The following is a 54,121-nucleotide window of genomic DNA, read 5'->3' on the forward strand; positions in this document are numbered from 1 at the left end:
AGATGAGGAAACGGAGGTTTCAAATGATTAAGTGACATCTTAAAAGCTGTATCTTTTGGCTACTCTGCGATTTGAATCCAGAGCTGTCTGAAGCCTGAGCTGTATTTCCTTTCTCTCCCCTGTCCTCCTCCCCAGTCTGGGCTGGCCTCGACGACTTTGCTCACGTCTCCCGGCCAGACCTTGCACTATCCTGCTTTTCAGCACTCGCCCCTCACTCTTCTGAGATAGACTCTCTGCAGCTGGTCCCTCCTCCTCCCATCACCCCACAGAGACACCTGGGGCTCCCTCAGCCACCCAGAAAATTTTCTGCTTTTGGCCCACGGCCCTGGAGCCAGAGGAAACCCATAAATACAAACACATTTGCATGAAAGCCCAGGGGTCTGCATCTGCAGCTAACAGCTCGGTTTAACTTCCAAGACAGAGCTGCCAGAAGTGGGAGCAGCAGCCACCAGCTTCCTGGGAGAAACGTGTCCTGATAGCCAGGTCAGTATCAGTTGGTGTTTATTTAGACACACAAATAAAAGAACCTGGCGGTTCAAACAGCTTGTGCTCCTTTTTTTTTTTGGGTGAGGGGGTGGTGGGGGGTGGGGGGGTGGGGGGGGGTGGGGAGGGTGTGCGTCATATATATAATATATATATATTTTAAAAGATCATATTACCAGTCCCCCACATTTTTCTCTACTGAGCAATATATACAGCCTATATATATATATATATATATATATATATATGTGCGTATATATATATATATATATATATATATATTACATATTTTTTTCAATAGATAACTACATTCAAGTAATGAAACACAGGATTTACAATTTCCCTCTGAGGGCAGAGGAAAAGCAAATTCACATACAATTCACAGAGGAAGTACCATGAAAGCCCAGCCAGACAGGAGCTGAGGCCTCTCTGGGGGACGAGGGAGACAGGCAGCAGCAGAAATTATGACAATCACACTGCTGCTTATCGTGGGGGACAGGCCGGTGCTGATGAAGTGGGGGGCCCTGCCTGCTCTGCCTGGGCCAGGTCAGCAGGCCGTGCTGGCTGACCCAGGCTCCCTGGCTGGGGTGGGTTGGGGGCACGTGTCTGGCAACCTCAATTTTCCAGGAGCCTCTCGAATTTGGGGTTCACAAAGGAGAAGCCGGCAAATGCTGTTTGGTCCATGGAGTCGATGAGGTTCTTGTCGCTGTAGGAGAGGCGCGGCTTCTCGTTCAGGAACTCCTGGTCGAAGTTGTTGTAGTCTCCAGCGGACCTCTGCAAGCAGAAGGCAGGGGTGTGTAAGCAGGACCCAAAGGGCAACCTTCCAACGGGTTCCCGACGTTCCAGGGACCCATTCCCAGAGCCATAATCCCTGTTGGGCTGGGCCAAGCCAGAGCTGTCCTTATTTAGAACAGAAAAGGGAGTCTTTCTGCTGGAAGGTAGATGCTGTTACCAAGGGAATGAGGGAAGCCAGCAGGGGGCCTGGAGGAGGAAAGGTGGGCATCCACCCAAGCAGGGTTCTAGAAGACCACAGCCCTGGGCCAAAGCCCAGCCACCACCTGTTTTTGTAGGTCCCACAAGCTAAGGCTGGCTTTTGCATTTTTAAATGTTTAGGAAAAAATCAAAAGGAGAATAACACTTCATGACATGTGAAAATTAAATGAAATTCAAAGTTCGGCATCCATAAATAAAGTTTTATTAGTGCCCAACCACACCCACTCACTGACATACCGTCTATGGCCGCCTTGAGACTATCTGGCCTGCAAAGCCTAAGATATTTACTCTCAGGCTGTTCACAGGAAAAGTTTGCCAACTCTCTGCTTCTGAAGGTACAATGAAAGAGTGATTGAAAGAGGTCTTAAGCTGGTGGCCCTCAGGCCAAACTGAGCTGCAGGTACAACCATTTTGACTAGCCATGGGTTTTAACGGCATTTGAGCCAATATTTTAAAATTGGGCAATTTGGGGCTTCCTTGGTGGCGCAGTGGTTGAGAGTCCGCCTGCCGATGCAGGGGACACAGGTTCGTGCCCCGGTCCGGGAAGATCCCGCATGCCGCGGAGCGGCTAGGCCCGTGAGCCATGGCCCCTGAGCCTGCGCGTCCGGAGCCTGCGCTCCGCAACGGGAGAGGCCACAACAGGGCGAGGCCCACGTACCGCAAAAAAAAGGGCAATTTGACATAAAAATCCTGGTTTCTGGCTTCTTTGAAAACTGACAGAGCAGAGCAGCCCTGGGCCCATTTCCTGGCACGTCCGCCCACTCTTGGTGCTGAAATCCGCTTGGCCAGTACATCACGGGCCCCACTTCCCACTGACAGGGGCTGCTGATCAGCTGCCTGGTGTTATTTAAAATCAGTCTATCCTTCTTTCTATCAAAAGCGAGACACTGAAAGCAGGCTGTGTGATTTTCCTACAGCTGGCCTGGCCTGATAGTGACGTGCCCAGGGCAGGAGGCACTGAGTTTGAGATCCCTGGAATGGGGGAGTGCTCTGCGGCTTCAAGACACAAACACGGGGGCACATTACGCAGGCTGCTCAGTGGGAACAGCGTGTCCTGACAGAGGAGGGGAAGCAAAGGAGAGAAAGGGGAAGGGAGGGAAGAGCTGCGATCAGAGAAGGGCCACAGAGTTCAACTTCTGAGAAGTCCAGCCTCCCTCTGCTCTCCTGCTGGCTCCTTGGTGGTTTCTCTAGATTCTGGGCCTTTATGCAAACCATCCCTCCTCTACCTGGAATACCTCCCATCTGCCCTTGGCCTGGCCGAGCTTCCCCAGCCCTGCAGACATCCCATTTCCTCTCAGACCCACCCCGATCTCTGCATCTTGGGCACCTGCCCACAGACCATCCCTATGGCAACTGACTGTGTGTGGCCTTGTGACATGTCTTGTACTGCTGTCATTTATCATAAATGACCATCAGTGTGCAAGTTTCCTATCTCTCTGAGGAGCTGGGGCCCCTCTAGCTCTGGGACTGGGCCTCCCACTTCGCTATACAGCCCAGCACAGTGCTCTGCACCCAGAGGGCACTCAGCATTTCCGATAGTTTTTGGAAAATGGATTGGATAGATGGGTAGGTGGAGGGAGGGGGGCCTTAACTCTGATCCCCAAAGCATACTCCCGTGCACACAGTGGGTTTTAAAGAATGTATGCTAAAGGGTGGCTGGATCCACTGTCACCAATGTTTGTTGAATGACTGACTGAGGAGAGATGGTGAGGATACGAGGGTAGAGGCTGTGGCTCAGTGTGCCAAGGAGGTTGGGAAAGCAGATTTGCTAGAAGAAGGGAGAGGAGGAGAGCATGTGAATGATGCAGGAGAGAGGCAGGGCAAAGCAGGAGGAGTCCACTCCGGAAGGCAGTGAGAGACAACATTGAGTGGGCAGCCCCCACTGGAGCGGGATCACGTACCACTCTGGGCTTGAAGGGCGGCTCCACTGCACGTTTCTCCAGCAGAGCCCAGTTGATGGTCTTGAAGAAGGGGTGGATTTTGATGTTCCCTGTCACTCCCAGCCTCCTGGTTGTATCCCGTTCAAGCAGCTGCAATGCAGCAGGGAACCTGGTTAGCACCCGAGGGCTGTAGGAAATGGGAGCCTCAGAAAACCCCAAGCAGGCCGAGGGGTGCCCAGGCTGGTCCTGCCCAGCCTGGTATCACAGCCCAGGGCCTCTGGGGCTGAGAAGTCCTCTCTGGCCTCTGGTCCCAGGTCCGGTGGAGAAATAGGGTGTGGACTGGGGCTGCCAGGACTCTCAGCTGGTGGGACTTGTGAGCAAAAGCAGTAGCTCTTATTGGGTGTTTACCATCTGCCTGGCATCATACACTTATGTTTTTTTTCCCAAAAAACTCTGTGAGAAAGGTTCTCTTCTGGCCTCATTTTGTAGATAAGGAGATAGACTCAGAGTTTAGCCTAAGGTCTATCTGTCTTCTGACCCCAAGCCCATCATTGCCAGGCCAGGCTGATTCAGTACAGGGAACATAGACAGGAGGTCCCAAGAACGTGGCAGGAGAGTGACCCCCCAATGTGTTAGGACCAGAGCACTGGTGAGGCTGCCATCCCTGAGACAGGAGGCTTCTGGCATTCCCGTGACCTGGTGTCTGCCAGCTCCTGCCCCTGCCAGCCCAGCCCAGGGGCTCCTACCTTCTCCAGGATGTCCTTGGACTCCCTGGTGATCCAGCGGGGATAATACGGTGAGTCCACACGGATGGACTCGAAGAGTTCGTCCTCATCGTCACCGTGGAAGGGGGACTGACCAATGAGCATCTCATAGAGAAGAACTCCAAAGGACCACCAGTCCACGGAGAATGAGTACTTCAGGCCCTGCAGGATCTGGGGCAGAGGGGGTGCCGGAGCTGAGGGGGCCCTGAAGCACAAGCCCCGACCAGCCCTCCTCAGCCTCTCGGCTGTGACTCGGACATTGCCACCCACCCCCTGTGGAGACAAGGTGTTGGCCAGAGGCAGGGCCCGGAGGGTGCCACTCACCTCGGGGGCGATGTAGTCAGGGGTGCCGCAGAAGGTGCTGGCCTGTTTGTCCCCAAACATGTTCTCCTTGCACATGCCGAAGTCAGCAATCTTGATGTGGCCGTCCCGGTCCAGCATCACGTTGTCCAGCTTAAGGTCCCTGCGGGGAGGGGACAGGAAGAGGAGTCGTTAGGGTCCAATTCCCTTCCTCCCCGTAGTCCCCTCCCATGTCCCCATTGTCAGCCCGGAAAGCCTAGGACTCTCTCCAGGGGACGAGGGAATGAGGAAGAGGAGGGGAAAGAGGTACTAAACACAGGTGCTTCCTGCAAGCCGCCTACTGCGTGCTGTGTGCTGGACACCCACCAACCTACTTCCCAAAGCCCAAAATGAGGCTCAACGAGGTGGTATCACTTGCCTAGGGTCACCCAGCTACTCAGCTGTGGAAGCGCCCTGGACTCAGGTTTGTCAGACTCCACAAGGGCAGGGAGCCCATCTATTTTATGTAGGTACTTGAGTAGATAACTTAGGCACACGGTAACAAGCACCAGAAAAGCAGAACAGCACAAGGCCCATCTTCCACTAACCTCGCTTGCCAGGCCCTCCCTAGACTGAGTCCAGGCACAGACAGCACATTACAATGTGCATCTCACGCCACCTTTTAAAGCCTGGTCCCTAACATCCAATATGCACTGTCCCATGGATTGGTTTTCCACTTGACAACACACCTTGGGATCATCCCACAATAGTACACACAGCACGGCCTCAGCCTTTTGGATGAGTACATATTAATCCATGGCAGGATGGGACTGTCATTTATTGAGTGAGAATTTATGAAAGCAGACCCCATTGGTGGAAGCTCAGAGTGCTCAGATGCAGCTGCAGAGGGAGACCGATGGCTCCAAGGGAGGGAGACACCATACCAGTCAGTGCTGCGCTCCCACCAAAGGTGTCGAGTATGGGCAGGGAGTTCCCAGTCCCTGGAGCTGTGCCAGCCTCAGCTAAGGGGCCACAAGGAATTGTAGCAATGGAGTAGGTGGTTTAAGCAAATATCCAACTAAAGACCAACTCCAAGAGGAGATGGGGCCACAGCTGGCCCGGGATCCACTCAGAGCATTTCAGAGGATATGATGGGGTCGGGGCCTCCCCTCCTAAACACCCCCCACCTTCCAATCCCCGCACCTGTAAATGATCCCTTTCTGGTGTAGAAACTGTAGTCCACAGACTATCTCAGCCGCATAAAACCTGTATGAGACACACACACACACAAAGTGTCCTGAGATTTCTGTAAGCAGCCCCTGCTTCTCCCTGGGTCTTCATCCCCACCCCCAAGGACAGGAAATGCTGAAAATAACTCCACGGACAACCTGGTCCTGATCAAGCACATCTTGTATCAGGCAAGTAGGGGCTGGTAGCCAAGGCAGAAAAGAAAATTGTGAAGTAAAAAGCTCCAAATGAGACAATTCTCTGTCCTAAGAGTGTATGCATTTATATAGATATGCCTGTGTGCACACACACACAGTCTAGGGGTGCATGCTAGTTTAGGGGCCACCCACCCGGGTCCTGCATTGTGCAGGATCACCCACCCACTGAGGCCCAGGGAGGGGACAGGACCTGGCATGTCTAGGTTGTGTTCCCAGCCACAGCTCACCCCTCACCCCTAGCTTCCCACACGGGGTGGGGGATGGCCCTGGCCACCCCAAGTCTCTCCAACCCCAGCTCCAGCCCAGGCTGGCTTCACCAGGGGGAGGGAAGAAGGAATGGAAGGCAGATGGGCAGAGGGCTCTTCCCCCAACAGGGCCTCGCGTACGTGGCACGGTAGAGCTCGAAGCGGCCTTTGTCCTGGATGTGATACATCAGGTCGCCCCCATTGAGGAACTCCATCACAAAGAACAGGTGGTCCTGTGGGGGGAGGGTGGTGAGCAGAGGCACAGAAAGCGGCAGGCAGCTCCTTCACTGAGGACCACTAGGGACAAGCCCCAACAGGAAGCAGGGGACATCTGCCCTGGTGGCTGTGAGGGGGGAAGAACGGCCCTGCCCTGAGGAGTCTGAGGAAGGGGGACTCAGCCTTGCCTTAAGTGGTCTGAGGAAGAAGACTGGGCCCTGCCCTGGAGAATCTCAATGGGAGACATGGCCTTGACCTGAGCGACTGAGGGGGGATGTGGGCCAGGGGCACTGATAGTGGGTGGGCCGGCACCTTGGTCTGGAAGGTGCAGAAGAGATGGGTGAGAAAGGGATTCTCCCCGGAGAGCGCCAGCACCCGCTTCTCCACCATCGTGCACTCCACGTCATCATCGATCAGAACCACGTCCTTCTTGAGGGCCTTGATGGCGAAGAATTCCTTTTTGCCCTTCAGCTCTGCGAGCAGCACCTGACAGATGGGCAGGGGTGCTGAGCAGGGGAGGTTCGGACCAAAGGTCAGGGCACACGGCCCAACCCAACCCGGAAGCACCCAGGGAGGGTGGGAAGCAGGTGCCCCTTGGCTACCAAGCCCAGGTCCCTCAGGCTGCCTGCCCCAGGGCCATGGGGCCCTCACCTTCCCGAAGCTGCCTTTACCCAGGATCTTGATGAAGGTGAAGTTCTCAATGCTGCACTTGGTGCTGCTCTCCCAGATCTTGCCGTAGGTCCCAGTTCCTGCCCAAGAGACAGCTGCTTCAGACTCATGTCTCACGTCCAGAGGGTGGTCCTCCCCTGCTGGGTCCCTCCCCACAGAGGTGCCTCCTCTCCAGTTGCACTCAACTGTGTGGAGAGGCTGGGTCCCATGCTGGTGTGCGGGGGTAGGGGCTTTCCTGGAAGGAATGGGCACAGCTTCACCTGGGACATCATCTCCAGAGACTCCTGGCTTCTTCTCAAAATTCTGGTAGATCCCAACAGTCTCTGCAGTCTCGGAGTCCGACCTCCGGGCAGGTCTCTGGAGGGGGTAGGGGTTGGGGGGCCAGAGGTCATACCATGGTCAGAACTCCCAAACCAGAGGGAGGACCCCAACCATCCATAACTCCACCCTCAATACCAATGGGGGACAGCAGGGGCAGAGCCCAGGACCCCAGGCGGTGCATGTGCATGTACACATGTGTGAACAAGTGCGCGCACACACGCACACACACTTCCGGCACAGAGACGCCTCGGTGGTCTGGAAGGCACTGATTACAAACAAGAGTTCTGGAAATTGAACCCTAACTTCCCAGCCACTTACTCAATAGATTTTTATTTGTGTTGCCTTCACTTGTTTCTTTTTTTCCTCAATTGTGATAGATTCTAGAATCTTAAAGTTCTGTGGCCTCCTTCAAGCTCCACCCATACCCAAATACACACACACAAAAAACATGTACACACTGGACTTCCCTGGTGGCGCAGTGGTTAAGAATCCACGTTCCAATCCAGGGCACACAGGTTCGAACCCTGGTCCAGGAAGATGTCACATGACACGGAGCATCTAAGCCCATGTGCCACAACTACTGAGCCTGTGCTCTAGAGCCCGCAAGCCACAATTACTGAAGCCTGCGCACCTAGAGCCCGTGCTGCACAACGAAGAGTAGCCCCTGCTCGCCACAACTAGAGAAAGCCCGCATGCTGCAACAAAGACCCAACACAGCCAAAAATAAATTAATTAATTAAAAAAAAAAAGTAAAGGAGCAAAAAGAGATTTTAGGTAAACTTTTTTTTTTTGGCAGTACGCGGGCCTCTCACTGTTGTGGCCTCTCCTGTTGCGGAGCACAGGCTCCGGACGCGCAGGCTCAGCGGCCATAGCTCACGGGCCTAGCCGCTCCGTGGGAGCGGTATGTGGGATCTTCCCAGACCGGGGCATGATCCCGTGTCCCCTGCATCGGCAGGCGGACTCTCAACCACTGCGCCACCAGGGAAGCCCTAAACTCTTTTTTTTTTAAAAAACCATATACACATAAAGGCTTTAGTTCCAAGTGTTCCAACCTTGCAGTCACCCAGGTTCACCCTCAGGAAAAGCACTGCTTGAATAACTAATTTCTTAGGAGAACAAGCCCACCACCCTCTAATGTCCAATCCTTGAACTGGATCTTCCAGAAGTAGGGTCTTATGTATAAATGTCCCTCACTGCAGTTCCCCAGGAGTGGGCATGAGCCCTGACTCGTCCCCAACCCTGTCACCCTCTGTCCAGGGTTCCCACAGTGCCTGCCCACCTGGGTGACTTGGTTCAAGGCCTCGGCCAAGAGCTTCTGGTTGATGCCACAGAGGTTGGCCACCTTCGTCTGGCACTTATGGTGCACGTTCATGCCACAATCTGGGGTGGGAGAGAAGCAGAGCCATCAGGGCCCCCGCCCAGGCAGGCAGCCAGCAGGCTCCAAAAAAACTGTCCCCTTGTCCCAGGCCCAGCCAAGGGCAGGGAGGGATGGAGGAGAGAGCAGGAGAGAGGAGGGCTTTTGGCAGGGTTTGCTGGGTTTCCTGCATTTAGAAAAAGATGTATCTGAAGCCATCACGAGCACCTCAAATCTTTCATTATTTAAAGAAGAAAAAGGAAAAACAAATGTCTGGGACAAGCTAGACAAGTCACTTTTCCTCCAGACGTCTCTCGTTTCAGTGAAGCCTGAGGTGGGGGAGGGCCTGCAAGGAGCACAAGCTGAGCTGGTGTGAGAGGGGCCCTGGCCGGGGAGCACCTTCCGCCTGCTTTCCCCTCGGTGACTCTCTGGGGCCGACTCGACTCTAACACCTGTTTTATACTTGAGGACAGTGGAGCTCTCAGCAGTGGGGCCACCTTCTGATGGTCACACAGCAGTAAATGGCAGAGTCAGTCGAGCCAGTGGGGAGGGGCCAGGAGGCCTCATCCACGTGAGAGTCCCCGAGCGAGGGGGCAAAGGCAGCCTCAGCTGGTCTCAGCTTCTGGGGTCCGGGTGGGCCCCCCTCCCACTTCCGCCGCAGCCCCCGCCCTAGCCGGCACGCACCTTCACACTTTAATCCCTGCTTCACCAGCCCCCAGAGCAGGCTGCCGCAGTGGTCGCAGAAGGTGGGGCTCATGTAGTTATAAACCTTGAACCGGTGTGGCATGTCAATGTTGAAACGTTCTTTCTGGAACTAGGGGTGTGGGGTGTCACAGGTCAAGGGTCACATGCCAGCACCAGTCCCTTCCTCACCCCCTAACTCTCCCTGATCCAACCCCATGCGTGGCAAGATCCCCAAGAGGGCTCCGTGGGGACTGGGAAATCCAGGGATCCCAGGGGCCAAGCCAGGGGAAGGAAGGAAGAAGGAAAACGGGGAGGAAGGGTGACCCCACAGGGAAGGGGTGGGGAGAGCTCGAATCCCTCCCGCCCTGCCCTGGGCCCGGCCTCACTATGGTATCCCGGCTGTTGGCTGCAGTGCCCGTACACCGGCCAATGATCTTGTCGATGCATTTCTTGTGGATGGCAGCGTTGCATTCTTGAGGAGGCCCAGGCCCCGGAGGGGGACGGGAAGGCCCCGGAGGGGCAGAGTCTGTGAGCTGGCGCCCCCCGGCCCAGTCCTGCCTTCCACACAAAGTCCCCGTGCTCCCCGACCACCCACACCCTCACCACATGGAGCCCTTGGCCTAGAGCTTGATTTTTCTCTCCTCCGGTCAGTCCCTGTGGGAGGAGTCTGGGAAGGATGGGGCGGGGAGGACAGGTCGATCTGGGGGGGTCTCGGAGGTTAGGAAAGGCTCAAGGAGTCCCGGTGGGCAGGGAGGGGGGCATGGCAGTGAGAGAACTAGAGGCAGGGGAGCCCTCTTTGTGGCTCAGGACAGCAAACAGCTCTTAAGCTCTCTCACCGCCCCCCCCCCGCCACACACACACACACACACACACACACACACACACACACACACACACACACTGACAGATGCACCCCAACACAAAGGCACTCAGGTACACGTACACAGCATGTATAATGACAAACCTTCTTACATAGAATGCTTACCGGGCACCAGCCACACTTAAAATACAGCTTTACATATTTTATCCCATTTGATCTTCACAATGACTCTATTGTCCCTATTTTACAGATGAGGTAATTGAGGCACAGATAGGTTAAGTAACTTTGTCTAAGGTCCTACAGCTAGGAAGTGGTAGAGCTGGGATTCAGACCCAGGCAGGCTGGCTCCAGAGCCTGTGCTCACCACCACCGGTCCACACTGCCTCATGCATGCACCGACGGCCGTAGAGGAAGTGTGTGCTCATACGTGTGTACCAGATGCACACAACTCTCAAAAGAAGCACACATGCAGCCAGGGATGTGCTGGCAAAGGTCTAACAGCCTCTCTGCGGGGAAAGAGCCCCGATGTGCAGCACTGGCAGATTCTGTGTACATACTCCACTGGGGCCTATTTCAGGCCGCCAACGTGATGTCACTGAATGGGAAGCACTGGGAAGAGATACACCGGCTCCAGCACCCACTGACGCAGCCGCCGTCCACACACACACTACCACATGGAAAGCCTCACGTGCACGCACTCAAGCACAGGCTTCATCCAGACACACCGTCCCAGCACAGGGACACAGGCTTCTCTGTGAAGGCACGCAGGCACATGCCTGCACACACATGTGCATACAGACTGGGCTGTGGAGACACTTACGCCTGCACTTGTAGCCTTGCTTGTTGAGACCCCTGAAAGGCAAGTGCCCAGGCAGGGTGAGTGAGAGGAAGTACCGGGGATGGGGGCCCTCCCTCACCCACCCCACCCCAGCGGACACAGCCAGTCTCACCAAACAAAGTCTCTGCACACAGAGCAGAAAGTGGGCTGTCCAAAGAAGGTGGCGATAAACTCATGGTTCTTGATGTAGTGAATTTTGGCCTGTTTGATGGCTCCACGGCGGTTCATCGTTGGGAACTTGGCCCCGTCTTCACCCCGCATTGACTGCTTGCAATCTGGGGACCGGGTAGGAGTGAAGTCAGCCCCAGCCCACGGGAGGGGCCACACCCCTTCAGTCCCTCCCAGGGCAGTCCTGGACAGAGCGCCAACGGGGGCTGCTTCCCTAAACCTCCATTCTGGCTTCGGTCTCTGAACCTCCGTCCCCAGCCCAGGTAGGGAGGGGCTTACCTATGTCTTCCAGGAAATACTGCACAGACATCAACACCTTGGCCTGGGGTTGCAGGTCCAGCTGCAGGAGTGAGGGTGGGGGAGTCAATGAGGGCGGGCCTGGGCCAAGCCAGACTCAGAACCCGCCCCCATGGTTGGTCCCTGAAGGGCCAGGGAGTCCCAGCACCTAGCCAGACACCTGTTTGCCCAGAGTGGGCAGGGCCCCACCTGTAAGCCCCGCCCCCAGCCCTTACCCAGGAGTATTATTACATTTGGGGAAGTAAAAGGATCCAGCCCACACCCAGCTTGGCCACATGGCCCCGGGAACAGAGTGGGTAAGGGAAACTCCCCGCCCCCAACCCCAGCTGCCCGCTTCACAAGGATCTTAGAACGGAGGCACCGCATCCCCCCACACATGCAGACACACAGACACACGCATACTGACACAGCGTGCTGGTTCTCTCTCTCTCTCTCTCTCTCTCTCTCTCTCTCTCTCTGTAGGGGGCTCTGTCTGTCCAGTCTCCTCACACAGACTGGCTCGTCCTAAGGGCAAGACCCTCAGCTCCCCCAGGGCCTGGTGACTGACAGTGTCCTTTGGGGTAGTGGACAGAGAGCACAACAGGAGCCTCTGCCTGATTCTTCAAGGGTGGGTGCAGCCCTGGGTCAACCTCTCTCGGCCCAGTTCCTTCACCCCTCACTGGAGGCTGAGTAGAGTCTCCATGGTCACAGGTCTTTCCTGGCGGGGACATCTCGGCTGCAGGAGCCCACATGTAACCGCAGGGGGCAGGGATGCCCTGCCAGCGCTGACATCCTGTGGCCACAAGGGACATATGGCCACGTGTGCATGCAGAGTCCAGGTTTCAGCAGGTGAGTGGTGGGCCATGAGCCTTCTCCACCCCGACCCCCACTGCTGTGGAAGATCATAACTGGTGTTCCCCGATGCCTGCCTGGGTTTGGAATATCTGTGAAGATTCCAAAAAGAACTGGGAACAATGGGGTTCTCTGAGAAAGGGGACCTGGTGTTGGGGCTAGGACCCACCCTTTCATACAGCTTGATATGTTTTACTATGTGCACATCCTGCCTTTGCAAAATTAAAAGGGAAAGAAGCAGCTGTAATACCAAGGAGGGCTCTCTTTAGCACCGCCTATGTGCCAGGTTCTGCAGTAAGCCCTTTGCATCCAGTTGCTCATTTAATCAGAACTGACCCCACCATAGGTCTTTTAGTAGTTTCTCCTTTTACAGATTCAGAAGCAGACTCAGAGAGGCGAAGGGTCTGATGAATCGCAGGACCAGGATTTGAACACAAGCTGTTGGCTACAGAGCTGCCCCAGTGGCCGGAGCGGCCAGGTGCCCTCGGCCGTACCCGCTCACTTTGCCCACACACATGCGTGACTGTGGCTGTGCCCCTCACCCAGAACTCGGCCTTGCCATTGTTCTTCTTGCAGCGCTCGGCCAGCACCGACACACCCACTGTCACCTCGGACACTGGCTCCTCCGCGGCTCGCATCAGCACAATCTGGATGACGCGACCTTCGTAGATGTGGGCATCAAACGAGGACTTCCACTCGGGGTACATGGTGGGCTTCTTCTGCACCAGCGTCTTCCCACGCTCTGCAACGGGCCAGGAAGGCAAGGTCAGGCTAGGGAACCTCTGTGCCTCAAATCCCGGGCCTTCCCACAGCCTTCCATCCTATGGAATCTGCCTGCTCTCTCCCCCAGGGCCCAAGTCTCCACTCCTCAGCCCTCATGACCATGCTCTGCTCGCCTCACCAGCCCCATCTCACTCACAATCTGCATGAGAGCATAGAAACGCCGGCAGTTTCCCCAGGGTGCCCTGCTAGGTTCCACCCCGGGCCTCTGCTCCGGCTGTCCCTTCTTCCTGTGACCCACTTCCTCCAGCCCCTCTTAGATGTCACCTTCCCTTAGACATTTACTCAGTGACACTGCCACAGGCTCCCACATGCCAGCCATGGTGTTGGAGGCAAGGAACACGGTACCTGTCCTCCTAGAGTCCCAGTCCTGGGCAGAGACATGAATCAGTTCACCCCTCAAGTGAACATTAAATCACAGCTGTCATGAGACTGAAGAGGGCAAGGTCACTGGTTCTAGACCCACCCATGGTCAGGTGGCCTGCCCCAACCTAAGGGTCAGGGAAGGCTTCCTAGAGGAAGGGACAGCTCAGCTGAGACCTAAGGGATGAGCCAGGGGTTCACCAGGTGAGGGCAGAAGCAAGAAGGAATGGCGTGAGATGTTTGCTTCTTCCAGGATGACCTCCCTGACTGCAGCCTGGGATGGTTCCTCATCTGGACTTCCCTATCACAGGATCACTGTCTGCCTCCTCCACCAGACTGTGAGCCCCATGAGGGCAGGGCCTGGTCAGCCCTGGAGCATGGCAGTGTTCTCAGTACCCAGCACAGGGCCTGGCACAGATGGACATGTGGAGCTCCTGGAGGGAGCCTGTTCTTGGGTGAAACAACCAGTAGGGGAGGAGCCAGAAGCCCTGAGCTCCACAGAAGGTTCCATGTAGCCAGTGCAGGTGGTTCTACAGGCAGTGAGTCGCCTCTGTTGTCCTGCATTGCAAGCTGAGCTGGGCAGGGAGACGAGGACAAGGAAGAGAAGGATCCCTCAGAGGCTCTAGGAGAACAAGGCACAGTCCCTTCCATTGCTTCCTCCTGGCCCTGGCTTCCCCGCCCCACCGGCTGCTGCCATTGCCTGCAGCACAGGTAGGGTCCAGCCTGCAGCCCTACCTGTGCTGAGTGCCTCCTTCATCCTCACAGCACAGAAGGGCTGGCTTGCCTCATCTGCGGCCTGCAGGGAGCCCAGCTCGTAGGAGTTGAAGGAGATGCGCAGGAACGGTGCCATGTTGGGGCTTGCAGCAGGGCTGTGGAGACAGAAGGTGTGAGGCGGGCAGCAGGGACAGCCCTGGGAGGTGGTCAGGTATCTGCTCCCCCCGAGGGCTCCCACAGCACTGAATTTGGCCTACATGGTGCTTAAAATGCACTAGTCCTAGTTGCCACCATTAAAATTGAGAAGTTTTATGTAAGACTAGATTGGTGGCCTCCCTGGTGAAATTGGAAGGTGCGACATCAGGCCTACTGGGCAATATCTGGCTGGCACTGCCCCCTTTGTTGGGCACCCCTGCCAGTTGACTCCAGTTCAAAGGCCCCCTTCCACTTCTCTCCGAATCCTATCTCGGCCCTGGAGGCGTGTGAGCCTGTGATTCCCATGTCATTCATTTGGGGAGTCAGTCATTCAATGCGTCCTTTAATACCCAATGGCTGTTACCTAGTATGTGCTGGCCATAGCATCTTGGTGCCAGCCAAGATGGGCAGGACAGCACCCCTTCCTCCCTGTACCCTGCCCCATGCAGCCCTCCTTGGTTTTCAAAGTTTGGTTTTTGCTCATAACTACCCAGGCAGACAAGCAGGGCCAAGACAAGGAGCAGGGCCAAGATGATCACCCCCACTTTTCAGATGGGAAACTGAAATCCTGAGGTTGAACCAGAACCCAAAGCTGGATTCTACTAATTAAGCACCCACTTTGTCTGGGATCAGGGTAGTGAAAGGTCCCACCCACATCAGCGTGCTTGACACTTCTGAACCTGAGCCCCTTGGGGTCAGGTGCTCTCGCCTACCTGGAAGTTTGTCCGCACTTTCAGACTAAGTTTTTCCAGCTATAAAACTACTTTAATGTCGAATGTAACGCTGACTTTGCTTCTTACACCACACAGGTTGGCCCCACACGCCCCCATTCCTCACAGTTCCTCAAATCGAGGATCACGACGGGTGGCCCTAAAGGTCTTTCGGCTTGTCCTCGTGGAGGATGCTCAGCTGTGCAAGCCCACAGGTGTACACTCGTACACCTGCACAGACACTGGCTCCGGGCCTAGGCCCCACAGGAGGGAGCTCCACAGCTGAGGCTGCAGGAACGCTAACCTTCATCCCTGTATATACGTATTTGCTCCATCCTGAACATAAGCCGGCACGGAGGCAGACTGAGACACGCACCCCTACCCACACATGGGCCTGTGTGCACAGGCAACAGCCACCCTGGCCCTGGGACAGCTCCCCCAGCTCCTCTACATGGCCGCAGAGCACCAGCCAGGCCTGCTGGCAGCTCCAAGCCCAGATGAACTCACAGGAAACACTTGACCCCAGCCTACAGCCCAGCCCAATGGCCCGGCCAGTCCTCTGAAGCATGCAGCCAGAGAAGAGGGGAGGGACCATGCGGGGCAGACTCCACCACGTCCCCTGCCCGGGCCAGGCTCCTACTCAGAGGGAGCGAGAGTGGGTGTGTGAGCTCACGTCTGAGACCAGACAGGCCAGCCACAGTGACCCCTCAGCAGGCAGGCAGGGAGGGAAAGCCAGCTGTGGGCGGCTGCTGCTTTCTCCTGGGGCCGAAGCAGGCATGAGCGTGCAAGCTGGTGTTGGGGGGAGGGGGGCGGTATGTGTGGGTGTGACTGCACAGCCGTGGAGATGTGTGTGCCTGCGAGGACGTGTGAGTGGGTGGCAGGTAGTGTGCACTCAGCCAATGTTGAAGTGGAGAGCGAGCTGTGTGGGCCTGGCTGGGAGCGTGCGTAGGAGCCTGGGTGAGTGTCTCAAACTTCTAGGCAAAAGGAGATCGTGCCCCTCCTGCCACCCTGTGTGGTCTGGGGGTCCAGAATGATCAGCAGGGCCCCTGCACAGCACACACTTGCCATGTGTCTGCATCTGCATTCCAGGGCCTGACCCCCGGCAGACATGGCTCAGCCTCATGCTTCCCAATAGGATAACCTCGAGACCCAGGTGGGGCCGTGATGAACTTCCTGAGTGTCTCAGAGGATGAGGGGACAGGTGGGCAGGGACAAAGGAGGAGCAGTTGTGCTGCAGGGGGCTGGGCTCATATGGGAGAGGGGGTCAGGGCAGCCCTGGGTGGCAAAATGACGGTCAAGCTGCCTGGGTATAAGATCCTATCACCCACACTGCCTTGGCTGTGGGACTCTGTGGGTCACTTGGCCTGAGTCTCAGTCATCCCCATCCTACAGATGAGGAACAGTCCCCTCGCTGCAGGGTTGTCACGATGATGAGAACTTGTATAGCACGAGAGCCAACACCAACCCCACAGCCTCTTACCACTACAACCCCTTCTTGCTAATAGCACCCCTCTTTCATCTGTGTACCTTCCTTCACCGCTTACAAAGTACACTCACATCCCCACCACATCCACTCCACGCCACCCCCGGAGCCTGGGAAGACGGTCCTGATAACTGACTCTGCCTCTCGGGGAAACCAAGTCTCCAGGAACAGAGCTGCTCATCCTGGAGTAGCAGGTGGGCCCAACACCTACTGGCCAGCTCCTCCTCGGCCCTTCCCCCACCTCCCCTCGGGGCCCAGTCCAGGTGGCCCATGGGCTCCGGGTCACCCAGCAGGAGCCGTCCATGGACCACCCAGGGCTGTGAGGCAGAGAGAGGATCATCAGCCTGCCCTCCAGCTCTGCAGCACACTCGGAGCAGTTGCTGTTCGCAGTCAGTTAGAAGCCACCAGAGGGAAAACCACAACCACAGCAGGCCCCAGTCCTGGCCCCAAACCTGCACAGCCAGGCCGCAGCACCGTGAGAGAGAGGACCCACGGGCTGCCCTTGGGGCTACTTGGCACTAACCCTAGGGTTAGGTCACCTAGCCCCAACTACCTAGGACTAAACCTGGAGCACAGGCCCCGGCCAGGTTCTATCACCTCCTCCACCTCAACTGCACCGCCTGGACCCCCAGAGGAAGACAGGCACCACGAGCTGGCATATTCTTCCACTGATGGCCATGTGACCCTGAAAGAGGTCTTGGGCCCCTGCACACCAGGACCCCCTGCACAGCAGAGCCAGAGTTGTCCACCTACCTTGCAGAGCATCTGAACACTGGTGGGAAGGCCAGGGGGTAAAGTGACAGCACAAAAGCAAGGTGGGCCAACTATTTATAGCCCCCATGCAAATTAGCTCAGGCCCACAGGCCCCAAAGGAAGGCCATTGGCTCAACCTCATCCCCACTCTGCAGGGCCACGGAGGCGGCAGGGGTTGGACTCCACATAGGCCTCCATGGGGACCAGCTCCTTGGAGCCAGCTGAGGCCAGCCAGGCCTTTCCCAACTGCCTGTGGGCTTCGAGTCTCTACTGTCCTGCTTCTCTAGCCCACAGCAGAGGCAGCCCTGTGAAGCAGAGAGCTCCGGACTTGGGAGTCAAAGGGCCTGGGTGTGAATCAGTACCCTCACTTATAAGAAAGATCATCCTTCTCTGAGGCCAACATACACCAGACCAACCTTGTAATGGCATTAGCTCACTTTATCCCTGTGCAGGTCCCGGAGGTGGATATTTTACTGATGAAGAAACAGGCTCAGAGAGGCTAAGTGACTTGCCCAAGATCACAGAGCCAGTAAGTGGTAGAAGGAGGATCTGAATCCAGGCCTGCCTGACGTTGCAGCCCACATTCTTCTGGTATGCCATGTCAGGAAGAGGAGATGAAGGGCAAGAGGGGGCAGAGGCAGAGATAGATAAATGTGCAGGGAGCAATACACACAAACACACCCATGAGGACAAAGTAAACAAGAAGAGGGGTGAGGGGACCAGGAGACAGGTCCCCTGTGCTTGACCACCAAACCCCCTCCAGGCTGGTCCTAGGTCTGACCTTGGGGACCCCCCGCTACTGTACAAAGAGGGTGGTACAGACCCCTGAACTCCTACTTTTTCTCCTGACCCAGCTGTTTGGGACAGACTCCAGTTCTTAAAACCTGGGGAATGTCTGGCTGCATCCCAGCCCCAGGATATAAGGGCTTGCTGGCCCGGCTCCCCACCCTGCCCTAGACCAACAGCCCAGAGGTACGGAAAGGCAGGGCCGGGCTGGACCAGAACAGGCGGCCTGCTTCCGCCAGGGCAGCAGAAACATTCTCCCAACCAGTCAGGGGCAGTGGGCAAGGCCAACCTCGAGGTGACCAGAGTGACTGTGCCAGTTGAAGCTCCTGGGGCGTGGAGGACAAGTATGCACATTACACATCCACGTGTGTGTGCGTGAGTGTGTTCCAGTAAAGGGGGCAGGTGGGGTGCATGGCCTGAGGGGCACTATCAGGAACAAAAACGCATTTTCTACAACAATCACATATAACTAGTTGGATAACAATTTTTTTTTTTTTTTTGCGGTACACGGGCCCCTCACTGTTGCGGCCTCTCCCATTGCGGAGCACAGGCTCCGGACGCGCAGGCTCAGAGGCCACAGCTCACGGGCCCAGCCGCTCCGCGGCATGTGGGATCTTCCCGGACCAGGGCACGAACCCGTGTCCCCTGCATCGGCAGGCCGACTCTCAACCACAGCGCTACCAGGGAAGCCCTAACAATTTTTTTAGAGGTAAAAAATAAAACCCATCAAGCCAAAAATATCTCCCAATAGATCAGCCTTCAGAAACTGACATGTCCAGCTCCTTTTTGTACAGAGCGCAGGGGAACTGAGGACCAGGTCCTGCAATGAGGGTCCCCTGGCCCCCAGATAGGGCCGGGTCCCCTCCAACCTAGTCCTTCCCTGACATTTGATTCTGCCTCACAGGCCACAGGGTGATGCCTGCTGGACAGAGGAGCAAAGCAGGGCCCGAGAAGAGAGGCCTTGGGCAAGCTCTTGGGGAGAGTGTGAGAAAGTAGAGGGGGGCTCCCTCACAAAGTCTGCCCGGGGAACAAGAGGAGGCAGGCTGAGGTCAAGCAAAGCAGGGGTGAGTAGGACCAGCTGAGGCCCCTAGAGGGTCTAGGGTCTGGCTCCCTTGAACAGACCCCTGAGGAGAGGGGGATACACCCCTCCGATGCAACCCTCCCCACACACACCCACCCAGCCTGGGGCAGCCCCTGCCACCTGCCCACGGAAGGCCACCACCCGCTGCTGGTCAAGGCTGGTGGTGGCGGCAAAGCAAAGTGGGGCAGTGTCGGCCTAGGCCCTCTAGGGACACAGACCCTGCCTGGGGGGAGCTCAAGGTCCGGCCCACATCAGTCTTGAGGGATGAACGGAAGAAGGAGGACACAGGAAGCCCAGGCAGTGGGAGGGAAGGAGAGTGAGAGGCAGTGTGATTGCAGGAGGGAGCAGGGCTGGCCCTGGCAGGGTTGCAACAGGGCAAGCGGGCTGGGCGTGGCAGAAGCTGCCGGGCAGGGCAGGCAGGCGCGTAGCAGCTCAGCTGAGAGACTGGCTTCCCCAGATGGCCTTTCCAGACAGAAGCAAGTTTAGGAGGCCACAGGGGTTTCACAACCCAGGAAATGGGCTCAGCAAGAAGAACAGGAGGTGGGGGAGGGGAAGGGCTAGCAAGACCCCTCCAAGGCCCTTCCCCCAGGGCCTGTGCCCCAGCCCCCATGTACTGGGAGAGGGACCAGCCATGGTCTCAGGTCATGGCCAAGTCCCACAGCAGGGGATGTTCCCCACCCCTGCTCTCCCCCAGGACTAGCACCTTATCCCCCAGCCAGACTCCTTCTCAGCCCCTCCCTCGCCCCACACAGACCACCCACTGCCGTGGACTCTCCTCCCCTTGCCCAGTGACCTCCCCTACTACCTGTCACCACTCCCGGTCTCTCCCCAATCCATTCTTCTCACAGCTCAGAACCTCCTGGACTCCCACTGCCCTTGGAGAAGGCCCCAACCTCAGCCTGGCCCTGGCCTCCCCGTCACCTCAAATCTCACCCCTGGCTACTCTGTGAACACATGCCTCACTTTCCAGCTTTTGCACAGGCTGCTCCCTCAGCCAGAATGTCTCCCTGAATTCCTCCATATCCTTACAGATTGCTCTGAAGTCCAGCCCTTCCTTCCCCACTTGCCAGGAAGCCAGCTGCTCCTCTATCTCACGTGCCCCAGCAGGTCCCCTGTGCATGTGTCTGGGATCACACTCAGCAGAGGACCTGGGTGTCTGCCTGTAGCTCGGCCACACATCTGACCGTCCTGGGGACATGCAAAACCTCCACTGCCGGATGACCCGGCCCACTGATGGGAATCAGAGGTGAGGCCTGGGCAGCACAACTGAACCTTTTGCAACTGTCCTTCCCTCAGAACCAGTGAAACACCTGGCTTTTCCCTCAGGAAAACCCATGCCTGTGGCGACAAGATTCTGCACATGACAGTGTGGGGACTGTAGGTCTCGAAGGCCTAGCCTGGTCCCAGGTGACCCCCAGCCAGCGGGCATCACAGTGACAAGACACACCAGGCCCATGGAACTCATAGCCCCACAGGGGACAGCCACGTAAGTGTGTAATTACAGAGAAGATGACTGCTGCTCAGGCAGTGAGAAGGCCTGGGGTAGAATGGGGGCCGGAGGGGCCTGTCAGCCGGGGCGGGGGCGGGGTGGTTTGCCTTAGGAAGGGCTTCAATCTGAGAGATGCTCACGGTGCCATGAGCCCATCTGGCCAGAGGGTCTGGAAGGGTAACGGGGACAGGTCTTGGGACCCTGGCTGTCACTGGCTCACACTCACCCCTGCCCGTGTCGGGTGTAGGACCTGTGTGGGGCACAGTCCACAGCAGGCACAGGTCTGAGCCACTCAGCTGGCCCTAGGACTGGGGAAGCCCTGGGCTCAGCCAGAGGGAGGGCTCCAGGTACCCCTGAGGGGGGAACAAAAGTCCCTTCATGGCAAGACTGAAGACAAGGGGGCTCTGTGAGGAGCCAGGGTAGGGGGTATGTCAGGGCCTTTCTCAGAATAACCACACCTGTGTGCCCACACGGGCACACCCACCAAACCAAACACAGTTACACGTGGGGAGCCCTGACTGCAGTTGGACATACACACACAGTTGTAACCATAGGCACATCCACAATCCTATGACAACTCAGTAACGCACACACCGAGAAAGACACCCCTGCTCCCCGGCTCTCACATGCTGACAGACATCCAAGCCCACGCAGATCACACAGGACATTCATACCCTCACGCATTCACCAGCACAGAGAGATCTGTGTGCACACAGGGAGCCGCGAGCACACAGGCACACAGACACTCCAGGCTGGCAGAGATCAACTCACAAGCCTGGAAGAACCCACACGTGCCTGACTACGGTCTGCCACCGGAAAGTCCAAATGTAGCTTTTTCTCCTGCAGCCCGTGGGGCACAACAATTGCGGACGGGGGAGGGAAGGGCAGCAGGACATCAGGCAGGCTGGGCCTCCCCACTGAGGGAGGTGGAGAAAGTCCCTCCTGGCCTGGGGCAAAGTCCAAAGTGTACAAGGGAAGGAGTGGGCCAGTCAGGCTCATCGCTGGGTGGCCTCCCACTGCCTGAGGGGAAGTCAGTGGAGGTTGGGGACGAGGCTGGGGGCCACAGGTGCAGTCACAGGCCTGGTGCACAGGAGGAGGGGCGGGTGCACCTGTGCAGGTAGAGTAGCCATGCGGGCACCCCATACAGCACCTCCATGGAGCTCCGGACTCACTGGGCAGAACCTGACAAAGAGAGGGCGGGTAATTCACCCAAAGCCACAAAGCCAACGGGGCAGACCCCAGGGTGGCGGAGAGGGACTCTCCGGTCCTAGCCCCAGAACTGCCCGTCTGGCCTCCCGCGGGACAGGGCACTGCTTGACAGAGGGCACGGCTCCTCCACCAGCCCCCACAGAGATGGGCCCGCAGTCCACTCCTCAGCCCCTCTCTGTGCCCCTCCTTCTAGAGTCCCTGTGATTTTCCTGATTGTTGACAACAGCCTTTGTGTTTGAGAGATGGTGAGACGGCCATCTAAGGCTTTTGCCACCCATGCCCACAAGGTGAGTAGGGCCTAGATGATGCCTCCCCACTTTAGGGATCAGGAGAAAGCTGGAGAGAGGCAGGACCATGGTGTGCCATCTCACGGCGGGCAGTGAACACAGGAACTGGAGAGCAGGGGCTGGTTGTGGGCTGGACAGGTCTAGTTCAATGGGGTCTACCCTGGGTGCCCTGCGAGCTTGGCCAAGGCCCTCTGGCGTCATCTGTGAAAGGGATGATCTTGCCCTGCCCAGGAGGTGGTGCTGAGTGTAGGAGCTGTACCGTCATCCTTATCAGCACTGTCATCCTCACGCTGGGCCCTCCCCCCACCTGCCCCACCGCCCATTTCCAGCTGTCTGATAGCCACAGGGGCATCCAAACTTCCTTGAATCAGTGGGTAAGCCACTGATCCAGCCACCCAGCCCTGTGGTGTCCTGCTCTGGTCTGCTGCTCTGGAAAGAGAACAAGCTGGGCAAAGACAGCTGAGTCCACTGGCAGACACCTGGCCAGCTACTGTCTCTCTTAGGACCTCAGTCTCCCTACGTTGACAATGGAGACCTCTCAGCTTCCTCCAGCTCTGAGGAACGACCCTACAGTTCTCCTCCTACCTCCTCCCAGCCCCAGCCCACAGCAAGCGGACACCTGCTCCAGCCTCAGGCCTTGGCGACTGGCTACTCCACTGTGCCTGTTTACCCAACACAGCCACAGACATAATCCAAAGCTTCTGGGGCTGTTGTGAAAACAGCAGCTCAGCCACCACAATCCTGCCCACCTGGGCACCCTGGCAGGGACCTTCAAGGGACAGCCACCCCAGCCCTGTACCCAGGGCCTCTCAAACTTCCCCACCAAAGGCCTGCTGAACCCTCTCCTCCCTAGTCCGGGCTTTACGTGCTACCTCTCGACTCTCAGGTTTCACTTTCAGCCCAGACCCTCCTGAACTCCAGGATCCCCAACCTCGCCAAGCTCTGGAGGTGCTCAAACACATCCAAATGAGGCCTACTGATGTTCTCCACGCAAGTGCCCCTGGTCTCCTAGCAGCGCCAGCACTCAGGCCAGACACCTGGCGGTCGTTTCCACCTTCCCCTTCTTCCCAGCACAGCAAGGCTATCACTTCTGCCTCCTGTCCATCCCAAAGTCCTCTCTTTTCTCCATCACCACCCCATCCAGACACCATCGCCTTCTGCAGGCCTGCACCAGCCTGATCACTACCCTCCATCCTCTCCTCTGGCCCCCATGGTCCCTCTGCCCCAGTGACTAGGCAGGTCTTTTAAGACAGTAAAGCAAGTCTTGTCACCCCCTGCTCAAGTCCCCAGTGTTTCCCATTTCCCTTCTGATGAGCCCAGACCCCTCTCCCCGGCCTCCTGGCCATACCCCGCCCTGCTTCTGGGCCCCAACCCCAGCGACCACTTCTGGTTCCCTAAACAGCCACGTTCCTTTCTGCTCAGGAGCCTCTGAGCTCGCTGTTCCATCTTCCTGCTCCTCCCAAAACGCACACTGGCTCTTTCTCATCATTCAGGTCTCAGATGGACACTCCCTGATCTGCCCATTTCACAGGTGAGGTGACTGAGGCTCAAAGTAGTCCAGTCCCTGGCTTGAGTACACAGCCAGTAAATATCAAGCAAGGATTTGAAGCCAGATCTGTCTGACGCCTGCAGAGGTCTTGCTCCTAAACCTTCGATGCCCTCGCTCACACTCCTAGCTGAGGCCCCTGCCTATCTCCAGCCCTCCAGGCTCCTGGCCCCTGCCTACCACACCGCCAGCATTACCATTCAACACCCAAGAACCCCAGCCCCTTGGCCCTGGATAGCAAAAGCCAAAGCTCAGCCCAACCCTCACTGGGCTGACCTTCTGTCTGTCCCTGGGACAGGCAGGTCCCTGCCACCAGCTGCTGCATGGCAAGGATGTATGTATGGATGTGTGTAAGGGGATTTCCAGCTCTCCCCACTCCTCCAGCCTCCATCAGCCCCACACGTCCGCCCCCTTCCCCAGTCCAAAGGCCAACTCCAAGGGTCCGAAGGGCAGGCAGGCTGGCGGGAGGGCTCACCAGCTACCCCCTCACCGCCAGCCTCAGCTTTTCCAAGCCTCATGTCCCACAAGGGGCCAGGGCAGGGGAGAGGCTTTAGGGAGGCCAGAGGGGGCAGCAGGCAACTGCGGCCTGCTTTTCCCTTCCCTGCATCTGTTTGTCAGAAGATCTATTTTTCTCCCTTTGAAAGGGAGTGAGGGGGAGAAGAGCTGAGTGGGCACAGCTGTTCCACCCTGGAGTTCTCCTCTGAGGACGCAGAACCTATTGAAAACAACAGAACTGTCCCCACCCTGCAGCATTGCCGCTGGAGGCAGAATCGAGACCCGGCTTCTCAGCCGCAGCCACTTGGCCCCGTGACACTGGGCCCATGCCCAGGCCATCAGATGATAATAATCCCATCATTAGTACCACCTGCTGTTCTTCGAACAGTTACCATGAACCGGGTGCTGAGTGCTTTATACAGCTAGTTTCTACTTCTTACACAGGAACAGCGTGCCAGGCACGGTCCTGGCTACTTTGCATACATCATCTGTTGTTTCCAGCACAACCTGGTAAAGGTGGATGCTGTCATGGTCTCAGGTGTCAGAGGGGGACACTGAGGCACAGGGTGTCAAAGCCACTTGCCCAGGTCTGTTCATACAGCTGCTTAGAGCTGCCTAATCCCAGAGATGCAGCCCAGCTGATGTCACTCACACACAAGGGGCCATCCCTGCCTGAGCTAATGCTCTGAGCCTCAGCTTACAGCTTGGAGGAAAAGAGGAGCTGGGGTCATGGAGGCTGCAGGGGACTCCATGGCCTCTGCACCCCCAGCCCACTCCTTGAGTTTCTGTCCAGGCCTGGCCAGCCCTGGCCATGGAAAGCCTGGCCGGTTGACCTATTCCACTGGCCAGACACTGCTCCTCTTGGAGGCAAGACTGGGGTGCAGCAAGCCACAGATAGAAAGCTGGTCAGTCCCACTCTAAAACCACTTTCTGGGCAGCCCAGAGGAAGTGAGCCTCCGGAAACACCTCGGACGGTCTCTCCTTGGGCCCAGGCCTTAGAAAGTGCACAGACCGCCCCAGGAGAAGTCCCCTGCCTGCCTCCCAGTCGCCAGGGCCCAGCAACTCCACGTGTACCAGACATGGACACTGCAGGGAACTGAGGAGCTGACAGGATCTCCCACCCGCCTGTGGGCACCTTGGCCCCGTGACCACAGGCAGCCCACTTCCTCCTCTGTGGCAGCAGCCACAAACAGTGCCAGCACAGCTGACATGGCCCCTCCCCTACATTTATCCCCCCTCCCCCAAGTGCCAAGCCCTGGTCAGCCTGGGGGCCTAGCCCAGGCAGGCAGGATAGCTGGTGAATGCCTGGGAAGAGCTCAACTCCCACTGTGGCCCTGTCCCCTGGAGTGCCTGTGGTCACACAGCCACACCTCAAACCTCACCCTCAGTGCCAGATGCAAGCTGAGCTGTGACCCTGACCAAGGACCGCGCCCCCTTCCCGACCCAGAATGGGCACAGTGTGGTATGTGTGGGCAGGTGTCTGAGTGCACGGATGACTGGGTGAGCCTCTGTGTGCGTGTTTGAGCGTGCCTGCGGGTGAGTGCATGTGAACACGTGTGTACGTGTGTGCGCATGTGTGCTACGTGTGCAGGCACTCATGCGTCTGCGGGTATGGGTACCGAATGTGGCTCAGCTTGTCCCCCTGTGTGTGTTTGTATGTCTATGCCAGCGAGGTAGGTGAAGTTTGAGAGTAGAAAGTGGGCTGGCTTTAAGGCTAATTAATTGAACGTAGGGAATGAGGCTCAGTGGTGGGCGGGGATGGCCCCCTGATCTCACACAGCAGAGTCCCCCAGCCAGCCAAGGACACATCACCTCCTCCCACCAGGTTTGCAGGGAGGCTGAATAAACAGAAGACCCAGCGTAGACGCTGCCCTTGTTCAGCCCCTCCAGGAAGTGAGGGCCCTGACCTCTTGCCCTCCCCTCAAGGGGGAGCCCGGCCCCCACCATCTATTCACCTCTGAGACCTGTAGGTGCCTGGCAGCCAGTAGGGGTGGGAGTGAGGGGTTCATCTGGGAGGACTCCTGGGGGAAGAACACCTTGGCCACCCTGAGCACCCTCCAGTGCCCCCCAGAATCCTGTTCACTGGACTTCAGACACTCAGTGGGTAACTCACACTTACCCCTGTAATGTGGGCTGAAGGAGGCAAGTCTGGCCCCAAAGGAGGGAAGTTTTAGCTTTATAAGGGGACTGAGAGAGAGCAGCCTTTCCCAGTATTCCTTAGAGACTCCCAGCTCACCCTGAATCTGGGGGTTGGTGATGGGGATTTAGAGCCTCTCCTCTGGCCCCAGAGAGGCTGTGGAAATGGGGGAACTGGGGTGTGGAAGAGAGCTGTGCCAGGAGCTGGGAGACCTCGTTCCATTCCAGCTCAGTGTCCAACCCCTACAGGGCCCAGGGCAAACCTCAGTTTCCCTTCGTGATGACGAGGACAGCCTGAGGCAGAGAAAGGGGCCAAGGAAAAGCTGATACATCTACTCTCACCCTGGCTCAGACACCACCTCCTCTTGGCACCAAACCACTGGTGGGCCCCAGGCCTCTGAGCTCCAAGGCCAAAGCCCTCCCTGGGCCCGAAGCCAGTTCTAGGCAGGGAGCTCTCAGGGGCAGGGCCAATTGCTACCTGCTCTGGGTGCCCAGCCCCATACCCAGACCAAAGGCATGTTGTGTGTTCCCCCACTCCAGTCCCAGGGCAGAAGGGGAGGAGCCCAAAGAGGGTGGTCATCCCTGTACACTGTCCATCTGCCTAAGAGGACCCCATCTTACCTGGGGCTCCTGGCTCCCCTTTGTCCGTAGTCCTGGCTCCTGCTGCCACCACTGCCACACAACCACCACCAGAAGTAGGCCCACCGCCCTCACCTGGGCCAGTTCCTGGCAGACCTGCAGGAACAAGAGAAAACAGATGAGCTGGGAGGCACCACCAAACAGGCTCTTCCCATCAGTCAGCCCCAGCATGGCTGACAGAGGCCCAGCTCAGCCTTGTCTGGTTCTGAGACCTTGGCCTCTGTGTACGTGGCTTCCTCTTCTATGAAATGAGGTATTGGGCTTGACTTTTCCAGGGCACTGGCTATGTGTCCACTCCATGCTTGGAGTCAGAACACTATGTCTCAGCCCTTGGAGCATTCCCAGACTACAGATACAACAAGAAAGCTGTTCCTAATCCTCCTGTCTTCAAGAGCCTGCCCTGTGGGCTTGGAGACCTAGGGTGCAATCAGCTACCACCGCTTTGTGGCCTGGGGCAATTCCTCTGAGCCTCAGTTTGTCTCATCTTTAAAGTGGGGAGACTACATCTCCCCAGATGGTACTGAGGCTCCAATGATGTGGTGTGCCAGCTGCTGTGCTGAACTCACACTGGGAGTGCCAAATGAATAGTGACACTTTTTATTCTTTGTTTTGCACCTTCCAGTTCAGGTGATTCTCACATTACTGTTGTGCCCATTATACAGCTGAAAAAATGGAGGCCCAGAGAGATCCTAGAAGGAAGGAACAGCAAAGGCAACAAGGTGCCCTGGGTCTCCTGGCTGAAAGGCCTGAGCACTTTTTCTGCAGGCCAGGCCTCCACAAAAGTTTCTCCTCCCCAGATGTGAGCCGCTCCTCCAGCTGAAGACCCCCATCACCACTCCCTCGGGGCTGAGGCATCCTCCAGCTTTATCTTTTTGTCTGTGCTTTAAGTTATTTCTAATTTTAAACTCCAATTAGCTGTGCCAGCTAAATGGTGTCAGTGGCCTGCGGTCACAGCTTCGAATCACCCCCACCACTCTCTCCCCATCACTGCTGCTGAGACTGGTAGGGGGTATCATGTGGGCTCAACAGGGCTGGATGCAGGTGGGGTCTCTGTCAGCCATCTTCCCTCCACAAGCAGTCTGGTCAAGCGGATGGGAGGGGGCAAAAGATACATCACAGGCAGGAAATTGGGTTGGGACTATCTGGGCTTTTATTAGCTCCAGCTCCCAGGAGAATGGGGACCATACAGTTTGCGGGGAGGTGAGTGGTCACCAAACAAGACTTAGCATGTGCTGAGCTTTCACTATGGACCAAGGCTGTGCTAAAGGACCTCTGACACAGGACTTCTGGTCCTCACAACTTTCTCCACCTTGCAAATAAGGAAACTGCCCTAGAGAGGCCTAGTTCCCAGCTCTTGCTCTTAAAAGGCACAGTGTGTATTTGAGCCCAAATCTTTCCTGGGTCCAGAGCTCTCGGTCTTAGTCACAACACTGTGACCTCAGGTGTCTGTGAACTTGGGAGAGTGGAGGAAGGTGAGAGATGGAGGCTTTCCCCGTCTCCCCAGGAGCCAGGGCTGGGCCTGAGTGTATCATGTGCACATCCACACTCTCACAGCCTGCCACATGCATACACATACACACACACACACACACATACATACACACACACACACACACACACCAGGGCTCTCACCTTCCCTCCCAGCACTGCCACCCCAGGGCACAGGCAACACACACCTTGTGGCATCCCCTCCTGCTACTGACACCCACGCCCAAGCACTCTCGGTTCCCCACAATCACAATGACTCCCCAAGCACACATCCTCACAGTTTCATACAGTCAGACTGTGAGTCTCCCACCAGTCATACGCTCAGCCTCGGCCCCAGCCAAACTCCTGTCACACGCCAGATCCCTCATACCACCCTATAGCCAGGTACAGCTGTGCAAACACCTCCACATCACACACACACATACCCGCACAACTGCCTTCTATCGGCCTGCACACCACACCCAGCTCAGTCCACGGCAGGAACGAGGAAACCCAAGGGACCAGTCCCCTCCCTCAGCGACTAGGTCAGTCTGGTCACAGCCTGGTCAAAGCGGCTCAGTGGCAGAGAATAAGAACATGTAAGTGCATACACATACACACACTTATACAGACACACTCACACATGAGCCTGGTGGGCTGACACTAACACTGTGGGCTGTATGTACTCATGACCACCAAAACATACCCAGTGTACAACACAAGACCCTCCAGGCACATGGGGACACACATCCCAACACACAGAGGGGAGTCTGGTGACAAAGAACATAGTACACACATACCTGCGGAGAGCACACAGAGCCTCAGGGCACTCAAAGACGTGTATATACACATACACACAGGCAAGTCACACATGTTTAAAAGGACACAGAGGGTCAAGTCCCAGACCCGGTGACAAAGAACACACAAGGAGACACAGATACACAACATACTTACATGACAGATACGGACAACTCAGCAGAAGACAGGGTCCACGCACATAGGGTACGGGCCAGAGGAGAAAGGAACGTCGCCTCACTCACACCAAATCCTTCTGACCCGGTTCTGGTGGGGTTCTCAGTGGGGCTCTCCCCTCCCCAACAAGGACGAATGGAGGAGTTGGGGAAGTGCGGCAGTTCTGACGGTGCCCACCTCCTGCCTCTTCACCCTTTCCCTCCTCCGCCTCCTCCCCTCTCCCGGCTGGGCCCCCAAAGGGGTGGCATCTGGACTAGGAAGGGGCCACTGGAAAAGGGGGCTGGGGGGGCGTAGGGGTGGGAGGGGAAGGGCAGGGGATAGTGTAGCATGGAGCCACGCCCAGCCCGGAGACAGACGGGGAGAAACACACAGAGACTGAAAGAAGAGAACAAGAGAGGAGGAGGCGCCGCGCCGGCTGGGCCGGGCAGGGTCCCAGCGGCGGGAGGCGAGGCCCAGCGGGCGGCCTGGCCTCAGCCCCGCGGTAGAAAAGTTGAGGCGGCGGACAGGCAGGGGGCGGCGAGCGTGGCCGGGGGCGCCCGTCGCCGAGGACAGGATCTAGGGTGTGGCGGGAGGTGGACTGAGGGTGGGGTGATGGGGCGCAAGGGCAGCCGGATGGGTACTAGGAAGAGGCGGACGGGGGAACACTGAGGGTGTGGGGACGGATGGTCAGACAGAGGGCCCCAGTAATTCGGAAGGGATGGTGGACCCTCGGAGGCGCGGGTAGAGAGGGGCCGGGAGCAGACGGACAAGAGCCCCTCAGCCCTTACCGCTGGAGAGAGGTCCAGACAGACGGACGGGGGCACGGAGACACCGGCGGGTCTCGGAGCGCGGCGGGACTTTCGCCGGCCGCGGCTCAGTTTCGGAAACAGGAACCGGAGCGGGGAGGGAAAGGGAGGGACGGTTCGCCCTCGGGGCAGCCCGATCCCACGTCCGGGCCCGGCCCTCACTCACCTCCGGGCTCGGGCCAGGCGCCAGGGGTCGCGGTGGCTAGAGTCTGGCTCTCGGCGCGGCTCCCGGGCGCGCGCGCGGATGGGGGTTCGGTGCGCACCCGACCCGGACGGGCCCGGTGGCCGGTGAGGTACCACCCGGGCCTCGGCACGGCGGGCGAACGCCGGGGGTCGCTCAAGTGATCCCGGGTCCGCAGCCTCTAGCTCCCGCGCAGCGGCACACGGAAGTGCGAGGGGGCGGGGCGGCGCGGCGCGACCTCACCCAGGTGCCGGCCCCGGCCGCGGCCCCGCCCTGGGCCCGCCCTCACGAGGGCCCGCCTCCACCCGCGGCCCCCGGGGGTCTAGCGACTAGGCTCTCCCTGGCCCGCCACTCAGTGTCTGGGCCTCTCCGCCGGCCCCGGTACCCCTCGCCCCCGCCCGCCATTAGGGCACTACCAGCCCTCAGAAGGGGCCTCATTTTACGGAGGACGCTGAGGCCGGGGGGTTGGGGTGGGGGGCGATCTCCCCGCCCCTCGCCCCGCACAGCAAGCCGGAGAGGCGCCGGAGGGGGTTCCCCAGCTCCCAGCGCCGGCGCACGGGACTCCCGCCCCGCCAGCTGGCCCGCCTCGCCGGGCCCTCGCTCTTTCTCTTCCTGTTGGCTGGAGTGCGGACGCGGCCGGGCTCGGTGCCCGCCGCCAGGCCGGCTAGTCCCGGCCCTGCCCCCGGAGACGAGTGGGAAGACTCCAGGGCGGGAGGCTCTAGATGGTCCACCGCTGCTGGTCAAGTGATTCTGGGAGCAGTCCCTACCCCGATCCACCAGTATTCCTCCCTCCTGCCCCTGCTTTTCAGAGTTCCCCATCGCCTCTGGGAGGCTCGTGATCTTCCTTTCCAGACTTAGAACTTGGTTGTCTGACATAACTCATTCATTCATTTTACTCACTGGGTATCCTCTGGGCCTCAAGTCTGGGGAAAGAGTAAGGCGCAGGGAATCCATTCCCTTGCCCCCAAAGATCAGAAAACCAAACCAATGACTCCATACTCCAAAGAAACGTCACTTTTCAGAGGAAAAGAAGAGGATTCCAGTTCCAGGCCTACCTCCTGCGGGACCACCTAGAGGACAGTCCGCACAGCTCTTCCCAGCTGAGACCTAAGGGATGAAAATGGAGGCAATCCCTGAGGAAGCCTGACCTGATCAAGGGGCCCACAGCTAACACAGGCCATGGCCAGGACATTAGTCTTCTCAAAGAGCAAGTGGCTGCAGCTGTTACAGTGGAGTGGGCTTGTGGGGGAAATGGATGGGACAGAGTGGCTGCAGGCAAAGAGACGGGCTGGACAGGGGCAGAGGTGCTGCCATGTTGTTCAGGTGGGAGGACCCTACGTTCGGGAAGATGGGTGGGAAGAAGGGGCCACACCAAGTGGGTTACAGGGCTGTGGGGGTGGGAGGAAGGGGTGTCCAATGAGACCTCCAGCGATGGAGAGCCTGGCAGAGATGTGAATCCTGAAACTGTTTTAAGTGTGTGTCGGGGCGGGGGGGGGGGGGGGGCGGTGGCGGGGGTGGTCTGGACTGGAAAGAGAAAAACTACAATGATTCTTCCCACAAATGGGAGGCTGGGGTGGGGGGCGGGCGGCTGCTACTCTACATTCCAGAAGGAGGACCTAGTTTGAAAACTGGTTATTGTCTAGGTTCCCAGCACTGGTGCCTGTCCCCTACCCCACTGGGGGAGGCTCTATCCACCAAACTAAACCTTCAGGTCACACTGGACTATCATTTGGGAAATAGGGCTTATGCCCTACTCCTCACAACCAGTCTTTTGTACACACTCTTCCCTGGGACTGACTGCCATTTCCCACCCATCCCCAAATCTCTACCTCTCTTTGTTGTGTCCATTCAAATGCCACTCCTCTGTGATGCCCAGCTGTGAATCCATGGCACTTCCCTGAGCTAAGGGACTCCATTCATTAGTGTGATTTGTGTCCTCACAAATCACACTACCCCCACCCCATGGCTTCCGTGGGGTTGGGCTGGAGGAAAGGGGAGCAAGGTGAGCTTTAGGTGACTTTTGCTCACCTGGGATCAAGTTTCCCTCCTGGCTCCTCCCTCCAGGTCCACAGTGGCCAACCTAGCCTATCCCTCAACATCAACAATAGGCCCAGCCTGTGCCAGGGATCACTGGAGGGAGGGCAATGGAGGGCTGCCTCTTGGGGAGCTCCAGGACCAGCCACCAGACCTTTGCTCCCACACCCCGAGGTTCACCTTGGAAAATGGAAAAGAAGAATAATCACTATCACTGATGGAGCTTCCCCAGTGCCAGGTCCTGTGCTGGGTACTGGATGTGTGCAATCTGATCAGTCCTCAAGGCACTTTAAGGTGAAGGCCACTATTAGGGCCACTTTTGGTGATAAGCAAACTGAGTCTCAAGGAGAGATGAAGCCACTTGCCCAAGGATTCACAGCTAGTAAATGGCAGAGGTGGGATTCACACCAAGGTCCACCTGGCTCCAAAGTCCAGGGGTTCTCAGCCTCAGCACTACTGACCCTTGGGTCAGATGATCCTTTGTTGTGGGGGCTGTTCTGTGCATTGGAGGATGTTTAGCAGCATCCCTGGCCTCCACCCACTGGATGCCAGTAGCACTCCCCTCCCTAAAGTCGTGACAGATAAAAATGTCTCCAAAAAGGGAACCCTCCTACACGGTTGGTGGAAATGTAAATTGGTGCAGCCACTATGGAAAACAGTATGGAGGTTCCTCAAAAAAACTAAAAATAGAGTTGCTATATGAGGCAGCAATCCCATTCCTGGGCATATACCCAGACAAAACTATAATTTGAAAAGATACAAGCACCCCTATGTTCATAGCAGCACTATTCACAATAGCCAAGACATGGAAACAACCTAAATGTCCAACGACAGATGAATGCATAAAGAAGATGTGGTACATATATACAATGGAATATTACTCAGCCATAAAAAAGAATGAAATAATGCCATTTTCAGCAACATGGATGGACATAGAGATGATCATATTAAGTAAGTCAGAAAGAGAAAGACAAGTACCATAAGATATCACTTATATGTGGAATCTAAAATATGGCACAAATGAACCTATCTGCAAAAGAGAAACAGAGACATAGAGAACAGATTTATGATTGCCAAGGGGGAGGGAGGTGGGGGAGGAATGGATTGGGAGTTTGGGATTAGCAGGTACAAACTATTATATATAGGCTGGATAAACAACAAGGTCCTACTGTATAGCACAGGAAACCATATTCAATATCCTGTGAAAAACCATAATGGAAAAGAATATGATAAAGAATGTATAGGGCTTCCCTGGTGGTGCAGTGGTTGAGAGTCCGCCTGCCGATGCGGGCGACGCAGGTTCATGCCCCAGTCCGGGAGGATCCCACGTGCCGCAGAGCGGCTGGGCCCATGAGCCATGGCCACTAAGCCTGTGTGTCTGGAGCCTGTGCTCTACAACGGGAGAGGCCACAACAGTGAGAGGCCCATGTACCTCAAAAAAAAAAAAAAAAAAAAGAATGTATATATAATATAAAAATATATGTATAACTGAATCACTTTGCTGTACAGTCAAAATTAACACAACATTGTAAATCAACTATCCTTCAGTAAAATAAATTTAAAAAAAAATATCTCCAGACATAGTCAAATGCCCCCTAGGGGGCAAAACCACCCCTTGTGAGAGTGAGAACCACTTCTTTAGAGCAGGACTGGTGTTGCAGGAACAAGAAGGATTTAAATTAGACACCAGGAAGCACTTTCCTGGCCCTCAGGATTATGCAGACTCATGAACTCAGGGGCTGTGGGCACACACTAGCTTCAGCCAATCTTTCTCCTATGGAGATTCCAAGGGGAGGCGAGATGTCCCCAGAGAAGGGCAAGGGGCTGAGGCTGTGCAGGCCACACTGTGGCCAATGCAGAGAAAGGATGCAGGTGGGTTTCCCTCTAGAGACAGGTCCTGGGACCAGGGGACCCAGGGAGAACAGGCTTGTGTGAGGTCCAGGGGATCCAGGCCAAGCTCGGATGGAGCCACTCTGCATGTCGGAGTTGCCCTTTGGTGCCACACTGGGTGGGCCAGGGCACAGTCCAGGTGAGCTTGCTTCTGTGCCTCCACAACCTGACTGGTACTGACCTTAGAAGGGCCTGCTGAGGCTTGGGAGCAAGTCTTGGCTGTGTCACATGCTAACTGTATGACCCTGGGCGGGTGACCACACCTCTCTGATCCTGAGTTCTCACCTGTGAAATGGGCTGATGACAAACCATCATGGTGGTTAAGTGTTGGGTGAGATGATGTGTGTGCAGTTTCAGCCAGAGTGGGCACCTGGTGAGACTAAGCTCACACTGGCCAGGGGCACAGGTAAAGTCACTTTGCCAAGTCACAGGCTGTCAGCCTCGGAAGAGCCCTTGTTAGCCTCTCATGATATGGGGCATAAATCCCCATGCAGGGCTGGGTCCATAGCAGCCACCCAGAAGTGGTACTTTCCCTTTTCCCCTATCCAGGTTTGCAGCCAAGGAAACAGGCCCATCAGAGTTAGCACTGAGCAGTCTCCAGACTCCTACCCCGAGCATCCACCCAGGGCTGTCCCCCTGCAGGCTCCCTGGAGGGTTAGTCTAGAGGATCGCCAGCCTGACCCCTGCAGCTTCCACCCCACCCAGAGGCCATTAACCCTGGGGGCCCTCAAACCCCTCCACAGGAAGGCCAGGACTCAGTCAAGCAAACTGGAAAAGGCCTGGACCTCCCTCCATCTCTGGGGCCCACCCACCTGAGGGGGCAGGATGGGGTCCCCCACTTGATCTCTGCCAAGAGTTGGTCCTTGTTCCGGCCTCTCTGCCTATGCTGCCTCTCTGTTTCTGCTTCTCTGTATCACCATCCCTGTCCCTGAAGCTTTGGCTGCCATCACCATCCCCATCACATCCAGAGCACTGGCCTGACCAAGGGAGAGTGGGCTCATGTTTCTGGAGCAGAAGGCCTAGGCCAGCAGGGATGGTGCTCCTGGGCAACTGCTGGGGATGGCAGAGCCTGGATGGGTCCTGTTGGGGGTAGTGCATGCAGGTGAGAAGGGCACTTGGAACATGGTCCAACCTGCGGCCATGCCTCAGGTCACCAAGATGACCATGGGCAGGGATTTCAGCCTCAGGCACTGGGTGAGCAACAAGTAAGGGAAGTGGCCTTGCGGGTAGTACCAAATGGTAGGGAAGTGCCAGGTCAGGGGCCTGAACAGGCCAAGTTTACATCCTGGCTCCACCCTGGACCTGTGCCATAACTGTGCCTCACCTTCCTCATCTGTGGAATGGAGAAGAGAACAGTAATATTGGCCTGGTGGGTGGTTGAGAGGATGGAAGAGATCAAGATTCTGGGGCACTAGGGGCAGAGCTCAATCCATGATGGTGTTAACTACCAAAGAGTTGGTGAGGCCGGCTAATGGTCCACAAGTTCTGTCCTCAAAACATCTTTGTTTGGGTGAAACTTGAGAAATACTTGCGGTAGACAAGGGGAAGGTGCTTTCTGGGAGTTCAGGGCACAGGGCTTTCCCCGGGCTCTCACAGAGCAGGCAGCCCCTGGACCACCCCAGTCCTGCACTGACCACCGCACAGCCCCTGCTCTTCTGAGTCCCCTCTTCGGGCTCCTCTACTCCTCTGCCCACCAAAGGGGTGTGGATGGGCATTGGTGTTGTCAGGGGCAGTCACGGACTAGCAGCTATCCCCTGGCACAAAGACCCAGGTGACCCCCCAGCTCTCCAGCATCACCCCTACTCCCCCATCACCCGCACGCAGCAGCACGCCCTCTGCTAAGATCTGCCAGGTCTTACACTAGGCTCTGACACCTGCGGAGTCCGAGGGGCTCTGTCACCCACAGGGCGGGGAGGGCCGCCGGCCTCAGCAGCTCCCTTGCTCGCTCACCTGCCTCAGTCTCCCTCCGCAGCGGGCAGCTCACCGTGCCCAGCTTGGCCGGTGGGAAACGGGGGACGGCGGGTAGGGGCGGCCTCGCCCCCCAGCAGCGGCTGCGGCGCATACGCCCCCGCAGGCACGTCTCCCCGCGTTCCGGGCCCAGCCTAGCCTAGCCCCGGGGAGACCTTTCCCAACGGCGGGCGGAGGCGTCCGCCTCGCCACGTGACTCAGGCCCGGCTATAAATGACCCGGCTCTATTCCCGGGTCTGGCCGCCACCTGGAGGCTGGAGTGGCGCCGCCTCCTGTGCCCGGGCGCTGGGCGGTGTCTTCTCCTTGCCCTTCGCTGCTGGCTCGGTCCAGGAGAGTCAGGGAGACTTGAGCACGCCCGTTTCATGGATGGCGCAACCTAGAGCCTGGGCGAGTGTCGTCCAAGGCACCAAAGCCTGACCCCTGGGTGGGAGGACTGGGGCTGGGGGGTGGCGGGTGGTGAGAGATGGGGAGGGAGAGTCACAGAAACCTAGAAAAGCAATGAAGTAATGACACACATTGGCTGTTCTGATGAAAACCAGAGCAAAGAAGGAAAATAATGACAAGTTTACAGAGAAAAGTAGAGATTTCTCATAATTGCACGGGTAATTTCATCTCCTCAGACAGACCTACCCTCCACACTGTTGTTGTATCTTAGAAATTGTCCTACTGGAAGGCACAATCCGGGCAGGCTTTCTGGAGGAGGTGACTGTGAGGGGGTGACAGAGCAGTCTGGGGCTCAGGACCCCTTAATCATTTTACCCTAAGACCAGGATGAGGGATCCTAGGTTCCTGACCCAGCCTTCACCCAGGGTTTGCTAACAACTCTTGGCAGGGCTGTGAGCAGGGGCAGTGAGCAGTGCCTGGAGAGAGAAGTGGTTGGGCCAATTGGACCAGCAGAGCCTGAGCAAGGTACTTGCGCACACCTCCATCCTGGGTGTGCTCATGCTGTGCTTTGCTCTTGAAGATGCCATTCGATCAAGCTCTTAGCCATCTAACAAGGCCCCATGCAAAAGGTCCTTCTCTAGGGAGACTTCCAGATTCCTGTCTCTAACTAAAGAGGTCCTCTGCTTCCTATGAGCCCTCCCCTCAGTTCTAATCCACTCCCATACCCTCTGTCCAGGACCTCTCCTGAGGCACCAACCACATGGTGCAGACGCTCCAGAGTAGGAAGAACTAGCATGCAGCTTCCACACTAACTCACTGTGTGACCTTGAGCAAATGCCAGCTGTCTCTGAGCCTCAGTTTCCTCATCTGTAAAATCCTCAGCCCTTGAGGCTGCTCCGAGGATGGATTGAAATGCTGGCTGCAGAGGGTCCAGCCCTATGCCCAGCCCTAGAAACAGTCAGCTGGGCTGTTCATGTCCATCTCCCGGAGGCTGCGAGCTCCCTTGGCAGACATACGCCTCCTCCTCAGTGCCCAGCAGCCTGTGGTGGGCAGAGACAGAGGTTGCCAGGTGAGGAGCCTCCCCAGGGAGCTGAGTCTCACCCTTAGGCTACTTGCCCACCCCACCACCTTCATATGCCTGGGCCTTGCCTCTGCCCACAGGATTCTGCAGGAACGGACTGTGGCCATCTTGGCCACAGCAGCTAGGCCGGTGGCCAGGCTGCTGGGCAGGCCTGGGCAGCAGGAATGGTGAGCCCTTGGAGCCAGAAACACAGCCAGTTCCCAGGCCCGCCCCTCAGGGCCTGTGCGCACCAGGCAGTCATCCCAGGGCAATAGAGGGAAGAGTGGCAAGGCTGGAATTTCTGGATGGGGGTGGCATTTGGGTCAAAGGCTGGGATATATAATCTAAGTCCTCAGGTGGGGCCCATGTGGGACCCTTTACACTCTCACTCTAGGCCAGTGGGGTGAGGGCTCCAGCTAGCTGCATCCAGCTGTACCAGGTTTCCCCAGGTGGGCACTGGAACTGGGGCCTCAGCTTCAGGCCGCAGGCCTAGGATCACAGGGAGATTTGGGAGCCTTGCAAAGAAGATGAACTAGACTTTCAACTTGGCCTCAGGTTTCACAACCTGGAAGCCTGGGAAGTTCATGCTGATGTCTGCTGTAGCTCTACTGTGTTGCAGAGCAACCATGCTGGTCTGTCCTTTGGGGTGGGAAGGTAGCTTTCTTGTGTGGGGGGCCACTTTTTGCCTCGGGAGCAGCTCTCTGGAGGGAAAACAGAAAGGATGAGGAGGGAACTTGGGGAAGTGTGAGTGGGTTTTAGTGCTGGGCAATAGGGGTTGTGGTGGGAGTGTTCTGTGAAATCTGGCTTTGGGTTCTTGTGTGTGCACCTAGGTGCCGGCTGGTGTGCACGTGTCAGGGGCTGGGGGGTGGGGATGGAGGGAAGCTGGTGGCAGTGATGCCCAGTCTTCCCTCCTGTTCCTCAAGCCCCCTCCTTCCACAGCACCCACATGAAGCCGCCGGAATCTAGAGGAGAAGACTCCAAGGAAGCCTCCGCTGCCCACCAGGCTCTTGAGAAGCCAGGCTGTGGCCAAACTGCAGCCTCTGTGGGGTGGGTGTGGTGCATGGCATAGCCGTGCCACAGGGGACGAGAAATGAGCTTTTCTTCCCTCAGGCAGAAGCTTTGCTCTGAGAGAGGCGGGGAAGGGACAAATGATTCCCAGCCCCCGAGGTGGATGCAAGTGGGCCTGCGCTGGGCAGCCTCCTGCCCTTTCCCCACCGCTCAACCTCCACCCCCCACAATGTCGCCACCCAAGCCAGGCCCCGGATCACTATGGAAGTGTGTACAGGTGTTTGTCCCCTTGGTGCCTCAGTATCCCCATTCTTTTTTTTTTGGCTGCACTGCACAGCATGTGGGATCTTAGTTCCCTGACCAGGGATCGAACCCACCCTCCCTGCACTGGAAGCACAGAGTCTTAACCACTGGACGGCCAGGGAAGTCCCTCAGTCTCCCCATTCTGACTTCTCCATTCTTTTGCCCCCACTGCCACCGCTCTGGGCCACCAGTGCCTCTTGTCTGGCCGCCTGCAGTCTTCTGTGCTCAGGACCCCAGCTCCGCACCCCCAACAATTCTTTTTTCTCACAGGAGACACACACCCCTCTTGAAGAGTCCAGGACTGCTCAGTCCCAGCCCCGAAGTGACCATGGGTCTCTCGGGATAAAGGACAAAGTCTCGACATGACTGTCAGGCCCAACCTGGTTCAGCCCTGCCTCCCCAGCCCCTGCCAAGCACCCCAGCTCCTGTGAGAGAAATTTCTTTCAGTTCCTACCAGACAACCTCCTGCAGTTTCTCACCTCCAGGCCTTTGCCCATGCTCTTCCCTTTGCAAGGTGCACCATGCCTAGCTAACTCCTTCTCAGTCTTCATATAGCTTCTAGCTTAGTTACCACCTCTTCCAGGAAGCCTCCCCTAGCCCCTGTACCAGGTTAGGCAGAGCTCAGACATCAGGGCAGAGTGTGCCCTCTCTCCCTGGGGAATACCACCACCACTGGGGGGTTGGGGGATTGTCCTTCCACCTCCCGACCCAGGCCTGCCCAGCTTCCAAGCCCCAGCGCAATGCTTTACTTCAGCCCCCAGGTGTCTGAAGAAGAGAGGACAGGGTGACCAGCAGGAAGTAAGGGGACAACCGGGTGGACGGGGGGGCGGTGGTTCTCAGGATGACTCCTACAGCTCTGGCCCACCTGCCCTACAGGGCCTCCCCTGGGAGTTGGTACCATCAACTGATCCTCCAGATTTGCCCAGGGCTTCCAGGGCTTGGGGGACTTGGTCTCTCAGCTGAGCCCCAGCTCAAAGGGAACACTAGCAGCTGAGGATGGGCCCGGCATCCTGGGTCATGTCTGATGGGAGGTAGGCATGAAGTGAAGCTTCTGGAGAAGGACAAACCTCTGGGCTGGGGTGGGCCTGAGCACACACAAGTAAGCGAGTTTGTGTCAGGGGTGGGGATTGTAGCAGAATGCAGCTAGAAACAGGCCCCCGATAGGCATGCCTGAAGAGGTGCCTGGCAAGCACTGTGAAGCTGGAGCCTCATCCTGCGGTGCCTCTGACTTGCTTCAGAATCCCAGGAGTCCCCTCTGCCCCTCCAGGCCTTGATAGCTCCAGCTATACAAGAGAGGCGACAGGATGGGACGTATTAAGTTATCACTAGGATGATACTGGCCCCTGCCAAGGACAGGCTGAGCAGTTCAAAACAGCCTCTTGTTTAGTGCTTGGGGCAGCTCCAGTTTACAGGTGAGGAAACTGAGGCTCAGAGGTGTGAGGTCACCACCCAAGGCCACTCGGCAGGTCAGGAAGAGGTGGGCCCCCAGGTCTGTGTGAGGTCGCAGCCTCCAGTCTTTTCGCAGGAGGACCTGGTGGCTTCAGAGGCAGAGGTTCCTAGTAGTTAAACTTGGTCTCTGGGTTCCCCTCCCAGCTCAGCCCTCACTGGTTGTGTGACCTCGGGCAGGTAGCTCAGCTTCTCTGAAACACAACAAAGGATGATAAGAGCCCTAGCTCTCCGTGGCCACGAGGATTAATTGACCCAGTGAGGGTAAGGAGGAGGCCACTGCCTTCCCTATTCCATCTCTCCCTCCTCCCCAAGTCCGCATGAGGACATGCTGGGAGCACGGACAGGAGTGAGCCACTCTGAGGGTTGCAGGCATCAGTTCCACCCAGATACATTCTTCTCTTTACCCCTTGGCTAGGAACCTCCCCAGGCACCATGGTGAGCCCCCCAATTGCCATCTAATTGCCTCCACCTGGAGCAGGCATTCTGATCCCATCCCACAGAGGAGGAAACTGAGGCTTGGGTAAACCCCCGCCCAAGGCCACACAGGTTGTTGGAGGAGAATGAGGCAGGAGCCCAAGGACTGGCTTGTCCATGTGTCCTGCAGAAAGCCCCTGCCCCTTCCTTAGACAAAGGCAGGATGCTGTGGTGGGGACCGGCTCTGCTGCCCTCCAGTTGGTTCTGACAGGGGCATTGTCAGGACAATTCCTCAGGAAACTGGAACGGAACAGATGTTCTGCCTGGCTTAGGCCAAGCCCAGATGGCAGCGTGGACTTTGGCCAGTGTCTCCACCAGAGGAGGGGATGGAGTCCAGCATGATTTGGGAGGCCGGGCATCTGTTTTCCTCTGCCTGGCAGGGATGCTGGGCTGGAGCAGCCGCATGCCTGGGTGACTGCCCTCCAGTGTCCCCTCTTCCCTTCCACGTGCCTGTGGGGTTCCCAGCCCACAGTGCAGCCCAAGCCCCTGAGCCTGAGCCTCCTGAAAAGGGCCTGTCCTTATAGGTTGTGTTGAAGGGCAGTGGCCGAGCTCAGGAGGCCCAAGCCTGAGACCAGGAGTCCCCTGGCCATTGGGGGTGGGCTTCTTGCTGCGAGTTCAGGCACTCAGTTGTGTGACCTTGGGCAAGTCACCTCCCCTCTCTGGCTTCAACTCCCTTATCTCTGAATGGGGTCGTTTATAGCCCCTCAGAGGCTCAGGGAATGTAGACAGAGGAGGGTCTAGCACTGTGTCTAGATCAGAGTGAACTCCCAATAGATTACTGCTATTTTTGTTATATGATTTAATTTTGATATTATCAGGGTGCATTTAAGGATGGGATGGGAAGCCTACATGGCCAGAATCCCTCTGCATAAAACCTAAGGCTCTCAGAAGCTTAATGCAAAACATCTCATCTAACTCCCCATCAAACAGATGGGAGACTAAGGTCCCAAGAGGCAAAGTGACTTGCCCAGGTAACCAGCACAGACTCCAACAGAGCCAAGAATAGAACATAATTCATTGTTCTTTCCCTCCTGCAATCATTTAGCAAACACCAACTGTGTGCTAGACCCTGTACTAGAGCTGAGGAAGCAAGGACAGCTCCACCACAGGGTGCCCCTGGCCTGGGCCAGAAAGACAAGGAGGAATTCCTTCTCGGGCGGTGGTGAGGAGGCAGAGAAATCACTCACAGTCGGAGCAAAGACTACATCCAAGGCCAATCCTAGGAAGAGCGAGGTGAGCCCGTGGGGCTGGAGCATGAGGTGCACAGGGTACCCCAGGGATCAGTGGGGGATTCACATTCTCAGGGGCCTTGGATTCCATGCAAAGGCCTGGGTCTGCGTTTGGGCCTGTGCTGAAGATAATGGGAAATGAAGCCTTGGGAAAGGGGTTTTCCAGGCAGAAACTGGAAGCGATAAGGCTGGGAAGACAGGCATTCTAGGCAGAGGAAAGGGCAAGGGCCTGGAGGCAGGCTCGGCTGCAACAAGCCCCTTTAAATGAGTGGGTAAGTGCAGTGTGGCCTTTATCATTCATGCTGCCCGGGTCTGTGCGTCCAATAGGGCAGGGATCAGAGTGCCCTGCCACATGCTACTGATGGCACCTGCAGTGCAGGGGTGGAGACACAGCTGATGCAAAGACCTCCACCCCCCACCCCCATGCCCAGCTCCCCCCACCCCCCACACCCCACCCACACCCCCCACACCCCACCCCACCCCACACCCCCACACCCCCACACCCCCACCCCCACCCCACCCCACCCCCCACCACCAGCAGTGCCTGAGGCTGATTACAACCTGCTCCCTGAGCACAAGGTTTGCCGACATGAAAGGGCACACATGGGTGTAGGTCCAGGGAGATTTCTCTAATCTTTGCCCTTCTGACCTTTGCTCTGTGAGCTCACAGTGCGCAGTCCTGAAGGATGGGCTGCTGGGTCTCCGACCAACAGACTCATGGGTGAGGGTGTGGCTGTGTGTAGGGGGTTCCTGAGTCACCTCCAACCCTCTTCCTTTCGTTTACTGTTGGTTCTGGAACCTTTACCTATGGGTCTCTGGGCTCCCTGGTGTCATCATTCTACCACGTGACCTTCCTGGTGCCTGTAGGATTGAGCTTTAAACTGTGTATGTCTTTGTTCCTTCGCTAGCTGCAGGGTCACACCCCCTTGAGGGCCATGTCCTCTCCTCCAGATCACTCCCCATGCCACCACACACATGGCCGCCACCCTGTGAGGGTCAGGCATACTGTAGGCTGTTAGTGAAGACTGGCTTTCCCGGGGCGGCACCCCATGCCCAAGCAGGGCTCAGCAACATCTGTTCACTTCACGTTTGTTGGCTCCCTCTGGGCCCTGGGCCTCCACGGGCAAAGGGCCAAGGAGCTGCTTCCCCATGGAAGTCAGGCTGTCTGGGATTGGCCTGAACCTCTGGGGCTCCCTGTCCTGTACCCTCCTGCAGCTCTGGCAGGCCCTGCCCTGGAAGCTCCTCTTAGGATCCAGAGACATTCCAGCCCTGCCCTGGGGAGAAAGATGCAGTAGGCGGGGATGTGCCCAGAAGAATTAGGAGCAGCAATGCACGATGAAACAGCTCGGGGCAGACCTGCCTGTGCAGCTGCCCATAGCACTCAGACACAGGATCCTCTCCCTGACTTGGAGGCTGACCCCTTGAGTCCCCACCTCTTGCTGCTTTAAGATGGGGAAGTTTGGGGTGGGAAGTCACCATTACTTCCTCCATCATCACCCTGCAATTGTTGACATGGTTGAGTGTACAAGGACGCGTCTGTGCATAAATTCTTGTGTGTGAGAGGCCTGGAGTGGGGGCAGCAGTGTGGGAGAGCAGGAAGGTGCAAGTGCACACGGCGGTGAGAGGAAGGCCAGGCTCCAGCCAGCAAGGGTGCATGACCTCCAGAGACGGCTCAGGCTCAGGGTTTGCCCTTGAGGCACCCTCATTCCCAGCCACCCCAATGCCAGCATCTGCCCTCCTAAGACCAAGGCCTGGACACCTGAGGGGAGGAGGGGAAGGGGACAGTGGGAAGGAGAACGAGGATGGAGAGTCCACTGTGGGTCCTCCGGAGCCTCCTCATTCTGGCCTCATACTGTGTCCAAGAGGCCCTGGAGTACTCTCCAATCAGCTCTCCTGGCTACCAAGGGTCCCCAGAGCAGCCTTTGCCCCCAGGGCCTGGGCAGAGGTGGGTCCGTGGAGACTGTGGGGTCCTGAACTCTTGGATCCTGCACTCAGAGGTCAGCTTCCTTGGAAGGGCCTCCTCCCCAAAGAGCTCAATCTTTATCTGTGTCTGGCAGTGGTCAGCCGGTGTGGGGAAGCCCAAAGGCACTGACTGGGCATCAGAATAAAACTTCACAATTGCTGCCCCCGCCCAGTGCCACAGAGCTCTGCCAGAAGGTAATTATAGGTGGCCTGGGATGGCTGGCTCTGCTCATAGCCCAGAGCGCAGCAGGCCCAGGGGCCTCAGGGCTGCCGGAAACCCCTGCCCACCCCATTTTGCTCTGCGCCAGGCCTTCAGGTTCAAAACATTCCAAGTCCCCAGCTCCAGGGCCCTCCACCAACCTTGATGCTTACCAATCTTGGAAGAGGTCCCCTGGGGGTCCAGGTGGAATCAGGACTCTACAGAGGATGTTGTGGACATGAACTTGGTCTCAGAATCTTAGAATCATAATAAGAACAATAATTCCAGCCCCTACATATCAAGTACTCACTACCTACCAGGGCCTGAACTAATAACAATGTTTATTAACTCACAATCTTTCGACAAAGCCCTTATGACGTGGGGACCATCATTAGCCCCATTTTACAGGAGAGGAAACTGAGACCCAGGGATGCTAAATGACACGCCGATTCTCGCACAGCCAGGACGTGGCCAAACTGAGCCTTACATCCCAGACTGCTCTGAATTCCAGGCCAGAGTTCATAGCCACTAGGCCAGTCTACCCCTAAAGCCACAGAAACAGGGATGGGGGTAGGGGGCACAGTTGGAAACTGGCCTGGGTGGAGTCAGACCAGCGATGGGTGCGGAGGTATTGGCAGCTAGCAGGGGAGGGACAGAGCTCCCCTTTCAGAGGCTTGTTCCCCAGCTGTGAAGGCTTGTGCAGACCTTTCTGTGTGGTCTCACGGGGTGGGTATCCAAGGGGCAGTGAGAGGCTGGGGGAACAAGGGTAGGTGCACACAGTCTGACTGCCCCACTGTCAGCCTTCTCGGTCCTGCCCAGGTTCTCCCAGACCAGAGGGAGCATCCTGCCCGGCCCCACCTACTCCGGCCCCCACAGTATTCTTCCCTCACGGCCTGGGAAGCTATGTGAGGACAGGGGCTCACACAGGAGCTGCACCTGGGACCCCTATGTGCCCCTTGCACTGCCCCGGGCCCAGTGGGGATGCCTGAGTCTGCCGGGCATAGAAGGCTTGGGTCCGGCCTCCTGTAGCACAAGCCTCCACCTCCTGGGTCCTTGCCAAGATTTATCTCTGGAATTTGCCTTGGAAAACTCCTGGTTCCTGCTGACTAGTGAGGGCAGAGCTGTGCCTGGGTTCAGGATCTCAGTCCACACTATCCAGAAGTTCTCATGGGCATCTAACTTCTCATTTGCTGTCTGTCGTTCTTTCCCATTCTCTTCTCCCTTTTTCCTTTCTGGTTCTTGCAGGTACAATAGTAAAGAGGCCCTGGGTTCATAGCTCCATCTCCATGAATGACTAACTCCAAATGACTTCTGCGCTGACCTTGTTAGTAATCAACAATGAACCCACAGACTTTTATTGGGTCCCTACTCTGTGCTGAGAGTTGAGGAAAGGTGAAAGGAGGGGCTGACAAATTCTGAAGTAGGCTACTGTGCCCCCCTCTGTGCTGGTGGCCAATATTGCTAATCGATCACAGCACTTCTAACTGAGCCCGGAGGGATACTACTCAGAATCCTTCTCAACACAGCTGCAGGGAGCCATTGGCAATCAGCCGCAAGTGACACATCAGTTGAAACCCATTTACCCTCCATCTCTTCTGCAGCCCACCTCCTGCCAAGGATCGAGGCCAGGGTCAGGCCAGGGCTTCTTGTGCAAAGCTGTCCTTGTCCTGTCCCACCTCACACTGCCTGTGCCCTGATTTCTCTGTCCTCGTTCTCAGCGCCTGACACAGTATGGGGAGAGGGTAGACAGGATCATCTGTCTTTGTGTCTCAGGTTCCTCTGAGGCTCTGATGGCCTGGTTAGGGACTTGGCCCCAAAGTAATGCAGTGCCTTTGGATGGAAGGCATCTGGGCCACTGCATCCAAGCATCTTTCAAAGCTGCCTCCGTCTGGGACCCAAGACCCTCCCCAGACACATATCTTCTCAGAGATGCTCTGGGGCCTGGGGGTCATAAGTCCCCTCACCTAGTCTCCTGTGCCCGAGGTGCTCACTGTGCATTCCTTCCCATGTCAGCAACAAGATCCTGACTGCTGCCTTGCCTTTGGTAGGCATTCACACACGTGGATTAGCATCCACTGGGTGCCAGAGCCTATGGCAAGGGTCAAGGACCCCCCAGCAGAAACAGCGGGTCCCTGATTCAAGGAGCTTGAGGTCTGTAGGAGAAAGAGACGTGTTCCTGGATGGGTGATTGAGAAAGCACTAAACTCAGGATCAGACAGGTGGGAAGTCAATCCCAGCACTGCCACTGAGCCTCAGTTTTCTTGCCTGTAAAATAAGGATAATTGTAATAAGAAACACAATAACACCTGCTTCACAGACTTATTTAAAGGTTAAACAAGATAACTTATGCCATGATTTAACATTATTTGTTGAGCACCTACTATATGCCAAGATTTGCCCTCAGTTCCAGGGATATGATCGCTCTCTTGGAGCTGACAGAGAAAGCAGATAAGTCACTAGGAAATGACCACATCCTATGAGCAGAGCCCACATGGGGGAAGCCTAGGCACTGTGAGAGCCAGAAGAACTCCTGACTCCACCCATGAAATCAAAGAAGGCTTCCTGGAGGAGGTGACTCCTGAAGAAGGAGGATGAATTAGCCAGGCTTAGGGAGAAAGGTGTTCCAGGCAGAGGGAGCAGCATGAGCAAAGGCTAGGCAGTGAAGATGGTGCATATGAAAGGGCCCAGCACTGGGCCTCAGCATTTGTTTAAAAAATACAAGGCAGGAGAGTGGCCCAGACAGACTGGCCTGGGTGCTGGATGTGGGGCAGATGAACTGGGTCAGGTACGTCCGGGGAGCTGCATTATTTACTGTCCCATCTATAAAATATTTACACAGGCTTCCTGATGATTTATGGTGTTTGTTTTCCTACCTCGGGGCTCCTGGCAGGTAAACCATGTGCCCTGCAGCTCACCCTTGGGAGGAGTCCCGGGGCACCGATGCCAAGCACCTAACTGGGCCAGGAGGAGGGCACTGGTCCATCAGGCCAGGCCATTCAGCAGCTCTAAGCTCTTCTAATGAGGTGTGAGCCCCGCAGACCTGAAGTCCCCACCCCAGAGTCCCCAAGGCAGAGTCAGGAATCCAGGGTGACAAAGGTCCAGGCTATGGGGAGAGGCAGACCCAGACAGTGACCCAGTGCTCCCTGGCTGCGTGGTCTTAGACGAGGTGCCAGACCTCTCTCATGTTGTCTTCTCCCCTGTAAAATGGGGTTCATGGTGGTACAGTGTTCTGAGGAGTAGATTGAGATCACATAGCACAGGGTGTCATCTCAGTGACAGGAAGTTTGAAACTCTATACATGTTACATTAAATGTCTGCTAAGTGTAATATTAGGACAACCTGTCAACTGGAGCACACCTCATGGAAGAGCACAACTCTTATAAGTGTTTTATGTGGGAAGTGGGTGCCTTTTAATTTGCTTGGGTTGAGAGCCAAGAGCCTGCGGAAACCTTAGAAGGGCTTGACCTCAGCCTCCCACAGAAGGAGACCTGCTGTCCCCTCTGCTCGGCACCTCTCTCAGAGTCCTTTTAGAAATCTTTCTTATAATCTCTCTAAAACAGGCCCAGTTTCCTGTCCATTTCTGGAAAGGAAAAAAGGAGAAACCCCAGATAGAGGGAGGGAGGTGGGGCGGAGGGCTCGAGTGGACCTCTGCCTGGGCCAGGTGGTGCCTCCTGCTGCTCTGAGGGGGAAGAGCCCTCAGCCAGCGAAGGTGGAGCTGGGGTGGGAGGTCCAGACCCATGACTGATGGGCTGGCAGGCTCATGAAGACTGGACTACAGGGAAAAGCGGACACAGGGCTGGATGCCCCCAGCCTGAGACAGCAGGATGGGCGGGTATGGTGAGGTCAGCAGATTCCTGAAAGGAGCTTCTGCAGAATCATGGCCTGGATGTGGATGAGAAATCGGCCCACATACCCAGGGTCTTCTTCCAGGGCCCACCTGGACCAGCTTGACCGACCTCTCCATTGAGCAGATGGCCACACTAAGGGCAGAGGGAGTAGGGATCAGCAGGCCACGCACGACAGGAATTGCGACCAGAACCCAGGGAAGTCCAGCCCTTGCTCTATGAGTCACAGATCCATAGACTTTCAGAGACCAAGTATCCTCAGGCACCATCAAATCTGACCCCTGCCACAGTAGACAGAGGAGAATGTGCCTATCCTGGGCCTACTTACCGCAAATCATTCCTCACCCTTCCCCTGCTCTGATCCTCGTCTATAGCAGAGGGGTCAACCTCTTCAGGGTGCATTCCTCATACTTCTGTGGCTTGGTTTAGCCTGTTGGGGGCACTGGGGGAAAAGTGGAAGGAGACAGGAAGAGAAATGCCTTAGGCAATGTTTCTAGCAGTGCCTGCCTCTCTTCTGTGGCCTCAGATCCCCTGGACAGGCCCAATGAGGTTCTAGCTTCTTCTGGATACCCAAGTATCAGTCAGTAATACTTTAGTAAGAATCAACTGATGAAGTTCCTTAAGTTCACTACATTCCCAGACAGCTCTCCACAAAGCAGAAGGAAGCTGGCACAGAGTGAGGATGAGGAAGGCAGATCTCCAAAGGGAGAGGGGGCTGAGGAAGCAGAGGATGGGTGCCACAGGCAAGCCCTTTGATCCTGGACAAGTGGCCTTACCTCTGTGGACTTCAGGGTCCAACAGGAAAAGAGAAGCCACTTGAGGTGTTTCAAATAGAGGGAACTGAATGTAGGGAATCCATTACACAGGTGATGGAAAAGTAGAGAAGCTATGGGGAAAGGCAAGGCAGCCCAGAGAGTAGCACCAGCAGGAAGCCACCACTGCCTCCAGGCTAAAGGGACAGAGGAGGAGAGAGTGGTGTGCATGTGCCACCCCTGGAGATCCCCTCCCCAGAGCCCAGCAGCCTGGTGGATTTTCCCCACCTTGTTTCTCAACCGGGTGTTTTGGGCAGCAACTTCCCCATTGAGCACATACTTCCTTCCCTTGGCTGCAGCTCTGGGACACAGCCGTCTGGAAAACCTGTGGCCTCCTCTGCCCGGCTCATCTGGGAACTGGAGCGGCTGGGCCTGTGCATCACCCCCACAGTTCCCAGAGGGAGAGCCAGGGGCTGCTGCCCAAACCAGGGACTGGGGGAGAGAGCTGAGGACTGAGGCCCTCTAAGCAAGGCTCCAGAAACCCAGGAAGTTGAAATCTCTACCCCACCATCTAGACTCCAAACAGCACCACCCCCTAAGGGTCTCAAGGCCAGTGCTAACCAAGGGACCCACAAATCTTTACTGTGCACCTACTGTGTGCCAGGGACCATTACATCACCTTGGTTTTACCTGACTCCAAACCTGTGAGGTGGGTATTATCATATAACCCCACTTTATAGATGGGGAAATCAAGGTTCTAAGGGGCTAGGTCATTTGTTCAGGCTCCCTACACTAAGATGCTCTATACCACAGAGCCCTGAGGTATAGACATGGAGAACCCTTGGCATTCACCTTTTCAACATAGGGGTTTCAAGTGCTTGAGAGTGACCACAAAGGCTGGGGATTTTCTGTCATTGGTAGCATTGCCGAGGCATGAATTTGAACCCTGCATAGGTAAGGCTGGTGGTGGGAGAGAGTCACTGACTTTGAGGCTTAAACAGAGTAAAGCAGGCTAAGCACTTCACCAGCACCCCGTGTGAAGGCATGCGGGCTATTAGGCTCTGGGGTCAGGTTAGCCCCACCTCTATCCCTTTACCTCCTCAGCTGTTAGATGAGATACATAATCCTGACCTTAAAGTGTTCTTGTGAAGATGGCAATCACGTATGTAAAGGTTCCAAAGTTTCTGGCACATATAGGGGCTGTTAGGACAATGACGTTCATCTTGGCCTTTTCAAACGGTGACATAATTTAGGACTCTGTGGTAGGTTGTGAGGCCTGAATTGGTAGGAGCTCCAAGGGCAGGCAGTGTGATCCTGGGGGGCAGGGTGGCCAGGAAGGTCCAGGTCAGTGAGATGCGAAGGGCAAGCAGGCAGGAGGCACCAGGGTGTGTGCTCAGGGCCTCTGGTCTTTGGGGTCACAGAGGCCTGAGTGCAAATGGCAGCTCTGCCCCTTCCTGGTAGTGTGACCTTGTGCATGTTACTTCAGTGGGGCCTCACTTTCCTCATCTGTAAACTGGGGTGACATCACTGCCCATTTCCTAAGGTGTGTTGAGGAGGTTAAATGAAATAATACACCTGAAGCCCCTGGTATACGCCTGGCACATGCAAAGAGCTTAACAAACGTCAGTAGTTACTGTTAGTTAACATCAGTGGTTACTATTATTTTCATGAGGGTTGGACCAGCACTTCAGGACATGAGTGGAGGTGATGGCTCCTCCATGGCCCCAGCAGTGATTCCCGGGCCCCAGCAGCCTTGGGAACGACTTGCTTCTCATCTCTGGCCTTCTCTGAGGGAGGATTCCTCTAGTCCCCAGGGAGGAGGTTTTTCTCCATCACTTCCCATCAGAATTGGATTAGGGGGAGTTAGACCCTGTGCCTCTCGGGATTTGGGGTCTGACTCATACCCTGACTCGCTTGTTTATCAACTGTAAATTGAGCCTACGCGCCCAAGCAAGGGCTAGACTGGGGAGGAAAATGGACAGTGATTAAAAACTGAGCGAGGTCCTGCCAAGAGGAGTTCACGGTCTAGGGCGCAAGGCAGACCAGACTGGCTGAGGTACAGGCTGTGATACACGTGGTGGTCAATCTTCTTAGATTCACGGTATTTTCTGAGCAGCTGGTGCAGAATTCTCATCCTCCTCAACCAGGTTACCTTCTCTGGCATTCGAACATTGGCAGTACCCTTTCTCTTACCTGTGCTCATGTGCCTGCCGTTCCGGCAGGCCAGGGTGTTTTTCCAACGTCAAGCCTGGGAAAGGACTGTCACAGGCTTCCAGATGATTAGCCCATCTTTGATCAGCTTCCGGATCTGCTGACGGGATTTGGCATTGGTAATTTCATTAGTCTCATTGGGGTCCAACCAGACCTTCTTTCTGCCGCAGCGGAGGACACTGAAGCCAAGCCGTTTCTGAAGCCTGAGCGTACTCATGCCTGCCGCCGCAGCAGCAAAAGAGTGACCTGCCATTTTTGATTCTACTTTGCTTTCCCCGAACCATGTCCCAGACACCGAGCCTGCCCAAGGGATGTGTGTGTGTGTGTGTGTGTGTGTGTGTGTGTGTGTGTGTAAACGACCTAAAGTTCCCCACCACACTAGAAAAAAATTAAAATGCTATTTCTCCCTTACTGCCCCCTGCCCCAGAATAGAGAGCTCACTTGTCATGGGACTCAACTTCCTCAGACCTCATCAGAGACATACTCAACTTTACATTTCCAAGGAGATTCTTGACCATTTATCCTCTGATAGACACCCAAAGCCTGAGTCCTCCTTTTCGCATTCCAGGTCCCAGGTCTGTGGGCAGATTGCTCATGGGCTCCATCCACTTCAGACTTGAAGTGCCAAAGGGGAAACAATTTCAAGGGCATAAGCCATATTGGCCCCTGCTTCATGACACTGATCTTCTAACCTATGAACTGAAGTTATCTGTGAGGACCTGAATTGACCCAGGCTGCTCCAGTGCTCTTCCTGCCTCCGACATCTCTCTTCTGGTTCTGCCTACACCCTCTTCCCAGCAACCTTAGTCAAGGTCTGAGAAAGCCTGGTATAGTAGAAAGAGCCCTATTGTCTTGAGTTCCAAGCTCTTCTTTGCCATTTAACAGCATGTGATTGTGGGAAAATCATTTACGATAAGCCTCAATTTTCCCTGTCTTTGAAATGGAAATAATAATAGCTGCCATGACTGAAGGGTTAAGAAACTTAATAATTGTGATTATAAAACAACACTCAGGACACCAAGTGAAATAGGCTATTTCATTAATTGCTAGTGAGTACAAAGTGGGAGCACAAAGTGTTCCTTTTTTAAAAAAAATATTTTAATTTTATTGGCGTATAGTTGATTCACAATGTTGTGTACAAAGTGTTCTTTAACAGGTGAATGGTTAAACTGTGGTACATCCATATCATGAAATAAATAAAAGAAACAAACTACTGATACATTCAAAAACTTGGATGGATTTCCAGAGAATTATGCTGAGTGAAAAAATCCAATCCTAAAAAGTTCCATAGTGTATATGACTCCATTTTTCAAATGAAAAAATTTTAGAAGTAGAGGATAGATTAGTGGTTGCCAAGGGTTAAGAAGGAGGTGATGTAGGCGTGATTATAAAAGAGCAACATGAAGAATCCTTGTGGTGTTGGAACTGTTCAGTATCTTGACTGTAGTGGCAGATGTAAGAATTTACACAGGTAACAAAATTGCATAGAACTTAATATACACACATACACGGGTAAAACTGGGGAAATATGACCAAGACTGGTGGATTGAACTAATGTCAATATTCTGGTTGTGATGTCATACTATCGTTTCACAAAATGTTACTACTGGGTAAAAGTGGGCAAAATGTACAAGGGATCTCTCTGTATTATTTCTTACAACTGCATGTGAATCTACAATTACCTCAATTTTTTAAAAAAGGATATGATAGATTATTAATGTTTCTGCTGGGTTTAGGAGAAAGAAGGGACTGCCCTGTGTTTCCACTGCAGAATTCCAAAGAGGAAGATTAAAAAATATTACTCTCAAAAAAAAAAAAAAGAATTGGACTAGGGGAGTGTTCGAGGCTTCCTGGACTGTGGCAATTGTGACAGCTCCACCTGCCCCTAGAAGGTCACTTAGAAAATAGGTCTGGAGACCCAGCTGTGAGGAGCTGGCTCCCCTACCCTGGTCTCAGCTCCGATGTCACTCTGCAGAGGCCCTCCCTGACCACTCTGTTGAAGTAGGCCTCGGGATCGCATCACCCTACTTTTCTGACTTCAAAGCACTTTTCAGGATGTGGAATTATCTTATCAACTTGGCTATTGGTTTACAGTCTACCTTTCCACCCCTGGAGGAAAGCTTCTTGCAGCAGGGTCCTGGGCTGTATCTTAGAGACCAGTTTGATGTGTAGCTCTCAACAGGTACACAGTAAACATTTGCTGGGTGAATGGACCACAGAGGCAGAAGGTGTGTCTTGGTGGAGGCACAAGAAGACCACTGGACAGAGAGGCGAAGGCCTGAGTCACAAGCCCAGCTCTGCCCCCACCAGCTGTGTGACCCTGGGCTCCAGTCTCCCTGGTTTCTGACATTCTGTGCCTCTGAGAGGTCCACAGAGCAGCAACTCTAGGACGTCTTATTGGCCCCCAGGTAACAGGGAGTCCCCATGACAAATGCATCCGGGTCTATTCTGAAATATGTTCTTGAATTGTCTGTGTCTGGGCTTTGAGTGACTAAGCCCAGAGAATTCGACCTTCCCTCGGGACCACCACCATTAGTAAGTGACCTGGGGCACCGACCACAAGCATGTGCATATGCACAAACCGGTCTGCAAGGCAGAAATAGAGACACAGATGTAGAGAACAAACGTATGGACACCAAGGGGGAAAAGTGGCGGGGGTGGTGGTGGGGGTGGGATGAATTGGGAGATTGGGATTGACGTGTATATGCTAATATGTATAAAACGGATAACTAATAAAAACCTGCTGTATAAAAAATAAATAAAAAACCCCATACACACAGACACCCTATCACACCTGCTTGTACACACTCACATATACTTGCTCACATGTTCACACCACACGACACAGGTGAACATTCATGCACGTGTACTCACATTTTCTCAGATGCTTACACAATCACACATACACTCTGGTATGAACACATACAGGCAGTCACACACACTTGCACTCCTACACGCTCACACTCATTTGTACACTGTCATATGCACTCACTTG

General features: G+C 55.9%; 1 protein-coding gene across 4 annotated transcripts; it reads right to left on the reverse strand.

The window, feature by feature from the left end:
• Nucleotides 1-780: 780 nt before the first annotated feature.
• Nucleotides 781-30,580, reverse strand: PRKCD (protein kinase C delta). 4 transcript variants are annotated; one of them, XM_032648807.1, is made up of 19 exons: nt 30,344-30,579; nt 26,936-27,049; nt 14,166-14,299; nt 12,896-13,029; nt 11,439-11,499; nt 11,104-11,266; nt 10,974-11,005; nt 9,720-9,805; nt 9,334-9,463; nt 8,575-8,675; nt 7,235-7,331; nt 6,957-7,054; nt 6,618-6,791; nt 6,231-6,322; nt 5,603-5,665; nt 4,445-4,583; nt 4,103-4,291; nt 3,378-3,506; nt 781-1,257 (listed from the first exon to the last, which is right to left on the reverse strand). In XM_032648807.1, exons 3-19 carry the CDS (start codon nt 14,278-14,280, stop codon nt 1,099-1,101), a joined length of 1,962 nt encoding a protein of 653 aa, XP_032504698.1. In that variant the 5' UTR covers nt 14,281-14,299; nt 26,936-27,049; nt 30,344-30,579; the 3' UTR covers nt 781-1,098. The 4 variants fall into 4 exon arrangements, 3 of the variants coding, with proteins under 3 accessions (XP_032504698.1, XP_032504696.1, XP_032504697.1); XM_032648805.1 differs by having other exon boundaries at nt 12,830-13,029; XM_032648806.1 differs by lacking the exon at nt 30,344-30,579 and adding an exon at nt 30,160-30,302 and having other exon boundaries at nt 12,830-13,029.
• Between the last annotated feature and the right edge of the window lie 23,541 nt (nt 30,581-54,121).

Source organism: Phocoena sinus, chromosome 11, assembly GCF_008692025.1.
Source record: "Phocoena sinus isolate mPhoSin1 chromosome 11, mPhoSin1.pri, whole genome shotgun sequence".
NCBI lineage: Eukaryota > Metazoa > Chordata > Mammalia > Artiodactyla > Phocoenidae > Phocoena > Phocoena sinus.

Coding starts and splice junctions, on each gene's coding strand:
- PRKCD (XM_032648805.1), bottom strand. CDS start 14,280: ATGGCACCGTTCCTGCGCATCTCCTTCAACTCCTACGAGCTGGGCTCC. Junction 8,676..9,333: donor GCAGGGATTAAAGTGTGAAG/GTGCGTGCCGGC, acceptor CTCCCACCCCAG/ATTGTGGCATGAACGTGCAC. Junction 3,507..4,102: donor CCAAGGACATCCTGGAGAAG/GTAGGAGCCCCT, acceptor GCTGCATTGCAG/CTGCTTGAACGGGATACAAC.